Source organism: Salvelinus alpinus, chromosome 9 (assembly GCF_045679555.1).
Source record: "Salvelinus alpinus chromosome 9, SLU_Salpinus.1, whole genome shotgun sequence".
NCBI classification, from domain to species: domain Eukaryota; kingdom Metazoa; phylum Chordata; class Actinopteri; order Salmoniformes; family Salmonidae; genus Salvelinus; species Salvelinus alpinus.
Genome location: NC_092094.1, coordinates 80,185,526 through 80,242,596, shown reverse-complemented (window position 1 = coordinate 80,242,596; position 57,071 = coordinate 80,185,526). Strand labels below are relative to the sequence as shown.

The 57,071-nt window shown below is 42.2% G+C and overlaps 2 protein-coding genes across 5 annotated transcripts; both read right to left on the bottom strand.

The window, feature by feature from the left end:
• Window positions 1-4,521: 4,521 nt before the first annotated feature.
• On the bottom strand, window positions 4,522-27,709 carry LOC139530715 (serine/arginine repetitive matrix protein 1-like). 4 transcript variants are annotated; one of them, XM_071327354.1, is made up of 16 exons: window positions 27,512-27,709; window positions 25,736-25,825; window positions 25,177-25,299; window positions 21,920-22,090; window positions 16,260-16,354; window positions 15,919-16,158; window positions 15,479-15,793; window positions 15,104-15,348; window positions 8,335-8,415; window positions 8,137-8,205; window positions 7,778-7,916; window positions 7,559-7,636; window positions 6,996-7,451; window positions 6,166-6,352; window positions 5,719-5,904; window positions 4,522-5,476 (listed from the first exon to the last, which is right to left on the bottom strand). In XM_071327354.1, exons 1-16 carry the CDS (start codon window positions 27,530-27,532, stop codon window positions 5,366-5,368), a joined length of 2,607 nt encoding a protein of 868 aa, XP_071183455.1. In that variant the 5' UTR covers window positions 27,533-27,709; the 3' UTR covers window positions 4,522-5,365. The 4 variants fall into 4 exon arrangements, with proteins under 4 accessions (XP_071183455.1, XP_071183457.1, XP_071183456.1 ...); XM_071327356.1 differs by having other exon boundaries at window positions 4,522-5,469; XM_071327355.1 differs by lacking the exon at window positions 8,137-8,205.
• A 4,106-nt stretch (window positions 27,710-31,815) lies between these two features.
• On the bottom strand, window positions 31,816-36,876 carry LOC139530712 (L-threonine 3-dehydrogenase, mitochondrial-like). Its single transcript, XM_071327345.1, has 9 exons — window positions 36,739-36,876; window positions 35,253-35,460; window positions 34,686-34,728; window positions 34,420-34,490; window positions 34,104-34,253; window positions 33,813-33,985; window positions 32,849-32,939; window positions 32,480-32,749; window positions 31,816-32,094 (listed from the first exon to the last, which is right to left on the bottom strand). The coding sequence occupies exons 2-9, from the start codon at window positions 35,443-35,445 to the stop codon at window positions 31,949-31,951; spliced, it is 1,137 nt and encodes a 378-aa protein (XP_071183446.1). The 5' UTR covers window positions 35,446-35,460; window positions 36,739-36,876; the 3' UTR covers window positions 31,816-31,948.
• Between the last annotated feature and the right edge of the window lie 20,195 nt (window positions 36,877-57,071).

Here is a 57,071-nt window from a genome sequence, read left to right as displayed (position 1 = left end):
ACGTTGTTTTATTAGCCTACTATTATTATAATTCCAGTTCATCAAACACCTCCATGTCCCCACTTTTTTTTTTGCAATACAGTTGATCAACTAGAAGTTTTGCGTACTGTGTATGCATGGTCTGAGAATTGGGTGGATATATGCACAATTTCCCTTCAAACAGAACACATTACCTAATGACCTCCAGGTCTTGAGATTAGGCTCTTGAATTGAATATACATAAAATATCATTGCAATAGACATGGTGCTGTCCATTATTCCCAATATCTATATCTAAAATCAATAGTCTAACTGCAGACAATCTCTCAAGCCGATCGTCTCTCAGGCAGGCCCATCTCCAATACCAGGACCCCTCAATGATTTGACTATACTACCACCTACTGGTGGGAGGAGTTTTCAGCGTTGAATGAAAATGGCAGAATGAATGTGTAGCATAGTATTACCAAAGATTTTTTTATATCTTTTTTATCTCGTTCTATCTGTGGTATTACACTTTTTGCAGGGATCGTAGTGCTTGTGTTTAACTGACACTTTGATATTCTGGATTTCCCCTGATTGTCTATGCGATTAAAATGTGGGTCAAAAGGGAAATAAAAGTATACCTTTTTCATTTAAACTATCATTCTAGTATAATTCATGTGCAACGTTTTAGCTTGAAATGTATTTGTAATCTGTTGTGTTGGATAGCAGATGTAAAGAACTGCAGAGCTAGGGTCCTAGCTAGACACTTCCTTTGCCGTAACTTTAACAGGGCCGTGGGGAAACGGTGCTCGCCAAGCAACACTATGTACGGTTCATATCGTGAGTTGTCAGTCGTTTGGACGCTATCCTCTCTGTGGTAAACAGAAGGGGGAAAAATACTCTGCTCCTTGTGTTAGGCCCGATGCACCCTCAGCGGGGTTGAACAAACCGGTTTTCAGGGGAAGTGGGAGAGATCCTTCTGCTTTTGTACATTAACCAGGCGACAGTCGATCTTAACTCCTCCATATTTACTGGATTGGTTGAACAGTACAGAAGATAACCTCCGGCCAGCCTCTCGCCAGGACCAGAAATTAGGACACGCTGCTCAGGCGTTTTGTTTAGGCCTGGTACATTAGGTTAGCCTGGAAGTGACGGCCCTGGCATTGGAGGAGCCTGCCTGAGAGATGATGGGCCTGAGACGTCTAAACTCATCCAACCAGTAGGTGGCAGTATAGAAGGACCTGAGATATATCTCCAGTTAGAATCCTCTCAGAAATGGCCAGTGACCTGACATTTTATTGATAACCTATAAGAGACTGGGTAGCTGGCTCAACTCCCCCTGGCAGCAATGCTGGTGTAGCAGCAGCTTGCTCAATGTCCTCACACTGCCTGTGTCGGGCCGCCTCTGGAGCAGGTGTTACAACAAAAGCATTAACCATAACAGAGAAGTTGGTTTTACAGTAACTGAAACACTTACATGACTCACATCTAGTACATTATATTAACTTCAGAATAGACTTTTGTCCATTTATGGTATATTTTTTACATTTGTAATAAGGTCATATGAGTCATAGCTCTGAGAGATGAGAGAAAATGGCCCTATCAGGTAATCAGGCTCTCTACAGTGGATAGGTTTCAATCTCGAGTTGAACTAGTACAGCATGGCATTGTAAAACTGTAATAGTACTGTACCATTTATAAAAATGTATTGGACAGGACAAGCAGTTTGGCCAAGGTGCCTAATAGGTCTACTATGACATGGTGTGCCTATCCCGTTTGCCTACATATCAGTGCTGATTGTAAAACCATTCAATGTATCTGCCCCCAGCATGCTTGAAGGTGCTTTCTACCTAGGACTCGCCAAAACCCTAGAGCAGCTGCTCACAGACCCATCAAGCATCCCAACAGGACAAAAATTAAGCCAAGGGAGCAGCAGTCACTACTCTGGCGGTCTTTACTAATACACACTATGGCCTTAGTGTGGTGGATGATTATTAGCAATGCACACCACTCAGTACCCCTGCTATTATTTCATGCTGCACAATTCAAATTTACATATCATTTTATCCTCTTAATCTAAAATGTAATCCCCAAAAGTAATTATCACGAGTGTACCATAAACATTAACTAGTAATGCTGCATACTCCAAGAAAGCTTAAAATCTCACCTTTCTGGTAAAAAAAGTTATAAAATGCTGATGTTGAGTCACTTGAGGACACAAGCACACAGTACATACAGTTGAAGTCGGAAGTTTACATACACCTTAGTCAAATACATTTAGTATTCACAATTCCTGACATTTAATCCGAGTAAAAATTCCCTGTCTTGGGTCAGTTAGGATCACCACTGTATTTTAAGAATGTGAAATGTCAGAATAATAGCAGATGATTTATTTCAGCTTTTATTTCTTTCATCACATTCCCAGTGGGTCAGTTTACATATACTCAATTAGTATTTGGTAGCGTTGCCTTTAAATTGTTTAACTTGGGTCAAACGTTTTGGGTAGCCTTCCACAAGCTTCCCACAATAAGTTGGGTGAATTCTGTCCCATTCCTCCTGACAGAGTTGGTGTAACTGAGTCAGGTTTGTAGGCCTCCTTGCTCGCACACACTTTTTCAGTTCTACCCACACATGTTCTATAGGATTGAGGTCAGGGCTTTGTGATGGCCACTCCAATACCTTGACTTTGTTGTCCTTAAGCCATTTTGCCACAACATTGGAAGTATGCTTGGGGTCATTGTCCATTTGGAAGATCCATTTGCTACCAAGCTTTAACTTCCTGACTGATGTCAGGATGTTGCTTCAATATATCCACAATTTTCCTCCCTCATGATGCCATCTATTTTGTGAAGTGCACCAGTCCCTCCTGCAGCAAAGCACCCCCACAACATGATGCTGCCACCCCCGCGCTTCACGGTTGGGATGGTGTTCGTCGGCTTGCAAGCCTCTCTCTTTTCCCTCCAAACATAACGATGGTCATTATGGCCAAACAGTTCTATTTGTGTTTCATCAGATAAGAGGACATTTCTCCAAAAGGTACGATCTTTGTCCCCATGTGCAGTTGCAAACCGTAGTCTGGCTTTTTTGGAACAGTGGCTTCTTCCTTCTTCCTTGCCGAGCGGCCTTTCAGGTTATGTCGATATAGGACTCGTTTTACTGTGGATATAGATACTTTTGCACCTGTTTCCTCCAGCATCTTCACAAGGTCCTTTGCTGTTGTTGTTATTGACTTGCACCAAAGTTCATCTCTAGGAGACAGAACGCTTCTCCTTCCTGAGCGGTATGACAGCTGCCTGGTCCCATGGTGTTTTTACTTGCGTACTATTGTTTGTACAGATGAATGTGGTCCCTCCAGGCGTTTGGAAATGAATCCCAAGGATGAACCAGACTTGTGAAAGCCTACAACGTTTTTTCTGAGGTCTTGGCGGATTTCTTTTGATTTTCCCATGTCAAGCAGAGGCACTGAGTTTGAAGGTAGGCCTTGAAATACATCCACAAGCTTCATCCATCAGAAGCTTCTAAAGCCATGACATTTTCTGGAATTTTTCAAGTTGTTTAAGGGCACAGTCAACTTACTGTATGTAAACTTCTGACCCACTGGAATTGTGATAGTGAATTATAAGTGAAATAATCTGTCTGTAAACAATTGTTGGAAAAATTACTTGTCATGCACGAAGTAGATGTCCTAACCGACTTGCCGAAACTATAGTTTGTTTACATGAAATTTGTGGAGTGGTTGAAAAACAAGTTTTAATTACTCCAACGTAAGTGTACGTAGACTTCCCACTTCAACTGCATAAAAATAGACGCATTTCATATTCAACAAAACTATAAGGCTTAAAATGACATATGCTTTTTAAATAGCATAACCAAATTATAAAACCACTAACTATAAGAGTTCACGTTCCTTATAACTGTAAAATACAAATTATGTTTAGAGAAAATGTGCATATTTTCTGAAGGGCTCTTGATCAAAACATCTGCCCGCATCTGAGCTCTAGCTTGGCTTCCTGAACTCATTAGGAACTCACCTTCAACCTCATACAAATCTTGTCCATCTATGAAAGTGTTCCTGCTAAAAAAAAAAGGTTTTTTTTTTTTTTTTTTTTTGATTAATGGCTATAAATCAATCTCTGAATGTGCTATAGTGATGAAATTCGCTCCTGCTGCGCTACAATGTAAGGATTGCAGGGATGTGCTTTGTCAGTGGCTGTGACGTAGGGTTCAGCCAGGAGTTGGACAGTCGGAAGAGCGAATGAAAATGGTAGGAGGGACATTCCATCGATCTGTGGACATCCCAACTGGTTTCAGATTTCGCATCCTACGCAAAAAATAGACTAGCGTGTCAGTGGTATCCAGGGCTATCGCTCAATGCAAGCCATTTTGATCTACGGTGCCCACAGATCAATTTATAAGCGAAAATGTCAGTGGGAACTTGAACCAGACCAACGTAGGTCCTCTAAAAACAGGGGACTTTATATCTAAGAGATTTATTTTGAGTGGCCAACCCTGTTTTCTGAGACAGGCCTTAACCATGAATTTAGAATATACAACAATCACTTTAGTTTTAATATAAAAAAATCTTTTAATTCTGAAAGGATGACAAGAGCAGGAGTTTTTAAATACAAGTCAAATAGCAGTCCCACAAAAATGGATAGATCAAAGCAAAAGAGTGGACCAGTGTGAACTCAAAGTATGACTGCATATCAACCCATGTGGGAAATCAAACCCCGGCTCTCTGGTGAGGTCAGAATCCTCATGAAAAATCCAGTTCTTTTTAAACTTGTGTAGACTTTTTCAAAGCCAGAATTTTCTGGAAGGCCAAACACCTCTATTACATAACAAAAAAGGGAAAAAGACTGTTTGGATTCATTCCCCATTTTAGAGAGCAAACAGCATAGCAATACGATACAATGCCTGCTGACAAAAGGGAAAAGTGACAGCTTTGATCTGTGTATTTGCTTTTGTTTACAGTCCATTTCATGCACATCAGAGCAGAGTCACGCTAGCTGCACATGCAATCCTAAATTCCCAAAGTCAAATATTTTGCATGTCGTAGTATGAGAAACTTGTACAATGCAAGCATCATAATTAAACCGTTCCCATCCCTGATCTTATCTTGAAAATTAAGGGGTCCAACAAAGATAGTTTTACAGTTTGGATATAAGCAATAACACACAATTAGAAAATAATATTAATTGGGAGATCTCGCATGACATATCAAGCTCTTGATAAAAAATATATTTCAATAGATTACCAAACCCGTAAAAAGAAAACAAAAACTAAAGAATAAACAATTTGTACATTCTAAAGCTGAACAAGGTTAACGAAAAATTCTAAACAAAGGGAAAACCAGGAAAGGAGAAAAAGGGAGGAGAAAGAGGGAGGGGAGTGACCGGGCTTCTCAGGACAGTGGAGGGGACAGCTTTCCAGCTTTCCTCATGGAACGCAGTGCCTTCTCTCTCAGGTGCTTCTCCAGGTCGTCCAGACACTCTTCTACTTCACTGTCTGATTCCTTAAGGAAAGGTAGCATTAATTATATCATATTTCGGTTACGTTGCAAGGTAGGTGGTATGATGCTGCAGCATGCTTCATCATAGTAACAGAATAAAGGAATACAATAGCTGATGGTGCACAAGTGAACTTCTACAACCTTGTCTGACTTTGTTAATCTTGAATGAAATGCTTAGATGCAAGGCGCAGATGATATGTGAAGCATGCTAAAACCCCTCAGTAAATCAGAAGAGTAGACTTCACCTTTTTTGGGTTGGAGTCTGCATCCCCCTCCATCCCCTGGTTCTCCTGGTCATCCCCAGCAGCAACCGGCACATCACACTTCTCCTTCTTGTGTTTCTTGTGCTTCTTATGCTTCTTCTCCTTCTTGTGTTTCTTTTCCTTCTTCTTCTTCTTGTTTTTCTTTCCTCCAGGCTCGGTGTCAGAATTCTGAGATGGGGATTACAAAGCAATACCACGAGTGAGTAAGTATTTCGTTGGCATTTAGTGAGTGGGGCCAAGCAGAAGGCATGATGACCTTCATTGGTTAAACCTCTTCAGTCTTCCAACAAGTTATGGTATTGGTGCCCAGAAACACACACACCAGCTTTTACTCACAGGAGAAATCCTCTATCTAGCCACTTAGTTGAGTCAAACAAAATGTTTAATCTCACGCCATACTATTAACAGATAGCAGCTTTAAAGACTCACCTTGTTTGGAGAAGGGCTGCCAGAGCCACTGCTGGCCTTTTTAGCCGGGGGTGCAGGTGGGGATCCACTGGCTGAGTGGCCTGGAGAGGGGGAGCCTGAAGCTGGCCGCTTCAGGGCTCCTAGTTTAGGGGAACCAGACGGTGACCTTGATGACACTCTCCTCATCGGCTGGGGGCTCTGAGAGGCTCTGATAAGGAGAAACCGGAGAGAAAACGTGTGATATCTGGAACGTACACTGAATGTACAAAACATCAGGAACACCTGCTCATTCCATGACAAACTGACCAGGTGAAAGCTTTGATCCCCCCTTTTTTTTTTTTTTTTTTTACCAGTGTAGATGAAGGGGAGTAGACAAGTTAAAGCATTTTTAAGCCTCAAGACATTTGAGACATGAAGTGTGTATGTGTGCCATTCAGAGGGTAACTGGGCAAGACAAACTACTTAAGTGCCTTTGAATGGAGTATGGTGGGTGTGAGGCGCACCGGTTTGAATGTGTCAAGAACTTCAACGCTGCTGGGTTTTTCATCCTCAACAGTTTCACGTGTGTATCAAGAATGGTCCATGAACTAAAGGACATCCAGCCAACTTGACAACTATGGAAAAGCATTGGAGTCAACATGGGCCAGCATCCCTGTGGAATGCTTTCGACACCTTGTAGAGTCCATGCCCCAACGAATTGAGGCGGTTGAGGACAAAAGGGGGTGCAGCTCAATGTTAGAAAGGTGTTCCTAATGTTTTGTACACTCAGCGTACATCTAAAAATAGTGGTGGGAGTTATTGTTGTGCAGCAGAAGCTATTATGCTAATAAGACCAATTAGAGGCTGCTTACCTCTGGTTCTTGCGGGGCTCTGGTGTCCGGGACACCCTGCGGATTGCCCTGTTGCCGTGTGAGGGGGGCCTCTGGCCAGGTGGAGAGGTGTCAAAGCGCCCCTGAGGACTGGTTCGGCCACGGTTGGCAGGGGAAGGGGACAGGCGGTTACTGTGAGCAGGGGGGGGGGAGCGAGTGTCCCGGCCTGGTCGGTTGGATGGGAGCATGGGGCTTCTCTTGTGTCTGGGGGGAGAGGTGGATGAGGGAGGTGTGCGTCTCTTTTGGGGAGGGGGACTCCTGCGCTTAGGGGACCTGGAGGGACGGCGCTTGGGCACCGGGGATAGGCGTTTGGGAGAGGGAGACCCTGATAGCCTTCTTTTCTGTGGGCCCAGGGGAGTGGGGCTGTATCGCCGCTGGATGGGGGGAGAGTACCGTCTGGGGGAGGGGGAGCGTCTGCGAGGTGGTGGAGAGGGAGACCTGGGGAAACAGAGACAAGTTATTCTTTGAATCTCAGGTGTGGTGCACTGAATTCTGGAGAATTCTCAGTAATGAGGGAACCTAAAACAAGGCGTTAAGTCTTTTACCTGCGCCTAGGAGGAGAGGGAGATCTGCGACGTCTTGGGGGAGATCTGCGTCCTCCGGGGGAAGGAGAGCGTCTTTTTCTGTAGAGGGAAAACAAAGACTTACATGAGGAATGCATGTGGGACAGACAGTGTGTGTGTGTGTGTGTGTGTCTTGTTGGTGTGGGAAAAAGGTCCGAAATCTATATTCATGACTGCATGAGAGAACTGTCCGTAGCTGACCTGGGGGAGCCGTCCCGGTGTCGTCTCCTGGGGGAGGGCGAGTGACTGCGCCGCCGCCTGACATCCCCGTTCCTCGCCACTGGCCCCCCACCCGGCCTCTTGGACCCCTCACCTTCTGAGGATGATGATGATCCAGCCTCTGTTACCAATCCGAAAGAAAACAGCACACGTCATTTCCCAGCAGCAGCATGTGGATGTTTTTTTTTTTTTTTTTTTATACAAAAAAAAGCACCTAGATGGGGATTAGGGCACAGCTTCAAGACCCACAAGACGAGGGTGCAAGACGAGACGGACACAGAGTGGGTTAGGAAAAAAAAGATGGGGTGAGGTGGGGAACACAAAATTAAAACGCTTGTAACCTGAAGACGTTTCCCGATTCTGCCTGCGATACTGACGTCGCTGCTGCACAGAATCGGCTGTAGCCCCCTCTGAAACGCAAAGCAGTGAGTCTCCATTCAGAGCTATGGAAAACCGCAAAAAAAAAAAAAAAACATCCACCCACACCCACGGTGCATCACACCAGACCAAGACAGACAGGCACTAGAAGGCAAACACACCTGACTCTGATGCCTCAGACTGCCTGGGTTTCGGGACAGGAGACGGTGAATTGTTTCGCGTTCCTGGTTTCTTCTTTGAACCTGAAAATCAAAACTGTTTTAGTTGCCAGAATCTTTCCAGCAAGAACTCTACAAACGCTTGTATAACACTAGTAATAGGAGTGACGTCATGCTTGAAGAGGATGCTTGTATAACACTAGTAGTAGGAGTGACGTCATGCTTGAAGAGGATGCTTGTATAACACTAGTAGTAGGAGTGACATCATGCTTGAAGAGGATGCTTGTATAAGACTAGTAGTAGGAGTGACATCATGCTTGAAGAGGATGCTTGTATAACACTAGTAGTAGGAGTGACATCATGCTTGAAGAGGATGCTTGCTGCAGCCTGAAAATAGGTTTATGATTCAGCAGTTTCCATTAGCCAAGGCCTGCCAGTAAGGCCTCACAAAGTGTCCCACTTCTGTAACCAGGCCTGCCTAGGAATAAAGCTATCCAGGGATTTGAGATGAAGTAATGTAAACAGTTTCCAGGTCACTGACTGTATAGACATAAATCCATCCTCTAAAAGAGCATCCAGGAATGGTTGTGTATCACTTTCCCACTGACTGATCATGTGACAAGACAGTCACTATGAGGTGAGGGAATCCCATTTTTGAAAGGTGAGGAAGTTGGATAGGGCTGAGTTCATTACAGACCATTGTCGATACAGTCCCAAAATGTTTTGCATGTCTGCAGTCACGTTAAAGATATCAGACAAAAAAACAAAAAAATTAAACTGTCACTGGTCACATCATGATAATGCAAAATGCCAATATCTTGAAAACTTGACATGCACAACACCGGGACTGTATCAACAGTGGACTAATTAAAAAAAAATATATATATATAGAATATCCACCCGGAAACTGTTTAAAGCTGCACTATGCAGAAATGGCGCCGTCATTTCCTGGTTGCTAAAATTGGAATAGTTTGCCTAATTTCAGGTTGTGACAAAACAAGCACGTATAGTGTAGAGAATTATTGAACCATCTAAACTGCTGTAAAATATATTTTCCATAAACAAAACAAAAAGCATTTCCAGCTGGTGTACAAAACTGAAAGTAAAAGACTCAAACTTGACATAGAAATGGCGCACATAGAACATATATACCGCTTCTTAGACTTGCTTTCAATGAGAATGACACTGCTATAACCAGTGGAGTAAATTACTTAAGTAAAAACGCTTCAAAGTATTACGTAAGTAATTTTGGGGGGTATCGGTACTTTATTTATATTTTTCACAACTTTTACTTCACCACATTCCTAAAGAAAATAATGTACTTTTTACTACATACATTTCCCTGACACCCAAAAGTCCTCATTACATATTGAATGCTTTTAGCAAGACAGGAAAATGGTCCAATTCACACACTTATCAAGAGAACACGTGGTCATCCCTACTGCCTCTGATCTGGTGGACTCACTAAACACAAATGCATCTTCTGTAAATAATGTCTGAGTGTTGGAATGTGCCCCCTGGCAATCCGTACATTTTAAAAACAAGAAAATTAATTAATACTTTTGATACTCAAGTACATTTAAAACCAAATACTTTTAGACTTACTCAAGTAATATTTTACTGGGTGACTTCCACTTTTACTCGAGTCATTTTCTATGAAGGTATCTTTATCTTTACTCAAGTATGACAAATGGGTGCGTTGTCCCCTAACTGGCTATAACTCACATTTCTACTTGAATTTGGTCTGGTCACCGAAAAAGTTACATATTGCAGCTTTAATACACATTAGGGTAAGGATCAAAGAGAAGGGGGCATACAGTGCCTTCAGAAGCTATTCAAAAAACTTTACTTTGTCCAAATGTTGTGCTGCAGACTATTTAAAATTGATTAAAATGTAGATGTCACTGATCTATAAACAACAACCCATAATGTCAAGTATTCAATCCCTTTGTTATGGCAAGCATAACATTCATGAGTAAAAATGTGCTTAACAAATCGCATAATAAGTTACATGGACTCATTACATGTTAAATAATGGGTTAACATTATTTTTGAATGACTACCCAATCTCTGTATCCTACACATCCAATTATCTGTAAGGTCCCTCAATCAAGTAGTGAATTTCAAGCACAGATTCAAACAAAGACCAAGGAGGTGTTTCAATGCCTTGGAAAGGGCACCGAGTGGTAGGTGTAAAAAATAAAAAAGCAGAAACTGAATATCTCTATGAGCATGGTGAAGTTATTAATTAGGCTTTGGGTGGTGTAACAATACACCTAGTCATTACAAAACAATACAGGTGTCCTTCCTAACTCAGTTGCCGGAGAGGAAGGAAACTGCTCAGGGATTTCACCATGCGGCTAAGGATGATTTTAAAACGGTTACAGTTTTATGGCTGTGATCTGAGGATGGATGAACAACATTGTAGTTACTCCACAATACTAACCTAAAATGACAAAGTGAAAAGGAGAAAGCCTGTACAGAATATAAATATTCCAAAACATGCATCATGTTTGCAACAAGGCACTTAAGTAATACTGCAACAAATGTGGAAAAGAAACAAACTTTTTGTCCTTATTACAAAGCGTTATGTTTGGGGCAAATCTAACATCACTGAGTACCACTTCATATTTTCAAGCATGGTGGTGGCTGCATTGTTAGGGTATTCTTATTAATCAGCAATAACTATTTTTAAGCGTTTCAAAAACAGAATACGGCTATACGCAGAGGCAAAATCCTAGAGGAAAAACAGTTTGTCTGCTTTCCAACAGAAACTGCGAGACAAATTCACCTTTCAGCAGAACAATAACCTAAAACACATGCCCAAATAGACACGAGTAGATTATCAAGACGACATTGAATGTTCCTGAGCAGCAAAGTTACAGCTCGGACTTAAAAATCAGCTTGAAAATCTATGGCAAGACTTGAAAACGGCTGTCAGCAATGATAATCAACTTGACAGAGCTCGAAATATTTACAAAATGAATGACCAAATATTGTACAATCCAGGTGTGCAAAGTTCTGAGACTTACCCAAAAAGACTCACTGCTTTAATCGCTGCCAAAGGTGTTTATACAAAGTATAGACTCAGGGGTGTGATATCTGTATTATAATTTAATAATTTGCTAAAAACATGTTTTCACTTTGTCATTATGGGTTATTGTGTGTAGATAGATGAAAAACATTTAAATCTATTTAGAATTCAGGCTATAACAACAAAATGTGGAATAAGTCAAGGGGTATGAATACTTTCTGCAGGCACCGTAGCTTCATTTACACCGAAAACAAAAAAAAAAAACAGAACACGCAACAATTTCAAAGACTTCAAGTTAGTTCATAAGGAAATCTGTCTAAATAAACGCAGCAAAAAAAGACACTTCCCTTTTTCAGGACCCTGCCTTTCAAAGATAATTCGTAAAAAGACACGTTCACACAGATGAGCGTCCCTGCTCATCTGCGTGAACGTGCCTTAGGCATGCTGCAAGGAGGCATGAAGACTGCAGATGTGGCCAGGGCAATAAATTGCAATGTCCGTACTGTGAGACGCCTAAGACAGAGCTACAGGGAGACAGGATGGACAGCTGATCGTCCACGCAGTGGCAGACCACGTGTAACACTTGCACAGGATCGGTACATCCGAACATCACACCTGCGGTACAGGATGGCAACAACTGCCTGAGTTACACCAGGAACGCACAATCCCTCCATCAGTGCTCAGACTGTCCGCAATAGGCTGAGAGAGGCTGGACTGAGTGCTTGTAGGCCTGTTGTAAGGCAGGTCTTCACCAGACATCACCGGCAACAATGTTGCCTATGGGAACAAACCCACCGTCGCTGGACCAGACAGGACTGGCAAAAAGAGCTCTTCACTGACGAGTTGCGGTTTTGTCTCACCAGGGGTGATGGTCAGATTCGTGTTTATGGTCAAAGGAATTAGCGTTACACCGAGGCCTGTACTCTGGAGTGGGATTGATTTGCAGGTGGAGGGTCCGTCGTGGTGTGTCACAGCATCATCGGACTGAGCTTGTTGTCATTGCAGGCAATCTCAACGCTGTGCGTTACAGGGAAGACATCCTCCTCCCTCATATGGTACCCTTCCTGCAGGCTCATCCTGACATGACCCTCCAGCATGACAATGCCACCAGCCATACTGCTTGTTCTGTGTGTGATTTCCTGCAAGACAGGAATGTCAGTGGTCTGCCATGGCCAGCGAAGAGTCCGGATCTCAATCCCATTGAGCACATCTGGGACCTGTTGGATCGGAGGGTGAGGGCTAGGGCCATTCCCCCCAGAAATATCCGGGAACTTGCAGGTGCCTTGGTGGAAGAGTGGGGTAAAATCTCACAGAAAGAACTACCAAATCTGGTGCAGCCCATGAGGAGATGCACTGCAGTACTTAATGCAGCTGGTGGCCACACCAGATACTGACTGCTACTTTTGATTTTGACCCCCCCCCCCCTTTGTTCAGGGACACATTATTCCATTTCTGTTACACGGAACCCAAACCGGCTGCGCGCGAGCGCCATCGTGCATAAATTTATTTTGTCCCCCTACACCAAACGCGATCACGACACGCAGGTTAAAATATCAAAACAAACTCTGAACCAATGACATTAATTTGGGGACAAGTCGAAAAGCATTAAACATGTATGGCAATTTAGCTAGTTAGCTTGCTAGCTAATTTGTCCTATTTAGCTAGCTTGCTGTTGCTAGCTAATTTGTCCTGGGATATAAACATTGAGTTGTTATTTTACCTGAACTGCAGAAGGTCCTCTACTCTGACAAATTAATCCACACATAAAACGGCCAACTGAATCGTTTCTAGTCATCTCTCCTCCTTCCAGGCCTTTTCATCGTTGAACTTATATGGTGATCGCATCTAAACTTTCATAGTATTACCACGACTACCGTCAAAACAGTTCGTCTTTCAATCATCTCGTGGGTATAACCAATGAGGAGATGGCACGTGGGTACCTGCTTCTATAAACCAATGAGGAGATGGGAGAGGCAGGACTTGCAGCGCGATCTGCATCAGAAATAGGAACGACTTCTATTTTAGCCCTTGGTAACGGAGACGCTCGGTGGCGCGCAAGGGCAGTGTGGGTGCAATAATTGAATAACATGGATTTCTAAAATTATTTTGCGACGTGTCCGGTCTGGTCAGCATGTCATGTCTCAGTTGTTGAATCTTGTTATGGTCATACAAATATTTACACATGTTAAGTTTGCTGAAAGTAAACGCATTTGACAGTGAGAGGACGTTTCTTTTTTTGCTGAGTTTAAATTCATTAGACCCTAATCTATGGATTTCACATGACTGGGAATACAGATATGCATCGGTTGGTCACAGATACCTTAAGAAAAAGGAAGGCCTCTAGATTAGAAAAACAGTCAGTATCTGGTGTGAACACCATTTGCTTTATGCAGTGCAACATCTCCTTCGCAGAGTAGATCATGCTGTTAATTGTGTCCAGTTAAATGCTGTCCCACTGCTCTTCAATGGCTGTGCCAAGTTGCTGGATATTGGCGGGAACTGGAACATGCTGTCGTACACATTGATCCAGAGCATCCCAAACATGCTCAATGGGTGACATGTCTGGTGAGTATACAGGCCATGGAAGAACTGGGACATGAATATAATAATATATGCCATTTAGCAGATGCGTTTATCCATAACGCCTTACAGTCATGCATGCATACATTTTACGTATGGGTGGTCCCAGGAATTGTGGACAGACCCTTGCGACATGGGGCCGTGCATTATTTTGCTGAAACATGAGGTGATGGCGGCGAATGAATAGCACGACAAGGGGCCTCAGGATCTTGTCACGGTATCTCTGTGCATTCAAATTGCCATTGATAAAGAGCAATTGGGTTCTTTACCCGTAGCTTATGCCTGCCCATACCATAACTCCACCATGGGGCACTCTGTTCACAACGTTGACATCAGCAAACCACTCACATAGGCAAAGCCATACACGCTGTTTGCCATCTGTCCTTGTACAGGTGAAACCAGGATTCATCCATGAAGAGCAAACTTCTCTAGCGTGCCAGTGGCCATCGAAGGAGAGCATTTGCCCACTGAAGTCAGTTACGACGCTGAAATGCAGTCAGTTCAAGACCCTGGTGAGGACGACGATTATGCAGATGAGCTTCCGTGAGACGTTTTCTGACAGATTGTGCAGAAATTCTTTGGTTGTGCAAAGCCATAGTTCCATCAGCAGTCTGGGTGGCTGGTCTCAGACAATACCGCATGTGAAGAAACCGAATGTGGAGGTCCTGGGCTGGCGTGGTTACACGTGGTCTGCAGTTGTGAGGACGGTTGGACGTACTGCCAAATTCTCTAAAACGACATTGGAGGCGGCTTATGGTAGAGAAATTAACATTAAATTCTGTAGCAACAACTCGTGGAGATTTTGTCAGTCAGCATGCCAATTGCAGGCTCCCTCAACATGAGACATCTGTGGCATTGTGTAATGTGACAAACCTGCACATTTTAGTGGCCTTTTATTGTGTAATGACCATGCTGTATAATCATCTTCCTGATATGCCACAGCTGTCAGGTGGATGGATTATCTTGGCAAAGGAGAAATGCTCACTAACAGGGATGTAAGCTAATTTGTACGCAACATTTTAAATAAGATTTTTGTTCGTATGGAAAAATTCTGGGATCTTTTATTTCAGCCCATGAAACATGGGACCAACACTTCACATGCTGCAATTATAATTTTGTTCATTATGGAATGGAGAAAAGTAAGTAGAGCTAACATACCAGCTGATCTGGATGGGGAGGCGGAGGCCCGGCCCTTTCTGGCCCGCGGGGAGGCAGAGCGTTGTGTCTTCCCAGAGGGGCTGCCATTAGGGGCTCTTCTCCTGGAGGGGCTGAGGGAGGGGTCAGCTGCATGGCCGCGGGGCTGTTTCCTGGGTGGTGTGGTTGACGTTCTCTTCAATGCCTTCTTATGAGGTGAATGAGACGTAGAGCTGCTCCCAGAGGATGATGGGGAGCGAGAGCGCCGTCTATGGGAGACGAACAGAACAAATCAACCACAACTGCTGTTTGGTAAGGTAGCTAGTTAATTCCAAAAGGCTGTTAATGACAGCTTCAGTGACAGGCAATTCTGCTACACTTCTATGGCCCTCCACTCACCTGCGGACAGGGGAGCGACTGCGCCTGTGTCTGGGGCCTGGGGGGCCACGTCTGGGGGGGCTCCTACGACGAGGGGACAACCGTCTCCTGGGGCTCGGCCTCCGCCGGGGGGAGTAAGATCTGGAGCGTGATCTGGGTCGTCTGCGGGAGCGGGAATGGGAGCGAGATCGGTGGTGGAGCCTGTCTCTCCTGCTGTCCTTCTCCCTTTCCCTGGGCTTGGGCCTCTCCTTTTTAGGAGCCTTACCTGGGGAGGGTTCTTTGACCTCAGTCACAGAGTCAGGTACCACAACAACAGTGTCCGGCTTCACCACATCACTGGAAAATTAAAACATAATACAAATTAGATTACATTTTGATGTCAAGAATGGAATCAACAATCCGGACAAATCCCCATCCCTGCATATTTCCAGATACAGTCGGTGCCCAAACATTTCCCTTACCTGGTGGAGGAGGCCTCCTGAATGACTGGCTCAGGCATGGTGCTCTCTGAGGTGTCTGGCTCAGGCTGGGGCTCCTCAGTGCTCTGGGGCAGGGTAACACTGACAAGGGTGACAGCTGGGGCTGGTGGTGGAGGGGAGCTGCTGGGACTTGGCTTACGCCTCGGTGAGCGGGAGTGACTGCGCTTCCTCTCCCTCTTCACTGGAGATCGTCTCCGTGGAGACTGTGACCTTGACTTCCTCCTGTACCAGAAGAGAGCCATAAGAGCCAACGCCATATGAATTATCTTATACATTTTGATTGAGGTCGACTTTCAAGTGCTTTTATTTAATGCGGTTCTCACCTTCTGGGGCTCTCCCTTTCTCTGTTTTCTTTGTTTTCCTTTTCCTTCTTCTCATCATCAATCTTCTTCAGAGAGGCGAGCTTCTCTTGCTCAATCTGCAACAGACAACAGCATGCGAGGCCAAAGCAGTAAAACACTGTACAAATTAGGGCTGCACGATTAAATCGAAATCAATTCAAAATAGCAATATTGACATGTGCAACATCTATCTCGCATGAAGCTGAGATTCTTTGATACAACAAAAACGAAACTATGGTGCCTTCTCCAATGAGATGCGCTAGACTCCGTTCACGCTTTACACACAGAGGATGCTGACCAATCACAAGTGTCCCCTTAACTTCTCTAGGATAGGGTGCAGAGTTTTCACTTAGGGAAAAATAGCGTGCGCAATTTCAACTTCGTGCTACTCATCCCCAGAATATAAGATATGCATATAATTAGTAGATTTGGATAGAAAACACTCTGAAGTTTCTAAAACAGTTTGAATCATATCTGTAAGTATAACAGAACTTATATAGCAGTCAAAACCCTGAGGACTAACTTTTTTATTGTTCAGTTCCTCTATGTTCAATGGATTGTGTTGGGCAAACCAGAATTCTAATCAGTAAATGCGCAGTTTCTACTGCTTCCACTGGATGTCGCCATTGTATGGAAAATGGTTAAGGTTTTTTCATAGTGAGGTGAAAACGATATTAACCCGGAAGTGGAGTGACGTCGTTTGTTTATGTTTGAGATTTGGGCAAGAAATGAAATGTTCCGTGAGTTTGTTGATATCCTGTATTGAAAACAGATTGACCTGTCTTCAATTTGATCGATTATTAACGTTTACAAATACCTTAAGCTGTATTACAAAAGTACTTTGAAATGTTTTGGCAAAGTTTAGAGGTAATTTTTTGTTAGATATTGTGTCGTGATTTTGCTCAAATTGAACGCTGTTTTTCCTGGTACAACGGCGCCAAATAAATGGACAATTTGGATATATATGGACGGAATTAATCGAACTAAAGGACCACTTGTGATGTTTATGGGACATATTGGAGTGCCAACAAAAGAATCTCATAAAAGGTAATGCGTTTTTTATATTTTATTTCTGCGTTTTGAGTAGCGCCGGCATGGTTGAAATATGCTTCTCTCTCTGTTTACTATGGTGTATCCTCAGATAATAGCATCGTTTGCTTTCGCCGAAAAGCCTTTTTGAAATCTGACATGTTGGCTGGATTCACAACGAGTGTAGCTTTAATTTGATATCTTATATGTGTGATTTAATCAAGTTTAATTTTATATAATTTTTTTGAATTTGGCGCTCTACATTTTGACATGGCTGTTGGGACGCAAGCGTCCCATCTATCCCAGAGAGGTTAAAGCACAGTTAGATGCAGGTGAGGAGAGAAAGTGCTTCCCCTCCAAAGTGTGTTGGAAACATGAGTGCTGCTAGTGCTAACGAAAAGAAAACATCCCACCGTAGACCAGGGTTTTGCGTTAGGAAAATTTGGCGACCGGCAAGATTTTAACTTACCGGACATCCATGTGCATTGTGTGCTTAAAGCATTTGGGCATCCACCCACGGTGCTTAAAAGCATATTTAGATTATTGTAATTATCCTGTAAAGTAGTAATAAAATAAAGTAGAACGATGTTATGTCACCATAACAGGTTTTAATTGAAAAGCAAAACATAGCCTGTTGCGTCTTCATCCCTGCTATAAATCATGAGAATATAAAAAATAATTTAGCCTAGAAGAACAAGTTGCCTACACAGTAAACAAACTCAAAATATATTTATATAATTTGCGAGTGACCTGTCCTATAGACTATTTGTATGAAAATGTTAATAAATAAAACAGCTGTTTTCAAATACAATCTAGGCCTCTAATTTAATTTAGCCCAGGCATGAACATTTTAATTAGGCCTAATAAAATAACAAAAACATGGCTGTCTACGAATATCAGGGCTGGCCAGTCACGGCTAGAAGAGATCCAACTTTTGTCTAATTAACATCATTCTTGACTTTTCGTAGCAGGTTAGCTGAATGTAGCAGGTTGGGAGAATTAGGTCACGGTTAGGAAAAGGGCTAGGTTTAGCTAAAATTGAAAAAAATCCACCTTTGCCATTATTTTGACAAAAGCTGGATCTCGTCTAGCCATGACCGGGCCGGCCCGCTTCACTACCGCTGCGATTCAGCTCCACAGCAGTGGAAAAGGACACTCGAGGAAGCCACAAACTGAAGAAACTAGAAAACTGACATTGGACAATCAAATTTGATAACAAATGTTAATTTACATAAGGCTGAAAAAAGGCCCGCGCCATGCATTTATAAAAGTACTCATTTCGAAAGCTGAAATTCTCTCTTCTTAGTTCTACTGGATGACGTTAATATATGTTGTTTATTGTAATTTGAACTATCGTGGGGGTCATGGCTCGTGTGGTATGTGATAAACGTGGCTTATTGATAACTCTGTTACCGACTATAGGCAGTTGGCTGCCTAGTGATTGCAACGCCGATGTGAATAGTTGGCAACCATGTTTCGTTTCCAGGTGCAACTGAATAAGCTCAACTGAAATGCACACATTACTCTGTCAATCCATTCCAAATCTTCATACTATACACGACAAAGGCAGCATGTGTTGATTTTGCCTAGGGCACCAGCAGAACTTCTCGGACCAGGCCTGACAAACACTTCTTGAGGACGCCTGTACTCCGTTTTGGATAAAGAATCCCCTCTCGGGGGGGTACACCGGAAACAGGGATAATCAACTCAATCTTTGCCAATTTTTCAGGGTAGACTTAGCTGAAGTCCCTCATGAAGACCGTGCGTCGTTTGCGTGAGTAATAATAGAAACACACAAATTTCCAAACAGCTTGAGGATTTATTAGCCTCAAGTATATCTGCCTTTGAAGTTGGAGCACATCGACTGGCATGTCCATCAATAAAAAGCCTTATTTTGCAACGGATTTTTACATTCTCCCTTGCAATTTGGCCAGAAACAATTATTTATTGGCTTTTTTATTTATTTAACATTTTTAATAGGCCAAAGGCCGAACATAACCGGTTAACGGACACCATGCGGCAGCCACATTTGTGATAGAAATCACTGAGGTTCTCATAGACAAAGACATGATTCCGATTTACACAGTCAGCAAAGACTGCTTCAAGAAGACGACTAACAAGCTAGACAGGAGATACAAGATTCCATCTCGCACATATTTCTCCCAAGTCTCCATCCCAACACTGTATAACAAAATGAAGAAGTTGAAACAGAGCGCACACATGATTATTACACGACTACAGCAGACCTTTGGTAGTAGAACAACCGACCCCCTAGATTCGTTTGACAGTACACTTTATTGAAGAGGAGTTTCAACTTAAAAGGTCTTTGCTTGTAAACATCATAGGCTACATCCCATAGATCACACAGGACAAAACATCGCTCTGGTGTTGCGAGAAGCTTTAGCCGCCTGAATGAGGAGCAGCAAGTGTGCACAACGATAATGGCACACACATTGTCATGGCCATCGTATTGAATGACAACCAGACACCAATGTTTTGGACACAGCCAATTGCAATTGGTAGGCTATATGTTAAGGCACTTGGACTTAGAATTTCAATTAAAATAATGATTAATCCTACTTATACATAATTACACAATCATAAGCTTCCTTCCAATTCAATATGCAGCCTATGGCTGCCTGTATAAATAATTAACTTAAATAACCTTAAGTTCATTATTTAATGGTAAAATAGGAACTCATATTAATTCATAAGTGTTGCGCTTATAGCACACTATTTTGAGGCTCATGTTAAATGTATGTTAATATGTACACTACAGTTCAAAAGTTTGGGGTCACTTAGAAAATCTTGTTTTTGAAAGAAAAGCACATTTTTTGTCCAGTAAAATATCAAACTGATCAGAAATACCGTGTAGACATTGTTAATGTTCTAAAAGACTATTTTAGCTGGAAACGGCTGACTTTTAATGGAATATCTACATAGGCGTACAGAGGCCCATTATCAGCAACCGTCACTCCTGTGAAATAGTACCCGCAAAACACCAGTCTCCAGGATGCTGGCCTGCCCGGTGTCTGTTCTTTTTCCCACCTTAATATTCTATTTTTATTGGCCTGTCTGAGATATGGCTTAGTCTTGGCAACTCTGCCTAGAAGGTCAGAATCCCGGAGTCGCCTCTTCACCGTTGACGTTGAGACGGGTGTTCTGCGGGTACTATTTAATGAAGCTGCCAGTTGAGGAGTTAATCGCCTGTTTCTCAAACTAGACACAAATGTACTTGTCCTCTTGCTCAGTTGTGCACCAGGGCCTCCCAATCTTTCTATTCTGGTTAGAGCCAGTTTGCGGTGTTCTGTGAAGGGAGTAGTACACAGGGTTGTACGAGATCTTCAGTTTCTTGGCAATTTCTCGCATTGAATAGCCTTCCTTTCTCAAAACAAGACTAGGCTGACAAGTTTCAGAGGAAAGCTCTGTTTCTGGCCATTTTGAGCCTGTAATCAAACCCACAAATGCTGAAGCTCCAGATACTCAACTAGTCTAAAGAAGGCCAGTTTTGTTGCTTCTTTAAATCAGCACAACAGTTTTCAGCTGTGCTAACATACCTGCAAAATAGTTTTCTAATGATCAATTAGCCTTTTAAAATTATGAACTTGGATTAGCTAGCACAGCGTGCCATTGGAACACAGGAGTGATGTTGCTGATAATGGGCCTCTGTACGCCTATGTAGATATTCCATTCAAAATCAGCCGCTTCCAGCTAAAATAGTCATTTACAACATTAACAATGTCTACACTATTTCTGATCAATTTTATGTTATTTTAAATGGACCAAAAATGTGCTCTCTTTCAAAAACAAGGACATTTCTAAGTGACCCCAAACTTTTGAATGGTAGTGTAGGTGTAATGATCCTCTATCTATCCATCTATTATCATAAGTACAACAATGTTGGAAAATATTTCTCATTTAGTTTTGTGTTTATTTAGCACAGTATGTATTCATTCATATGATCTCATTTTTATTTTTTTTATCCCACTTTCTCCACAATTTTCGTGGTATCCAATCGCTAGTAATTACTATCTTGTCTCATCGCTACAACTCCCGTACGGGCTCGGGAAAGACGAAGGTCGAAAGCCATGCGTCCTCCGAAGCACAACCCAACCAAGCCGCACTGCTTCTTAACACAGCGCGCCTCCAACCCCGGAAGCCAGCCGCACCAATGTGCCGGAGGAAACACCGTGCACCTGGCCCCCTTGGTTAGCGCGTACTGCGCCCGGCCCGCCACAGGAATCGCTGGAGCGCGATGAGACAAGGATATCCCTACCGGCCAAACCCTCCCTAACCCGGACGACGCTAGGCCAATTGTGTGTCGCCCCACGGACCTCCCGGTCACGGCCGGCTGCGAACCCAGAGACTCTGGTGGCGCAGCTAGCACTGCGATGCAGTGCCCTAGACCACTGCGCCACCTGGGAGGCCCATATGATCTCATTTTAGAAGTGATGTTCTCTACCCCGACACTTGTTTTAACCATGAATTAAGTATAACCAGTGTTAGAAAATGTCAATATCTTGCAAAAAATTATCACGTGTCTAAATCGTTCAGCCCAGTAGAAATACACGTGCCTGACAAGGTTGTGATTGAGATTGTGTCTGGTTGCTTACCTGTCTCTGTTTGATCTCCTCTTTCTTCTGCTCTAGGAAGGCGGAGGGGATACCGGCGATGTTGTCCTGAGCGCTGAGCAGCAGAGGCCACAGGTCCCTCATGAACTCTCTGGCATTCTTCCCATTCAGGAAGCCCGTCAGGTTGATCTGCATCATCTTACTGTCCGGGTGCTGCAACACACACACCAAGGGAGAGAGAAAGACAACACACCAATTTAACACGGAGGGAGAACTCACAAGAGTAAAAGGAGGGGGAGGGGGGTCTCGCTCAGGCGACTGCCCCCCCTTGTTTCCTTACTAAGCTACACCTGCCTGCTAAATAATAGCAGCCATCTTCATAACAAAACAATAGCTACAGTATGACCCTTGTGCCCCAACACAGACTGCTTCATGGAAACAAACTTTGTTCTGTTGACTTGAGGCTGTGATAAAATTGTGCAATTCAAAATCTTTATCGCCACCCCATTAGTTAGGTAATTGAAACCTGAAACTGAGAATAGCTGAGGGGAGACAAAACTAGAACATCATCCATGTATAAGCACCCCCACTGCATGCATTAAGGCAGTTTCCCTTAAAATAAACCCCCCAGCCATCACTAACATTTTCATCAATTATGATAGAAAATAACTGACCAGATATCTTTCCTTGCCAGTCTTCCCACTAGTTTCCCTGCCCTATTGTTCTCGGTCTCCCCAGTCTACTCTTTGAGAGATGAACAGATATCCACAAAACAGAGTGCATCAAAACCCAACACTGCGAGTACAGTCCCGGTGTCCTCAGCGTGTCCCGCAGGATCAGTGGGTATGGAGCGCCCGAGTCTCCTGCAGAAAGAGACGCTCCCTTGGCTTGCTTCCGACTCCCTAGTGCTTGAGACTCAACCACCTTGAGTTTATTGTTATATCATTTATCTAAATTGCAAGAGACGAACAAGCAATAATGAGTGCACAAGACATTTGAAAGGGGTTTTATTTCAACATGTAGGTCAAGAATTAAAGTTAGATACCCCTTTAGCTCACTAACAATGACGATTAAGGACTTTTCTTATCATTACTGTGCATTTAACCTCTCTAGGCTAGGGGGCGGTATTTTCACATCCGGATGAAAAGCGTGCCCAAAGTAAACTGCCTGCTACTCAGGCCCAGGAGCTAGGATATGCATATTATTAGTAGATTTGGATAGAAAACACTGACGTTTCTAAAACTGTTTGAATGATGTCTGAGTAAAACAGAACTTATTTGGCAGGCGAAACCCCGAGGACAAACCATCCAGATTTTTTTGGGGGGGAAGTCACTCTATTCTATGGGTTTTCTATGTGGATCTAGATTTCTAAAAGGCACTTGCTTGCCGTTTCTATCGCTTCCACTGGATATCAACAGTCTTTAGAAATTGGTTGATGTTTTTCCTTTGAGAAATTAAGTAGGGCTGTTCAGAACGAGGGTCGGGTCTATTGTACTGTTGTGGTTGGGGCGCGCCACCTGAAAGTTCGCCCCACTTTGTTTTCGTCCGGTATTGAACACAGTTTATCCCGTCTTAAATTTGATCAATTATTTACGTTAAAAAATATCTAAAGTTCTATTAGGAAAGTTATTTGAAATGTTTGGATAAAGATTACAGGTAACTTATTAGATATTTTGTAGTCATGTTGCGCGAGTTGGAACCAGTGATTTTCTGGATCAAACGCGCCAAATATATTGACATTTTGGAGCTATAACGACGGAATTAATCGAACAAAAGGACCATTTGTGATGTCTATGGGACATATTGGAGTGCCAACAGAAGGTAAGGCATGAATTATATCGTTATCTCTGAGTTTTGTATCGCGCCTGGCGGGATGAAATATGATTGTCTGTGTTTGTTTGATGGGGTGCTGTCCACCGATATAGAATGGTTTGCTTTCACCGTAAAGCCTTTTTGAAATCTGACACCGTGGCTAGATTAACAAGAAGTTAAGCTTTATTTTGACATATTGCATGTGTATTTAAGAATGTAAATATTTACAATTCTGTAGATTGAATTTGGAGCCCTGCACATTCACTGGATGTTGGTCAGGTGGGACGGTAGCGTCCCATCTAGCCTAGAGAGGTTAAAGCATTTAGCTTAAAAAACCCACCCCAAAAAAATAACAGCACAGAAACTAAATAAAATCGTTAAGAGGTAGCTGAATGTATTTTCCCTCCCAGTATTAGGCTAGGTTCACTAAAACAAATAGTAAGAGAACTTACAGGATTCCAGCAACACCTTTGTATGAACATAAAGCATCCTAGGGTTGTTGGGAGTCATATGTTCATTAAAAAACAGTTGTGGAATAACTAGAAGGCTATCAATACCCTTCAACATTTCCTATGTCTGGGGTTTCATCCAGTTAATTATATGTAATTTCCCCTTGAAGTAATGTTTTATATGCCAAATGCTAGTTAAGCTGGGGGGGGGGGGCAATGTGGTAGAATGCACGAGTATAATTTTAACCATGAGATTAGATTTCCCAACTTGAGGACAATTTCAAGGAGGGGCAATGAAATGTAACAAACTAAGGAAAACTTGGACATCTAGTGCACTGATTTATTTATGCAGAACAGGGTCCATGTGCAATGTAGTATTCAAAAATCACGTAGTGGGCTAGGTAATAATGTTTAAAGCACCGTTTTGCCACAGCCCAGATTGAAGATACTACGGATGTAATTTTAATATGAACTAATTAAATGACGATCAATAGTCTAACAGTTCAACTCTATTCTCAGTCAATTTTTTTCACCATCCAAAGACAGGCTAGAGGAGATAAAGAAAAACTAGCGGTGCGATTCAAAAGTATATGGAGAAAATGGCATGGCATTGTCCAAGTGTTTCTATCACTAGCATGTTGATCCCTGAACATAACTCACCTCAAACCACACACTGCATCAGGGAGAGTTGGGCTCAGTGACACTTTGGGCTCAGCAGAGAGCTAATAAGGTGTTGGTGCTATACTTCTGATGCAAGGTATAACATCCATAATGGTTCAGGCCTTTTGAATCATAAATCACATCATCATTAGAAAACTGTGGCACAAAGGCACTTTGTCAAATATCACAGCAAAAACTTTGGGTCATTCAAATTATGTATATTGTACACCGGTGGTCGCTCTTTCCCCATCTGCATTTATATTGTGTCTTATCAATACACTTTATTAAATCAACCTCTCTTTGCCTTGTATTAAGTTAATATAAATAACATCTGATGTACATACAAGAACAGGGAGGAATTGGAGTCAATAGTATTACCTTTTCTTCCAGCTGGTTAAATATAAATTCTATGACGACGTCATCCTCGAACCCCAGGATCTCCGTCACTCGCTGAGTGATCCAAGGTTTGACGACCTCCAGGTTCACCTTGGTCATATCCACCTAGGGGAGGAAGAATCAGGAAGTAGTTCAAACACATGCCTAACTTCAACCCATTGCACACTTAAAGGGATATGTAGAGATTTTGGCAATGAGTCAGATGAACTTGTGGATTCCATTTTTATGTCTCAGAGTCTAGTATGAAGTAAGTTTGAGGTAGTTTCTATGCTAACTAGCAATAGTGCAATGACTGGAAGTCTATGGGTATCTGTTAGCATGGATACCCATAGAAAACCAGTCATTGCGCCAGCGCTATTTAGCAACTTCCTTTAAACTGCATGCAGATTTAAAAATGGCATCCACCAGTTCATCTGACTCTGGGGAAGTAGGTAAAGGGCATCCCTTTAAACAAAATTAGGCAATATAGAAATTACCATATTTACTTGTGGGGGCATTTCAATTCAATTAAAAGATGTGCTTTGATGAGTGTTGTTTATACCTTCTTTTCCAGACATTCTGCAAATTTCAGTTGCTTTAGAAGTTTCTTCTGCTTGTTGCTGAAGCGATTGTCCTGTTCTGCACTTGTGCCCTGTAAGAAACAAGAACAAAACATCTGTATCAACTATTACAATACATGTTTGTTCTTGTCCTTGCCTCAGACACTTAGCTGAGGAACGCTAAACTCCGTTTTCTTATATCGATGCAGCGTAGAGTATTGATAACTGGCCGCGCGATTTGCTAGCAACAACATTGTCCTACATGTACACGCACAGGAATAATTCTATATCCAACTGATTATGGCAGTAGGCAGATTATGCAAGTCATATAAACATACTTTGCTCATCTTAAATTGGCGTACGATCAAAATCGAAGTAAGCATACACCAATTTAAACAACTGGTTTTCTAAGCAATCTCAGATTATTAGGACATGTAAACACCTTAAAATCAGCGCTCCAGCAGTGTATTTGATCTGCCCATGTGCCCAGCACAGTTGTGCAAGCCTGCCTCTTTAGCACACGTTTAGGGAGTTCGGAACAATGGATGACTCTTATTAAGTTTGTATGTGGAGACTATTTCTATGTCCAAACTCAATCATATATACTCCCCAAAAATAACCTGGTCACTGGGGTATAACGTTAATTTTGAGTGGCAATTTTCTGCATTTAACAGTGTGCCACCAGGTAGCTTGATTTCAGAAGTGTCCATGTAAAGAGGATTGTTAGGGAATCCGTTCTTCTTGCAAAGTAAGGTATCGTTTAAAAAGATATATATTAATCTGACTATCCACAATAATCGCATTATTGTGGGCATGTAACGTTAACCGTACTCATTGAGTCACCATCGGTCAATAGGCTTTCCTGTACAACTGCGGTCCATAAACGGGGTGCTGAAATTCCTACTTTTAATATAAACTTTCATTTAATACAACGGACTTTTTCCTAATTTGTGTTAAAATTAGGGAAAAGGCGGTAATTGTATTTTAGAAATGTTTTATTTAAAAGTATGAATTTCACCATCGCGCGGAAGGACAGCAGTTGTACTGGACAAACATTTACAGGTAAACGTTTTCAGAATTGACATTCTTACAATTATCTATTGATGGTGACTCGATGTTTTTTGCAGTAACGTTAAATCGCGCCACCAGCAACACTCAATTCCGCCTCGATGTAAGATAACGTCAGCTAATGTTAGCTACGTCACAACAGTTAAACATAACGTTAGCCGACTTTAGAAACATATGACACATATACAAGTAAATTATGTAGAAATTAAGTCCATAATATGATCACTTATTATGCAGAATAAACGTCAGTTTATGTTGCTAGCTAACCTTAGTGTTAATCGCGATGTGCGATAAGGCCCGAGTACGAGCACTGTAACATGCACAGCCCGACTAACGTTACAGTAGTATGGCTAGAATTATACAAAGCCATTTTGCAACCAAGTCTTATAATAGGTAACACATGATTGTAGTTATCACCCTTAACTACATCAGTAATGACAATCATTTGAAAATGGGAACACACAACATTCGCACAATTTATCGGCTAGCTTCAATCCAACGTATATATTGCTAAGCTAGTTAGCTAGCTAACAGTTAGCTGGATAACTTGCTAGCTAACGCAGCCGCCATCTTTACATTAGCTCCTCATTGCAGCGGAATGGCGCACGAGCTCGTCCGTCTACAATGGCACATACTTACAATTACAAACGAATATATTATACATTTGGAACACCATTTAACGAGTAATAGTACAACTTTAAATATCTTACGCGGAAGAACCCCGCGTCCATGTTATAAGTTGAGAAAGATGTAAAAGTGGGTGTTTGGTGGAGTCTGGAAAAAGACGTGCTCACAGCGCTGTCCAGGACCTGCTAACAAAACCCCAAGATACAGCGCGCGACAGGGCTCCTCCTTCTTAGCAGAACGGAAGCAGCGATGACGAGAACAACAGGTTCTTCTACACTTTTTCTGAAAGACGCTAGTCAGATTCCCATAACGATTAATGTGATAGAATCCTTTCCCAATGCATCTGGTCTGCATCACAGTGCTAGAGGCGTCACTACAGACCCGGGTTCGATCCCCGGCTATATCACAACCGGCCGTGATCGGGAGTCCCATAGGACGGCGCACAATTTGCCCAACGTCGTCCGGGTTAGGGGAGGGTTTGGCCGAGATAGGCCGTCATTGTAAATAAGAACTTGCCTTGTGAAATAAATAAATATTATGGTATTCCAGTGAAAGAAGAACTTACATATTTAGGCATAACTATTACTAAGGACTAGAAGTCTAGAGGCTTACAAAATGTTAACCCTCTTATTAAAAAAAACCCAGAAGAAGCTTAATCAATGGCTACAGAGGGACTTATTTTTTAAAGGAAGAGTCCTAATAACCAAGGCTGAGGGTAACTGTAGGCTAGCATATGCCGCTCTATCTTTATATCTTGACGGTAAAGAGATAGACCAGATGCTTTTCAACTTTCTGTGGAGAAACCTTACCCATTACATTAGGAAAACTGTTGTAATGAATACTTATGAGTATGGTAGGGTGAATTTTCTGGACTTTACTACCTTATATAATACCTTTAAGATCAATTGGATAAAACAAGTCCTAAGAAGACACAAGTCTATGTGGAACTTTATTCTTCATGTCTTCTCTACTTTTGGTGGCCTTTACTTCATGTTGGTTTGCAGTTATAATATTGACAAAGTTCCAGTGAAACTGTTTTTCATCGGCAGGTTTTCTTGTCATGGTCCTTAATTTCTAACCATAATTTTTCTCCACACAGATATTATATATAGAATAATCAGGATATATTGTATAAAAATACTTCTTTGTTTTTAGAATATTGGTTCTGAAATAATATCCTATTGGTGAGCCAACTTGTAAATGCAGAGGGTCTTTTACTGAATTATAAGAAATTATTTTCACTTTACAAGATCCCTGTAACACCTAAAGATTTTGCAATTGTTTTAGATGCCATTCCCTCAGGTGTTGCTTTATTTTTCAGGACCGTGTCAAGACCTGACCCTCAGGACCTGCCTACGATTAACCCTGTTGACTCATCATTATGAAAGTTTTTTTGTTGTTGGTCTATTCAACAACAATAGAGCTATATGAGTCTTGTTTCAACAGGATGTTGTATCTATACCGTATGTCATGCCTTATTGGAATGGTTTTATTGACAATATCTTTTGGAAAAAAGTTTGGATGTTGCCACACACATACCTACTTAATAACAAAATTAAGGACATTTATTTTAAAAGTATTCATAAATATTATCCTGTCAACCACTATATGAAGAAGTTTAAGAAAAACATCAATTCAAACTGTACCTTTTGTAATGACCACCCAGAAACAGTGTTGCATATTTTTTGGCATTGTATTCATGTAAGGAAACTGTAGCAAGACATCAGTAGATTTATAATTGAACACGTTTATGAAGATTTTACACTATTGTGGAGAGATGCACTGTTTGGATTATTTTCCTACAATAGAAATAAGTTGAAACAATTTTATGTAATTCATTTCATTATTCTTTTGGCCAAATTTCATATTCACAAATGTAAATTTACTAACAAAACACCACGATTTATTACCTTACAAAAAAAAATGTAACTATATTTTAAGACAATTAAATACTCTACCAACAAAAAAGCTGTTAGAATAAGTGTATGTATGTTCCTTAAGGTCCTTGTGTAATGTGATACTGTACCCCCTAGCCCAATTGTCCTTTGTATATTCTTTACATATACTTGTGTTCCATGTACTTTGTGTATTGATTAGTTGTTAATTAAAATAATAATAATAATAAAAACAGGTTCTTCTTCTTTGATGAGGTTTAACGGCTGTTGACATCCAATAAATGTTGCATTACCGCCACCTACTAGACTGGAGTATAACTCCCTTATATGTTGCTTGAAAAATAAATAAATACCCTACCATCTAACTACACTCACAAATAAATATATACTAATAATAAAATACAAAAATAAACACCACCCTACTCCACTATTTTAATCTATTTAGTCCTACTTCAGGCCTACAGCCTGAAAGGATGGAACACCACCACTTAACACACCCTGTAACTCTTCTGACGCAAAATCTCGCACACCCAAATACCTCTCTGCAGCTGCCACCACAACCTCAATTTTCTGTGACTTACGTTCCATCCTTGCAGTACAGTTGATAACCATTGCTATAAATGCAAAAAATCTCATCTTAACTGAAACATATATCACTTGCTGGTTAATCCTCTGTACTGGTACATTTCTACTACTCACACCACTCCTCTCAGGATCCCTCCCCCTTGACCCATTTTCCTCTACTTTCTTCACTGCCTCAGCATATGACAACTTCTGCACTACTCTTACCCTGGAAACATCAAACTGCCTCTCTTGCGCAGGACATTTCTGATCCCCAGCCCCATGGGCACCCCTACAATTAACACATACCAATACCTTCCCCAATGCTGGTTGAAAGAATGCCAAGAGTGTGCAAAGCTGTCATCAAGGCAAAGGGTGGCTACTTTGAAGAATCTCAAATTTAAAATATATTTTGATTTGTTTAGCACTTTTTTGGTTACTACATAATTCCATATGTGTTATTTCATAGTTTTGATGTCTTCACTATTATTCTACAATGTAGAAAATAGTAAAAATAAATAAAAAAACCTTGAATGAATAGGTGTTTCCACACTTTTGACTGGTACTGTATGTGTTGTCGGTAGGCTGATACTGTAAGCAACATTCTATCTCAATGTTACATTCTAACAATCAACTGTATGTTATGTATCAATCAAACCTAATGAAATGTAATATATTTTTCACCACCGTTCTCTTTGGATTGTAGCTCAAAATATTGCTGGAGTTATGAAACCCTATGATGAAATTCAAAATGATTGAATGATCAAATCAAATGTTATTGGTCACATACACATATTCAGCAGATGTTATTGCAGATGTAGCAAAATGCTTGTAGGCCAAGGTCTGTTCATCAACACACAGTAGGCCTACCGCTTAGTAGCCTAGAATACTGCCATAATAAATCAGTCCCCCAACAGCAAATAACAAAACAGAATGAGCAAATTAAGAGATTTATTCCATTTCTGATCAAAAGTACACTGCAATTTTGTTCATTACCCACAAATATATTTCTAATAAGTCTTTCATTAAAAATAAGGCTTCAATTCTGAATATATTTGGTACCCATTTGTACCCAAAATAACACTGTGCCTGTAAAGAAATATGAAGATATTTGAACATTTTCTTAAGTTGTGTTGTAAAGGCAGGCCTTTTTATAAACATTGTGGATTTTCTGTTTCTTCTGCATCCATTATGCCTGATAGGTTTCCCTATATCTCTCACTGCTGCTGTGTCATTTCACTGTGCCCTCTATACTACCCTAATGCAGCAGGCCAAGAGGGAAATGAAAGCCAACCCCTTGAGATACTGTAAACTGATGGTAGGGGTACTCTACCTACATGTACATATTACCTCAATTACCTTGACTAACTGGTGCCCCCACACATTGACTCTGTACCGGTACCCCCTGTATATAGGCTCGCTATTGTTATTTTACTGCTGCTGTTTAATTATTTATTTATTTTATTTTACTTTTGTTTACTTTTTTTTTTTTTACTTAACTTATTTTTCTTAACTGCATTGTTGGTTAAGGGCTTGTAAGTAAGCATTTCACTGTAAGGTTGTTGTATTCGGCGCATGTGACAAATATAATTTGATTTGATTTGACTTAACTATATGTAAAATTATTTGCCTGAAGCCTATTTCCCCCAGAGGTTTGAGGCTTATGTTAAACCTGCTATGGTACTTAAATGATCTCTATCACAATTAAAACAACATAAACTGAAGAAAGTCACAACAGAAGAGAATGATTGACAGTATGATTCCCTGAAATGAGTAAGGCTGCTATTATGAGAGCGTGTGCTTGTTGCCTACCGTGTGTGTGTGTGTGTGTGTGTGTGTGTGTGTGTGTGTGTGGTTTCAGTGTCCACTGTCGTGGCAAGTTGAGTGGTTCTGGCTGAAGACTCCTGGTTTGAAAATAGTCCCTGGTTTATTTGTAGAATATTCCTGACATACAAAAGGTTTGGAAATGATGGTTAAAGAGGGTCTGTTGTGATAGGCAGACCCAGAATGAAGTGGATTTAAGGGAATAGTGATTGGCAGGTCAGTGTCTGTGAGTGGGGCCCGCTAGCTGACTGGCAGTCCGGCGTTGGTCTTCTTGTCACGGATGGAGCTTAGCATGTCTGAGACGAGCTCCTCAAGCCCATAGGTCGACTTCCAGCCCCAGTCTCTCTGTGCATTGGAGTCATCAAACCTCACTGGCCAGCTGTCCGCTACACACCAGGGAACAATCATGGTCAAGAGTTATTTTACACATCACAACTTTCATAAGACCCAATAATGACATGATTCATGACTGGGGACCGTGTGAAGCAAACCCAGAGCAAATAAAATAACATTTGATTTGATTCGATTTGAAATAGCAATGCTGTAGGAGGTCAAGGATGAGAGAAAGGCTGACATGTAAGGCGTACAATTTTTAATACTACTACAAAAATACAATGTATATCTACTCTAGCCTATACACCATGAAGGAGAAAACGTTCCATATACTTCTGTTATGGCTTAATTCAAATCACACATCTTGAGGTTCAATAACAATTAAAAACACTCCACAGACAGTCAGACACACACCAATAAGGTGAACAATGAACATACCAATGGTCTGGCGGACAGAGTCAGGGTTATAGGTGACCTTGAGGTGGGGCAGGTGCTTGCGGATTTCCGTGGCAACTTCCTCAGGGGTGAAGCTCATGGCAGCGATGTTGTACGTGCGCAGTGACAGTTGGAATTCCGGGGCCTGCATGAACTCCACAGTCGCACGGTGGCAGTCACCAATGTGCATCATGGGCAGACGTGTGTCAGCGCGTAAATAGCACTCGTGGTGACCTGTGCTGAGTGCATCGTGAAAAATCTGGACAGCATAGTCTATGGGAAAGGAGAGCAAAAAAGTACACAGAATGTATTGGAATATATCCCTATGGCATTAATACTTTCATAAATGATTATATGATAAATATGGGTTACCTGTTGTTCCTCCCCCAGGCTGTGTGTTAGCTGAAATGATGCCAGGATAGCGTAGGCAGCGGAAGTCCAGTCCATACTTGTGATGAAGATACTAACAGAGAGAGATTTAACACAATCAAAGCAAATAACCAGCAAAAGCATATTTCACTTAATCTGCACTATGTTAATTAATTGACTTACTTTCTCTGAAAAATATACATGTGAAAACTCTCTTGCTTTAAGAGAGGACCGGCAGGTTGTGTGCTCTTGCTTTAAGAGAGGACCGGCAGGTTGTGTACTCTTGCTTTAAGAGAGGACCGGCAGGTTGTGTGCTCTTGCTTTAAGAGAGGACCGGCAGGTTGTGTGCTCTTGCTTTAAGAGAGGACCGGCAGGTTGTGTGCTCTTGCTTTAAGAGAGGACCGGCAGGTTGTGTACTCTTGCTTTAAGAGAGGACCGGCAGGTTGTGTGCTCTTGCTTTAAGAGAGGACCGGCAGGTTGTGTGCTCTTGCTTTAAGAGAGGACCGGCAGGTTGTGTGCTCTTGCTTTAAGAGAGGACCGGCAGGTTGTGTGCTCTTGCTTTAAGAGAGGACCGGCAGGTTGTGTACTCTTGCTTTAAGAGAGGACCGGCAGGTTGTGTACTCTTGCTTTAAGAGAGGACCGGCAGGTTGTGTACTCTTGCTTTAAGAGAGGACCGGCAGGTTGTGTACTCTTGCTTTAAGAGAGGACCGGCAGGTTGTGTACTCTTGCTTTAAGAGAGGACCGGCAGGTTGTGTACTCTTGCTTTAAGAGAGGACCGGCAGGTTGTGTACTCTTGCTTTAAGAGAGGACCGGCAGGTTGTGTGCTCTTGCTTTAAGAGAGGACCGGCAGGTTGTGTGTGTGCAAGAGTGTGCATTTGACAGCAATGTGGTCGCATTATGACTGCATCTATGACTGTTTGTGTGTTGATGTGTGTATATTTGTGTGTGTGAACATAACAGGTCACACCTCCCCCATCAGTTCGCCGTGCACTTTGGAAACCCCATAAATGGTGTGAGGCCTCTGGACACACAGGTCAGGTGCGGGGTCACGGGGAGAAGAAGGGCCAAAAGCTCCGATGGTGCTAGGGACAAAGAGACGTAAGCAGCTCTCCAGAGCCAGGTCCAGCACATTATGAAGGCCTAGAAAGAACAGCAAGGAGTGAAGCTTTAGACAAAAACATACAAACCTTGCAAAAACGGATACTGTGATACTGCCCTGGATACTGCGGTAGCGTGTGTGTGTGAATTTGGAGCTGACCTGTGATATTAATCTTGCGTGCCAGGGCCACATTGGCCTCTCCCACAGCACTGAGTAGAGCGCTGTAATGCACCAGCCAGGTGATGCGGTTATTCACCACCAACTCTCTGAGGTTCTTATAGTCCAACACGTCAGCATACACAAATGGGCCTGAGGGAGAGGAGAAGAGATTGACAAACTACGGATTTCCCCTTCAAGGCAGGGGACATGTTATTTTCTCCAGAAAAGAAGAGGATTTGAGAAGCGCAGTATGGAGATGTGCATGGACATTGAGATCAATAGAGAATTGTTGATCGGTCCAACTAAGAAAACTTACCACTTCTGTACACTTCTGGTGGAGCCTTTTTAATATCCGATAGGATAACGTTTTCTGTTCCGTACTGTTTCCTACACATTGATATTCAAATAAAATATGACATTTCAGTTAATTCCTGGAATTTACAGAATTTAATTGGATAGGAGCCCAACCCCAGAAGGTAAACTAGATGTTAAGTGAGAATTCTACAATCTGTGGAATATTCAGGCTATCAACATCGAAGAAATCAGCATTGAAGAAAAGATTGCTCTTTAGTTTTTTCTTACCTCAGGATTTCTGCAAGCCCCACACCTAACTGGCCAAGGCCGCCTTAACCATGAAGAGAAAAATAATGGATAATACAATGCAGAATTCATAAGCATTCATGAAACAACACCATCTCAATTGTCCATTTGTATTTGCTAAAAGGTCTCAGAGAATATATGGTGAAAATGTGTTTCTTATGTACAATTTCAGAAAAAAGTAGGGCTGGATGTTTTGTCATATTCCGCTTCAACCAGGCTGCAACCTTTTTTGTTTTCACCAAAGCTTTATGTACAGACAAAAACTGGCCTCAGTCTATTATTCTGCCCGTGGTCACTTGCTGGGTCCTTTTTGTCCCCAGTCTACTCACAGCCTATTGTACTAAGGAAAAGAGGATTGCCACTTACTGAACAGTGAAAACAACTCGAAATGACAAAAACTAGAATGACAGCATGCCTATGCTTGTATAATTAAAAAAAAAAGAAGATTTTACACAATTTCATAAACACATATACATCCTATATGGCCTATCTATAGACTATGGGCCATAAAGTGTTATTTGCTACTTGAGATAATAAAACATAGTTAACCTGTGATGAGAATTCGTGGGTTCTCCGCAGTAGGTAGGTCAATTGAATCCTGACTGTTCCACCGGCTGTTCTGTCGGGGCGACCCACTAAAGCCGCGGAATGACAAACTACGCGCCCGGCTGCGACAGCCATGGCACAACGATCCGAATAGAGCTGCCGCGGAGGGCATACAGAACCGCATACCCGGTAGCATGTGGAGCTGTTGCCCCTGTGGAAAAAGTTGGATCAAAGACAATAGGCTATGTTATCTATTTCATCCGGCAAATCAATCTCACTTAGTAGGAATGACACCATTTAGGCCATAGCCACGGTTCATTCTATGGATTAATTCAAAAATTACAATTTGAACAGTGCAATGGAAAAATCAAATCAAATTCTATTGGTCGAATACACATATGTAACGTTAGCAGATGTTATTGCGGTTGTAGCAAAATGCTTGTGTTCCTTGCTCCAACAGTGCAGTAATATCTAACAATACACAACAATACACACGAATCTAAAAGTAAAATAATGGAATTAAGAAATATAGAAATATTAGGACGAGCAATGCAGGAGTCCAGAGTGTATATATGTGTATATATATATATATATATATATAGATATATATATAGATATATATATATATATCAGATCAACCTGTATTTGTCACATGCGCCAAATACAACAAGTGTAGACTTTACCGTGAATTGCTTACTTACAAGCCCTTAACCCAACAGCGCAGTTTAAGAAGAGTTAAGAAAATATTTACCAAGTAGACAAATAAAAAGTAATAATAAAAAGCAACACAATAAGAATAACAATAACGAGGCTATATACATGGGGAACCGGTACCGAGTCAGTGTGCAGGGGTACATATTAGTTGAGGTAATTTGTACATGTAGGTGGGGGTGAACTGACTAAGCAGATATAATATACAGCGAGTAGCATATATGTATATATATATATATGTATATATGTGTGTGTGTCTGTGTGTGATGGGCTGTATAGACATTATGGACCGTGTGTGGATAGAATATGTAGTATATCTGAAGAATACGTGGATAGAATAGTAAATGTACAGCAATAGTTGAATAGGATGGCCTTGACTAGAATACAGTATATACATTTGAAATGGGTTAAACAGTATGTAAACATTATTAAAGTGACGAGTTTTCTATGTCTATGTACATATGGTAGCAGCCTCGAAGGTGCAGGGGTGAGTAACCGGGTGGTACCCTGCTTGTAACAGCGACTAAGTTCAGGGCAGGGTACTGGATGGAGGCCAGCTAGTGATGTCTATTTAACAGTCGGCCTTGAGATAGAAGCTGTTTTTCAGTTACACATCCGTACAACAATGAAGAGGTTAGTTGACCGTGATAGGCTATAGGTTAGTTATGTAACATTGTTGTTTAGCCCATTTTAAAACATAAACTTTATACAATTCATATTGACTGAAACAACACGCGTTATCTTTCAGAAGTAGAATGGATACAAAACAACATGTTACCTGTGTGCTGACAAAAACCTGCAATAAGTCTCTGTTCGTGCCAACCACCTGTTGCCCAAACTGAAGACTTTACAGATCGCACAATCGCATTTCACGCTATGTTACAAAACGAATTTATGAAAATTGCGCTGGTAAAACGGTTTTCATGGTAGTTAACTCTTAGAATTAAAAGATTACCCTCCGATTGGTCACGGATTAAGCGCACCAAGCATCCATTGGGTAAAGCTAGATAAACGGCTGATGAAAGTCATGCTGGGATATGTGGTTTTCCTTGTTGTGATGTAAGAGCGCAAGAGGGCGTGACTCAATTGTAAAGGACTACAATATCCAGCCTGCAAGGCAATACATGTGGGCAAATATGCTGACTAGCTGCTCACAGTGGATTTGGATTGTGTAGAAATGTTTAGCTGAGTTTGGCTTGAGCAGGACTGGAGCGTAGAGGCTTACTTCAGAGTCAGAGAAGGGATCAAAATATATTTGACAAGTGACAACAAGCATTATGCTACTTACTACAGTTTGGTGTAATATATGTCACCTCAGGTGTAGCGTGTGGTGTATAAGTCAAATGCTGGGAAGAGGACTTCTGATTCCTGTCTTTAAAACTCAACAGAAACACACATCAACCAAATCAGAATAAAGAAAAATGTATTAACAAAAACAATAAGATACACGACCGGTCAAAAGTTTTAGAAAACCTACTCATTATTTTTACTATTTTCTACATTGTAGAATAATAGTGAAGACATCAACACTATGAAATAACACATATGGAATCATGTAGTAACCAAAAAAGTGTTAAACAAATCAAAATATATTTTATATTTGAGATTCTTCAAATAGCCATCCTTTGCCTTGATGACAGCTTTGCACACTCTTGGCATTCTCTCAACCAGCTTCATGAGGTAGTCGCCTGGAATGCATTTCAATTAACAGGTGTGCCTTCTTAAAAGTTAATTTGTGGAATTTCTTTCCTTCTTAATGCGTTTGAGCCAATCAGTTGTGTTGTGACAAGGTAGGGGGGTTGTGCAGAAGATAGCCCTATTTGGTAAAAGTCCATATTATGGCAAGAACAGCTCAAATAAGCAAAGAGAAATGACAGTCCATCATTACTTTAAGACATGAAGGTCAGTCTATACAGAACATTTCAAGAACTTTGATAGTTTCTTCAAGTGCAGTCGCAAAAACCATCAAGCGCAATGATGAAACTGGCTCTCATGAGGACCGCCACAGGAATGGCAGACCCAGAGTTACCTCTGCTGCAGAGGATAAGTTCATTACAGTTACCAGCCTCAGAATTTGCAGCCCAAATAAATGCTTCACAGAGTTCAAGTAACAGACACATCTCAACATCAACTGTTCAGAGGAGACTGTGTGAATCAGGCTTTCATGGTCAAATTTGTCACGCCCTGGCTATAGAGAGGCTTTTTATTCTCTATTTTGTTTAGGCCAGGTGTGACTAGGGTGGGCAGTCTATGTTCTTTTTTCTATGTTGTTGTGTTTCTATGTGTTTGGCCTGATGTGGTTCCCAATCAGAGGCAGCTGTCTATCGTTGTCTCTGATTGGAGCTATACTTAGGTAGCCTGTTCCAACCAGTGTTTGTGGGTAGTTGTTTTTTGTTTCGTATCTGTACCAAACAGAACTGTTTCGGTTATTCTTTTGTCATTTTCGTGTTTAGTGTTCGGTTGTTATTTAATTAAATATGAACACGCAACACGCTGCACCTTGGTCCTCATCTTCTTCTCTTGAATGCCGTGACAGAATTGCTGCAAAGAAACCATTGCGATAACAACACCCACCCGTAGCACGCGCTCCAGCAGGTATATCTCACTGGTCATCCCCAAAGCCAACACCTCTTTGGCTGCCTTTCCTTCCAGTTCTCTGCTGCCAATGACTGGAAAGAATTGCAAAAATCGCTGAAGCTGGAGACTTATATTTCCTTAAATAACTTTAAACATCAGCTAACCGATCGCTGCAGCTTTACATAGCCCATCTGTAAATAGCCCACCCAATATACCTACCTCATCCCCATATTGTTTTTATTAAATTTTCTGCTCTTTTGCACACCAGTATTTCTACTTGCACATCACCATCTGCTGATCTATCACTCCAGTGTTAATTTTCTAAATTGTAATAACTTCGCTACTATGGCCTATTTATTGCCTTACCTCCTCACGCCATTTGCACATACTGTATATAGACTTTCTTTTTTTCCTAATGTGTTATTGACTGTACGCTTGTGTAACTCTGTGTTGTTGTTTGTGTCGCACTACTTTGCTTTATCTTGGCCAGGTTGCAGTTGTAAATGAGAACTTGTTCTCAACTGGCCTACCTGGTTAAATAAAGGTGAAATAAAATACTAAAGGACATCATAAGAGGAAGAGACTTGCTTGGGCCAAGAAATACGAGCAATGGACATTAGACCGGTGGAAATTTGTAATTTGGTCTGGAGTCCAAATTGCAGATGTTTGGTTCCAACCGCCGTGTCTTTGTGAGACGCAGTGTGGGTGAACCGATGATCTCCGCATGTGTATTTCCCACCAAAAAGCATGGAGGAGGTGTTATGTTGTGGGGGTGCTTTGCTGGTGACATTGTCTGATTTATTTATGATTCAAGGCACACTTAACCAGCATGGCTACCACAGCATTCTGCAGCGATACGCCATCCCATCTGGTTTGGGCTAAGTGGGACTATCATTTGTTTTTCAACAGGGCAAATGACCCAACACACCTCCAGGCTGTGTAAGGGATATTTTACCAAGAAGGAGAGTGATGGAGTCCTGCATCAGATGACCTGGCCTCCACAATCCCCCCACCTCAACCAAATTGAGATGGTTTGGGATGAGTTGTACAGAGTGAAGGAAAAGCAGCCAGCAAGTGCTCGGCATATGTGGGAACTCCTTCAAGACTGTTGGAAAAGCATTCCAGGTGAAGCTGGTTGAGAGAATGCCAAGAGTGTGCAAGCTGTCATCAAGGCAAAGAGTGGCTATTTGAAGAATCTCAAATATATTTTGATTTGTTTAGAACTTTTTTGGTTACTACATAATTCCATATGTGTTATTTCATAGTTTGATGTCTTCACTATTATTCTACAATGTAGAAAATAGTAAAAATAAATAAAAAACCCTTGAATGAGTAGGTGTGTCCACACATTTGACTGGTACTGTATGTGTTGTAGGTAGCCTGATACTGTAAGCAACATGAGTAGGTGTTCTAAAACTTTTGAACGGTAGTGTATATGTGTTTTGTACTGGAATGCATCATAGTACTAGGCTAAGGTTAAAAGGACATCACATTAGTCCTGCAAGAAATAAGCTATGAAATCGTTTGAATTCATCTTGTGAAATGTGTGATAGTGAACAATAATACACATTACATTTTCCCTGATCTCTTAATTCTAGAAAACAAAATCTGGACTTGCAGTGAAAACAGTATAAAAAAGGTAGTTAGAGTAGATATGTGTCATCATGAGAGAAACATTTTTAACAATGAGGAACTTTCACAGTATGCGATGCAATTTGATGTCCATAGGAGCAGAAATCTCTTGCAATAAAAGTAGATTTGTTCTCTCCCTCAACAGTCAATCAACCAGGATGAGCCTCCAGTGTCTCTGTGTGTCACTGTATTGTTGTCCTCTCTTCATCAATGTTTTCAACTTTCCTCACGGCACTCAATGACAAGGTTTCGTATCTCCCCCGATGTTCCCTCAGGTGAAGAGCATGTTGGGTCCACCTCAGGAGCAGACCTTAGACACATCCAGAAAGAGACATGTTCTTCGGGAATAACAAAATATTTTTTGGTGCGTATTACTCATCGATTAACTGTTTTAGTAAATACTCTTCATGTAATAGCTATTTCGATTCACCCATCCAACATTCAGCGTATGTCAGAGGGCTGCTGAAGGGGAGAGCAGCCCCAGATCTGCCTGTATTACTGTAACTCACCTCTCCAGAGCTGCAGGGACTGTGGCTGGACGGAGGGCCAGATGACCAGCTCAGTGGGCTCATACTGGGGGTTAGAGTAACGCTCCCTCTCACAGGGCCTCAGGAGGGACTGGAACAGACAGTGGGTTCTCACCTTCGCCCCTGCAGCACACCTAACAATAGAGATGAAGAGCAAGTGGGAAGGTACAGACAGATGCGGATTTAGTGTGGATACACTATATGCTTGGACAAGAACTGTGGATATAAGGAGTCTGGACAACGGATGGATCCAGGTGTCACACGTCTCAACTCTCCTGGTCGCTGTTGCAGAGGAAGGTGCCATAGTCTGAAGCGTAGACCTCATTGGCCAGCCGCAGCAGCAGAGGCTCAGAGAAGCCCGCGGCCAGGGGGAACTGCCGGGCCAGCTGCCACACACAGTCCAGCAGCATCATCAACACTGGATGCTGCTGATCGTCCCATGTGCTCCATCACTTGATCTAAAGAAATTATGAATTACCAGACACTGACGATGATTTACGGATGATGAGAAGCACATTTCTTTATTGATAATAATGTGGGGTAGAGATGTCCTCTTGATTGTTGCTGATCACCTGCAAACGAGAGCAGACATGAGAGTTTATGGTCGAACGCTGTCAATAGGTTTGTGCGCTCAAAACCCATTGTTGTGCGTTGCCCAGTATGTAACTCTATGTTCATGTATTTATGATCAGGAAGTACAACTGATGTATTCATGTTTGACTATTAAATCATGAGGGTTAAGCTTAAGAAATGTAGCTGCTTACCTTGTTTTCCTCATTAATTGAAGAGGGTTATCTGTTAATTTCCTGGTCTGAGAATTGACGGGCAAATGGGGCGTGTTTGAGCGCATAGTTTCTTACTAGTATTGCCGTAGTAGCTTATCCCATGGGGACGTACAGTACATGTTTATATCCCTGGTTCTATTTATGCTTAAAGCATTGTGTAGAATCTTTATTGAAGTGTGTGCACTATGGAAATACATTTATGTTTATAATATGAACAGGTGTATATTGTAATGGTTGCCCTTGATTCTGAGTATGCATCCTGGTTTTCTGTCTGGACCTGCGGCCTTGCGAATGTTAACCTGTTTAAAGGTCTTACTCACATCGGCTATAGAGAGCGTGATCACAAAGTCGTTCGTAACAGCTGGTGCTCTCATGCATGGTTCAGTGTTGTTTGCCTCGAAGTGAGCATATTTGGTATTTAGCTCGTCTGGTAGGCTCGCGTCACTGGGCAGCTCGCGACTTCCATTTGTAATCTGTGATATACTGAACAAAAATCTAAACGCAACATGCAACAATTTCAAAGAGTAAATTGAAATAAATTCATTAGGGCCTAATCTATGGATTTCACATTGCTGGGCAAGGGCGCAGCCATGGGTGGGCCTGGGAGGGCATAGGCCTACCCACTTGGGATCCATGCCCACCCACTGGGGAGCCAGGCTCAGCCAATCAGAATGAGTTTTCCCCCACAAAAGGGCTTTATTACAGACATAAATACTCCTCAGTTTCATCAGCTGTCCGGGTGGCTGGTCTCAGATGATCCCACAGGTGAAGAAGCTGGATGTGGAGGTCCTGGGCTTGCGTGGTTACACATGGTCTGTGGTTTTTAGGCCAGTTGGACCTACTGCCAAATTCTAAAACGAAGTTGGAGGAGGCTTATGGTAGATAAATTAACATTAAATTCTCTGGCAACAGTTCTGGTGGACATTCCTGCTGTCAGCATACCAATTGCACGCTCCCTCAAAACTTGAGACATCTGTGGCATTGTGTTGTGACAAAACTGCACATTTTAGTGGCCTTTTGTCTCCAGCACAAGGTGCACCTGTGTAATGACCATGCTGTTTAATCACCTTCTTGATGTGCCACACCTGTCAGGTGGATGGATTATCTTGGCAAAAGAGAAATGCTCACTAACAGGAATGTAAACAAATTGTGCCATTTTTTTTGTTGAGAAATAAGCTTTTTGTGCATAGGGAACATTTATGGGATCTTTAATTTCAGCTCATGAAATATGGCTCATGAAACACTTTCTAATTTTGTTCAGTATAGTTTTCAAGCCCTGCCACGTCTGATGAGTGTCAGAGCCGGTGTAGTAGGATTCGATCTTAGTTGTGTATTGACGCTCTGCCTGTTTGATCGCTGGGGCTGAGCTCCCTGCCATACATGACCTCTATAACAGGCGGTGTCAGAGGAAGGCCCGAAAAATTGTCAAAGACTCCAGCCACCAAGTCATAGACTGTTCTCTCTGCTACCACACGGAAAGCGGTACCAATGCATCAAGTCTGCCCCCAATCCATAAGACTGCTAAATAGTTTGGTTGAATAGTTAACCAAACAGCATTAACCATATTTGCAGTAACTTGGACTCATCACTTACGCTGCTGTTACTGTTAACTATCTGTCACTTTACCCCTACCTATATGTACATATCTAGCGTAATTACCTCGTAGCCCTGCACATATACTCGGTACTGGTACCCCTTGGGTTTGTGTATTTACAGTATTATTGCTTTTATTTTTCTGTTATTTCTGCATTGTTGGGAAGGGCCCGTAAGAAAGCATTTCACTGTTAACCAACACCTGTTGTTCACAAAGCATGTAACGAATACAATTTGATTTGATTGTTAATTAATCATTGTGTGAAACGTATTCCCATTGGCGGATGCATTGTGGGTATCCTTATAAGAACCCTGCTATTTCATTGTTTGAGAGAGGCAGGGAACAGGTCAGCATGCTGCCAGTTTTAAAGCTATACTTGAGACACCTGGGTTTTTCTTTGATAGAGTTCCACATATTTTGGTTCAGATTGTCTTTGATCATCAACCACTGTTATTTTCTTTTGTAAATACAGTTTTCGCCAGTCTATTTTCTCCATCTACAAATAAAAATGTTCACTCTGGGAAAGAGAAGTCAATATCTGCTGTTGCCTCCTCACTGTTATAATCCAACCGCATGGCCAACCTTACACACACACACACACACACACAGGAAGCCGGCCAGTGTGCGTGTATTTGGGTCCAGGATGAGTTGGGCCAAAGAGCTCACCAGAAGGGTGGTGTCTGTACCCTCTGAACCATGGACTAGAACATTGTGGCCATCCCTGGACACACACAGAGCACCATAGAGGGTTACATAACATACACTGAACAAAAATATAAACGCAACAATTTCAAATATTTTACTGAGTAGACAGTTCATATAAGGAAATCAGTCAATTGAAATAAATTAATCAGGCCCTAATCTATGGATTTCACATGACTGGGGATACAGAAAACCAGTCAGTATGTGGTGTGACCACCATTTGCTTAATGCAGTGTGACACATCTCCTTCTCATAGAGTTGATCAGGCTGTTGATTGTAGCCTGTGGAATGTTGTCCCACTCCTCTTCAATGGCTGTGGGAAGTTGCTGGATATTGGCGGGAACTGGAACGGGCTTTTCGTACACGTCGTTTTCAGAGGATCCCAAACATGCTCAATGGGTGATTATGCAGGCCATGGAAGAACTGGGAGTTCTCCAGCTTGCTCAGTAAGCAGTCCACACTGTGGGAGGGATTCTCCACAGGCCTCCACCAGCTTTATCAGACTCTCCCGGAGCACCTTTCTCCTGGGGATACACACATACAACTATTCAGTCAATAGGCATAGAGCTATTCAGCCAAACAAATGTGGCATTGTTTGGCATGACAAAAAAAGGGGTTGGCTGAAGCAGAAACAGCCTGGCAACTACGTTAGACATACGTAGCCACAAACACATGAAAGAACTCACACACAACAGGCAAACACACAGACACCTTTCCAGTTGGCAGTGCAGTCTCTTCCAACAGCTGTAGCTAGATCTGGACTCGAACCTGCACTCTGTCATCCTGGTCTGCTGAGCATATTGCTTGGAACGGGTGTCAACGATGTAACCCAGCCCAGAAATGTCAAGTACCGTCCTGGAGGAGGAGCGCATCCTCCCTACAGCGCTTCCTATTGGCTCCCGTCAGGGTCCGGCTGCAGCACATGATGACCTGAGAAACACAATTTTGCTATTTGATACTGTAGATGCCATCTAAAGACAAAAGTGCATCATGACAACATTAATGGCATTGTAGTGACATGAACGTATCTGTGTGACTGCAACTCCATTTATGTGCGTGTGTGGGCTCCCGAGTGGCGCAGCGGTCTAAGGCACTACATCTCAGTGCTAGAGATGTCACTACAGACCCTGGTTCGATCCCGGGCTGTATCACAACCGGCCGTGATCGGGAGTTCCATGGAGCGGCGCACAATTGGCCCAGCGTCGTCTGGGTTAGGGGAGGGTTTGGCTGGCGTAGGCCGTCATTGTAAAGAAGAAGTTGTTCTTAACTGGCTTGCGTAGTTAAATAAAGGTTAAGACACACAGAGTAGTCTCTGTTCACATGACTCAGTCTCTACCTGTCCTGCTGCAGGGGGAGATGAGAGTCGGAAGACACAACAACACAGATACATATTGTTCACTGTTAAACAATGAGGGTGATTTGTGGTTCTATATATACAACCTTTTGAGGGCCATATATGAAGCGAGCCATTGAACCCTTTTTGGTTTGAAATAATATGATTTCTTCTAACAGTGCCATTAGGTTGTCTTGACATAGCGATCCCCAGGTTATCATATGTTTTAGAACTACAGTAGCCTAAATGTACCATGTCAAGGGTTTCACAGGAAGCTGACTATATAGCTTAGCAGGGATTCATGTTGTTTCCCACATGTACTGTATACACTACACAGTCATAATGTAGTAAGTGAAACCACATGTACTAGGCTGCAGGGCTGGTATTGTGGTCTCAGCAGGATGAATTGATCTGAATCTTGACCCTGCCATTGTGTCTGCCCAGTGACCCATAGGCATGTTGCTCCGTTCCCAACCCCCTCTGTGGACTTCCTGATCCCAGCGCTCTGTTTTCCTGTCACATGTGAAGACCTGGATTATAGTCTGTGATGATTGTCTCTGATTTTAGATTTAATGCAACAACGACAGGATATCTGTGTGTGTGTGTGTGTTTGTGTGTGTGTGTGTGGCACTTACTAGCTCCTCCATTTGAGCGTAGTTGTGTGCAGGCGATGAGAGACCCCACTGGTCCTGCAGACTGAGTTTAAGCGGTCTGTAGAAAAATTGATACATTTCGGACACACTTACCAGAGAAGAGAGAGACCACAGACAGCGAGAGCAAGAGAGAGAGGGGGGGAGCGAGCGAGAGCAGAGGGGGATATGTATGAATGACAAAAAGTCACTAACTAGCCAATATAAAATGCTGGGTGTGTATGTAGAGCCTACATACAGTATTGTGTATTCTACCACCCTGCTACTGTGCCTCAATGTCCAGCTAGAGAACACACAGTACCTTACACTTGAGGGTGATTGTTCCAGAGGACCCGGATGGCGTTGATATGAAACACACACACCATTATAAGGGCCTGTCTCACCCTACACATTACACTCAACACTACCCCTCAGGGTTCTATGATCTGGGCGGAAAAAGAAAGTCTTGCCTCCCCCCAAAGAACTGCATGAAAAAGCAAAGCAGCTGGTGGGAGTGGAATTTGACAGTATGTGAGGCCCACATGTCCCCTCCATTACAACTCTGTCTGCAGTACACCTCCAAATGTACTGTCTGAACCAGATTCATCACTGCTGCAAATGAATGCTGAAAGTCCTCAATTCTTTGCAGTTCAAGACAAAAAGCATGTGGAGGAAAACAATAAGAATCCTCTGTTCCTTTCGCACAGTGCTGCGGACATGGATAGCAGCATACTGCGAAACACAAAAAAACACATACAGACTCACACACAAGGTATCTCACAATTATGTCAATCCTTTGTCTCTGGCCTGTACTAGAGAAGAGGCTGGAATAGCCCAATAGGTTTTCCATAATGGGCAGGGAGGGAGAGAGAGTTAGGAGGGGGCTTTGGTTAGTGAGACATCCTTATCAACAGCAAACTTAATAATAATAAAAATAATAATAACAACAGTAATAATAATAATAATATATTCCGTTTAGCAGACGCTTTTATCCAAAGCGACTTACAGCCATGCATGCATACACAGAAACCCTGACCCAACATTCACTGAGTGATTGTAGGCAGGGCCAGATTACAGAACAGACAGGCAGGGCACGTGCCCTGGAGCCCCCAACCTCCAGGGGGCCGCCAACCCCCCCAATTTATTTATTTTTGATAAATGTGAAGAATTGCGGGAAATTAGATTGGAAACCGCAAAATGTTCTCTCAGCCTCATGGCAAAATGTGTAGAATTGCAGAAAATTTGCTTTAAAACTGCAAAATTTTCTCTAAGCCTCATGAAAGAATGTGTAGAAATAGCATTATATAACTGCATATATTTCTCTCTGCACCATGGCAAAAACTGTTTTACAAAAAAAAAAAAAAAGATAATATTGTTTTCTTCTATTATTTGACTAGAATGGCCCCGGAGTCAGTGCCCCAGGGCCCCAAATGTGGTAATCCGGCCCTGTGTATAGGATGGGAAAATGTTAACATGTTAAACTTTATTAGTAACTATTAGTAGACCTATGCCCAATATGACAACTGGCTGTCAACACGTTGAAATATGGGGTTTAAGCAATATGGCAGCATTTCTGTATTCTAGGCTATATGGTCCATCAATCCACCTTTGAATATTGGTAGGCTATACTCAGTGGTGTAAAGTACTTAAGTAAAAAGTACTACTTAAGTAGTTTTTTGGGGTATCTGTACTTTACTATTCATATTTTTGACAACTTTTACTGCGCTACATTCCAAAAGAAAACAAGGTACTTTTTACTCCATACATTTTCCCTGGAGACCCAGAACTACTCGTTGCATTTTGACAGGAAAATGGTCCAATTCAAGAGAACATTTATTTATTTTTCCTTTATTTAACTAGGCAAGTCAGTTAAGAACAAATTCTTATTTTCAATGACGGCCTAGGAACAGTGGGTTAACTGCCTTGTTCAGGGGCAGAACGATTTGTACCTTGTCAGCTCTGGGATTTGATCTTGCAACCTTTCGGTTACTAGTCCAACCATTAGGCTACGCTGCCGCCCCATCCCTGGTCATCCCTACTGCCTCTGATCTGGCAGACTCACTCAACACAAATGCTTTGTTTGTAAATTATGTCTGAGTATTGGAGTGTGCCCCTGCCTATACGTCAATAAAAAATAAAACAAATAAAAAATGTTGCCATCTGGTTTGCTTAATGTAAGGAATTTGAAATGGTTTATACTTTTACTTTTGATAATTATGTACATTTTAGCAATTCCATTTACTTTTGATACTTAAGTATATTTAAAACCAAATACTTTTAGACTTTTACTCAAGTAGTATTTTACTGGGTGACTTTCACTTTTACTTGAGTCATTTTCTATTAAGGTATCTTTACTTTTACTCAAGTATGACAAATGAGTACTTTTTCCACCACTGGCTATACTTTCATGAACAAGCAGGCACCTATTGGCCCCACCCCACTTACGCATAGCCATGGGAAGTAGGGGTTCGGAGGGTGCTGCAGCACCACCAGAAAATTCCAAATTAAAAACGAATTTTAATTTGTAAAAGTGCACTTGGCCTGATCTGATCTGTCATTTCTGCACCACAGCAACTGATCTGTCATTTCTGCACCACAGTAGCTGATCTGTCATTTCTGCACCACAGCAGCTGATCTGTCATTTCTGCACCACAGCAGCTGATCTGTCATTTCTGCACCACAGTAGCTGATCTGTCATTTCTGCACCACAGCAGCTGATCTGTCATTTCTGCACCACAGCAGCTGATCTGTCATTTCTGCACCACAGCAGCTGATCTGTCATTTCTGCACCACAGCAGCTGATCTGTCATTTCTGCACCACAGCAGCTGATCTGTCATTTCTGCACCACAGCAGCTGATCTGTCATTTCTGCACCACAGTAGCTGATCTGTCATTTCTGCACCACAGTAGCTGATCTGTCATTTCTGCACCACAGTAGCTGATCTGTCATTTCAGCACCACAGTAGCTGATCTGTCATTTCTGCACCACAGTAGCTGATCTGTCATTTCTGCACCACAGCAGCTGATCTGTCAGTTCTGCACCACAGCAGCTGATCTGTCATTTCTGCACCACAGTAGCTGATCTGTCATTTCTGCACCACAGTAGCTGATCTGTCATTTCTCACAGACACAGCACTAGGACCTGCTGAACCAGAACTTTTAGCAAGTAAGTCGGTTCATTTCACAAATTTAGCAGCTTCGGCCTCAAAAGCCCTTTTTTTAGTCTCTAACTTTTTCGCTACTATACCTTTCTGTTTTTCTGTTCTGACTTAGTGACTGACAGAGAGTCAGAGCGGGTCTCACTCTCTTTGATTATGTGTGCTTTACTTTGAATGTTAATTCGCGCCACCTCAGCTCAGCCAATCAGAAAACCGGGCCGACCCATCTTCGTAGGGGCCCAGCCTTTGCCCACTGGTCAGCCAAATGCTTAATATAGATTATTATGGAAATCTGAAGACACAACAACTAGGATAAGTTTCTAATATGACTAGGATTATGCCTTCTGGACAAAGAAAGAAAGTTGATATGAAACCAATAGAACAGGAGAGAAATTACATGAGGAAGTCTTTAGGCCTATAAAGTAATTCCCTAAATGTTTTTAATAATGGATTTAATGGTGCTCTGTGGGATGTTTAAAGTTTCTGCTATTTTTTTATAACCCAACCATGATCTGTACTTCTCCACCTGTTTGGATAGCTCCTTGGTCTTCATGGTGCCGCTTGCTTGGTGGTGCCCCTTGCTTAGTGGTGTTGCAGACTCTGGGGCCTTTCAGAACAAGTGTATATACAGTTGAAGTCGGAAGTTTACATACACTTAGGTTGGAGTCATTAAATCTTGTTTTTCAACCACTCCACACATTTCTTGTTAACAAACTATAGTTTTGGCAAGTCGGTTAGGACATCTACTTCTACTGTATCACCCAGGCATATTACATAATTTATGCAGCAGCATACAAGACATTTTTGTACTCACCTTGGTGTGCTCACTTGAATAGGAAGGTGGCGCAGCAGTCGTTCGTGGGCCAATTTTGTCATCAAAGTCAGGCATTATCTGGATTTATGGTGCTTTCAAGACAACTGCGAACTCTGAAAAAAACAAGGTTGAATCAAAGACGTCAGTGATCTTCAAGTTGTTGCTCTAGAAAGAGGCCAGAGTTCCCGACTTGCAATTCCCGAGTTGGATGACCGTTCAAAAAGTATTTTCCCAGTCTAAGCTCGTTTTTTTTCTCAGAATTCCCAGTTGTCTTGAACACACTTGAAGTCAGATTTCCCAGTTCTGAGTTTCCAGTTGTTTTGAAAGCGGCAGAAGTCATGCTGGATTGACAGCATGACCAATGTTGAATGTTTATCCTTTTAAGCTTGGAAAAGCTTAAACCCAGACTTGGGACCACACACCCACTCCACTGAATAGCAGGCTAGTGATTGCTTTGCAATGCTTGCAGTTAGCCACTGACTCCTTCCAAACCACTCATTGTTGAATTTGCGATTTCCAACTTGTTGTGTATGTAACGGATGTGAAATGGCTAGCTATTTAGCGGTGGAGCGCGCTAATAGCCTTTCAATCGGTGACGTCACTTGCTCTGAGACCTTGAAATAGTGGTTCCCCTTGCTTTGCAAGGGCCGCGGCTTTTGTGGAGCGATGGGTAACGATGCTTCGTGGGTGACTGTTGTGGATGTGTGCAGAGGGTCCCTGGTTCGCGCCCGGGTATGGGCGAGGGGACGGACTAAAGTTCAACTGTTACATGTAATGTTTGTTTATGTCCAATGGCCGATGAGCAGCGATACATTTTATCTATAATTTCTCTTCATATGACAAGGAATGAAAAGGATTTGCCAGTAGATTGTTGACTTGATTCAAGATGATGACTGCTAGTTTGCTAGCTAAGATTTTGAAAGTATGATGTTGACATGATCAGTCCAATCAAAGCTACGGTAGATAAAATGTGATTTGACGTCATTTTATCTGTGGCCAATGACCTTGAGCCTTCTTGGATGGGCACTTCTTATGTAACTCTACGGCAGCACCCAAGGGTTTGAATTTTCAAGCTCTACTCTTACGCTTCAAACACACCGACAGCGTCATTGCATTTTGGTACACCCAGAATAACATTCATTTCCAATAAAACCCTGAGTTTGCCTTGCAGCATTGCGTTGCAGAGACAGTTGCAGTGCGTTCGGTGTGGTGCATAAATTGGATTTATCAAGCATATGCACTGTATATGTAGACGGCTTGACAGAAATGGTAGCAGAAGGTGAATGTTGAACTTTTGTTGCATACATATCCAGATGATGCTGCATACTATTTTGCGCAAGGACACTGTCAGCGTGTTCGAAGCGTTAGAGTTTGCGGTGACGTAGTGTTCCCATGAGTGACAGAACACTGAGCCAATCACAGCGCAACTAGAGAACATTACCAACCCCTATGCTACGTATTTTATGCTGGCTGTCCCACCACCACAGAAAACACTGAGCTAGACTGAAACACCAACTGACCACAACCACACAGCATTTGACCACAACCACACAACTGCTGACCACATCTAGTGACCTCAACCACAAAACTACTGACCACAACATCTGACCACACATCTAAATCACCATAACTACTGACCACCACAAATACTGACCACAACCACCTGGCCAGAACTACTGACCACAACCTCACAACTATTGACCACACAACTACTGACCACAACCACACAACTGCTGACCACATTTAGTTACCATGACTACACAACGACTGACCACAACCACACGACTTCTGACCACAACCACAAACTATCGACTGCAACCACACAACTTTTGACCACAACCACACAACTGCTGAACATATTTGGGGACCACAACTACTGACCACAACCACACAACTGCTGACCACATTTAGTTACCATGACTACACAACTACTGACCACAACCACACAACTTCTGACCACAACCACAAACTACCGACTACAACCATACAACTTTTGACCACAACCACCCAACTGCTGAACACATTTGGGGACCACAACTACTGACCACAACCACACAGCTCTGGTCTGCACTAAAAATTATAACTACTTAAATGTGCAAAAATGTGCATATAATTACTACCAATAATAATTTAAACTCTTGAACCGTTCTAGCTAGATACACCAACCCAACTTTTACATGTTCAGGCTATCCTAACTCGGCTGCATGACGAGTACATACAAACGCAAAGTAGACATGTTTCTTTGATATCAGTATGGGTGTTCAAATTGTGTGATATTTCCCTCCAGCTGTTGACTTTTGCTTGCTTGTCCCTATACAACCGCATCGAAGAGTTGTAAAGGTTCTCGTATTGTCTCACCAGCTCACACAGACGCTCCTTCAAACTGGACATAGACATAATTGTGCTTAGCAAATCTCGAAATAAAAAGCACAAAAAAGGAAGCACAACATGGCAGTCAACAGCAAGGCAGGTCTCTGTATGATCCTGCTTACTCTGGACTCCAGAGAAGTGACAATGTAAGACATGATATCCCTAGTTGATATTGACTGTTAACATGAATGACTTTCAGCTCAAAATGCAGATGTAAAACGTAGTTCATTTCTGTATCTTGCGTTTTGAAAAGGCATCACTGTTTATGGCTGTAATGACAGGCTACATTTGCACAGCGATTGTGTTTGCCCTGTGCGTACGCGGGGTTCGCAAGCTTTGAACCGCTCCTTTTTGGGGATCAGGGGTCAAAAAGTTTGAAAACCACTGAGCTAGCAAACAGATTGCTGATTTGTTGTACAGCTATATCGGGTGCAGCGCAAACATCAAATTGTAGGGAGAGATAATTGCCATAAATGGATATGAAGCTCCCAAAAAGTTTGGATGCAATGGGGCATCAAGCAACAATTACTAGCTTAGGCCTACTGGTCTTTTGGTATGTCAAAATAGCTTGAAATTGATCATTTACTTATGAAGCTTGCGTTTGGCATTTGTTGTTCAAATTAATTATTACATAATCAATATGTGTTGTAGACAAAATAATGAAAAGGGCTGTCTGGTATCCTCAATAAATAGACCAAGATTTGTAGTTAAACAAGTCATTACCTGTATACGCGACTTGGCTTGGCTTGCTCTTAGAATGCACGACTTGGACTTGACTCGACGTGAAACTTGCTTGTGACTTGGTCCCACCTCTGAAATTCACTGATAACGAAGAGGAAGAGCGAGGCCCAACTCAGCGGAAAATGTGTCTCCCTCCAGCAGGTGATGTTTTTTTGGTGTTTCGCCCACCAAGCAAGGAGTTTTTGTGTGGAGGTTAATGAGATAGTGTCGAATTTGGTCAACAACAAAAAATGTATGGCTTATTTGCTATGTGAGATTTATTTGATCGAATAGAGGTTTCGGAATGGTTAAGTTGTTATGAGTGTACTGATATAAGTAGGACACGTGACATTGTGAAACTTTGAGAAAAAAAACACTTTATATCGGAGTTGTCTCGAGATGGCTATGCATGTTCATGGTATGAGGCTAGTAGCATAGCATCTCTCTCCATTGAATACAGGCAGTTGACGTCACCCACCCTTATTGAATATTTTAAAAAGGATAACACTAATGAGATGTATCCACCTGTCACGACTCCGACCGAGGCAGGCTCTCTTTCCCGTTCGGGTGGCGCTCGGCGGTCGTCGTCACCGGCCTATTAGCTGCCACTGATTATTTTCTCCCCCTCCTTATGTGTTTATTGGTTACACCTGTTTTGTGTCTGTTCTATTAGTTGGGCTTTATTAGTCAGCCGGCCCGCCCGTTTCTTTGTGCGGGATTGTTTATTGTAAGCTTGGTGTTTGTGTATGTTCGAGTAATATACTGGACTGTTTTCGTTCCCCGTGTCTGGGGCAGTTTATTTTGAGCACCCAGTGTCGAGTGGGGTGGCCGAGGTTCTCCGTGTTGCATTAAATGAACATTATATTGAATCCTCTGTTTTCCTGCGCCTGACTTCGCACTCCGACACCCAGTACCTTACACCACCAATCCAAAGAAAGGATAGGCGGGCGCTAGACAGCCCGCCATGCCGCATTGTGGACAACGACTCCCATTGTTAGGGCGGAGCTATGTATTCTGTCAGCATATCCAAAATCTTTGCTTTCAGATAGCTAATGAAACACTAGCTTCCTGAGCAGGCACATTGACATGTACAGTATTAGCTGGCTAGGCTAGTCAACTGTAACATTGGCTAGCTTTCAATAAATTGGCTAAATGGTCAACAGAGTTACTTCTTCATATGATCAAGACCATTCATATTGCATGCTGGATATTTGAAGTGTACTCTAACAGATATTTATCTTATTTCAGTTTTTGGGAGCTAATGTTATACTGACAGCAGATTACAATTTAATGTCAGGCTGTGTTTACATCGTAGATAGAAGCAGGCCATTGCCTCCCTTTATCACTAGGGGTATGTACGGAAGTTCTGATTGGTTCACAAAAAAAAATTGTGTTGAAATATACTTTTTCAGAGAAAATGTGCACAAATTGAAGGTGCTAACAAATTTGACAGTAATCATAAGAATATGTAATTGTCATAAATAAAAAAAATCAGCTCCTCCTTCAACGTAGATCGATCAGCTTCACTGTTTTCGCCGTCGCCCACCACCTAAACTCAGCAAAAAAAGAAACTTCCCTTTTTCAGGACCCTGTCTTTCAAAGATAATTCGTAAAAATCCAAATAACTTCACAGATCTTCATTGTAAAGGGTTTAAACACTGTTTCCCATGGTTGTTCAATGAACCATAAACAATTAATGAACATGCACCTGTGGAACGGTCGTTAAGACACTAACAGCTTACAGACGGTAGGCAATTAAGGTCACAGTTATGAAAACTTAGGACACTAAAGAGGCCTTTCTACCGACTCTGAAAAACACCAAAAGAAAGATGCCCAGGGTCCCTGCTCATCTGCGTGAATGTGCCTTAGGCATGCTGCAAGGAGGCATGAGGACTGCAGATGTGGCCTGGGCAATAAATTGCAATGTCCGTATTGTGAGACGCCTAAGGCAGTGCTACAGGGAGACAGGACGGACAGCTGATCGTCCTCGCAGTGGCAGACCACGTGTAACAACACCTGCAGAGGATCGGTACAGCCGAACATCACACCTGCGGGACAGGTACAGGATGGCAACAACAACTGCCCGAGTTACACCAGGAACGCACAATCCCTCCATCAGTGCTCAGACTGTCCGCAATAGGCTGAGAGAGGCTGGACTGAGGGCTCGTAGGCCTGTTGTAAGGCAGGTCCTCACCCGACATCACCGGCAACAACGACGCCTATGGGCACAAACCCACCGTCGTTGGACCAGACAGGACTGGCAAAAAGTGCTCTTCACTGACAAGTCGCGGTTTTGTCTCACCAGGGGTGATGGTCGGATTCGTGTTTATCGTCGAAGGAATGAGCGTTACACTGAGGCCTGTACTCTGTAGCGCGATTGATTTGGAGGTGGAGGGTCCGTCATGGTCTGGGGCGGTGTGTCACAGCATCATCAGACTGAGATTGTTGTCATTGCAGGCAATCTCAACGCTGTGCGTTACAGGGAAGACATCCTCCTCCCTCATGTGGTACCCTTCCTGCAGGCTCATCCTGACATGACCCTCCAGCATGACAATGCCAACAGCCATACTGCTCGTTCTGTGCGTGATTTCCTGCAAGACATGAATGTCAGTGTTCTGCCATGTCCAGCGAAGAGCCCAGATCTCAATCCCATTGAGCACATCTGGGACCTGTTGGATCGGAGGGTGAGGGCTAGGGCCATTCCCCCCAGAAATGTCCGGGAACTTGCAGGTGTCTTGGTGGAAGAGTGGGGTAACATCTCACAGCAAGAACTAGCAAATCTGGTGCAGTCCATGAGGAGGAGATGCACTGCAGTACTTAATGCAGCTGGTGGCCACACCAGATACTGACTGTTACTTTTTATTTTGACCCCCCCTTTGTTCAGGGACACATTATTCCATTTCTGTTAGTCACATGTCTGTGGAACTTGTTCAGTTTATGTCTCAGTTGTTGAATCTTGTTATGGTCATACAAATATTTACACATGTTAAGTTTGCTGAAAATAAACGCAGTTGACAGTGGGAGGACGTTTCTTTTTTTGCTGAGTTTATATCTTTAGTGTACAACATGAAGTTTCCCCCTGCATCTCAATGGGTCATGGCTAGATAGGGTCCAGCCATGTCAATGATGGGCAGAGGAGCAGTAGCTACATAAACAAAAATCCTGCACATGCGCAGAAATCTCCGTAACAATAGCCACGGCAAGTCAGGTTCCAGAACATCCGGAACCGCAGCCATTCTGTTCTAAAGATAGATATGGTTTTAAAAAGTTAATGGTAATAATTCATTCAGTACAGAAATGTGTAGGTGGCTTAACTTACCCTATCCCGCCGCTCAACTTATCCCATACCCGGGGTAAGTTGTGCCGAGACCACTTTTTTGGGACGAGCTATGTTTTCAAAACTACGTTTACACGAAATTCTGATAATTTCCAGGGATACAGGAAATCCTGAAATATATGTAGATAACTTTGCTTGAAAAAATACTATATTTCCTTTGACGGAGTGAAGCTCAACTTACAACACTGTCACCTACAGGATACATATGGTATACACCATCCAACGAAATGCTTACTGGCAGGTTCCTTCTCGACAATGCAACAACAATAAGAGAAAATAAAAGATAAGAATAGGAACATAAAGTAAATAGCACAATAGAATAAACAAATTAATTTATAGTCCAATATTAACACATGTTTTAGGGGGCAAGTGTTTATATAGTGCAGCATTTAGCAATCATAATAAGAGTGTATATCAGTATGCGTGAGTGTATATCAGTATGCGTGAGTGCATGTCAGTATGCGTGAGTGCATGTCAGTATGCGTGAGTGTATATCAGTATGCGTGAGTGTATATCAGTATGCGTGAGTGCATGTGTGCTGAGGTGCAGAGAGTCAGTGCAGGTGGTCAGTCCAGTTCAAGTGTTCAGCAGTCTGATGGCTTGTAGATAGAAACTGTCACTGAGCCTATTGGCATCAGACCTCATACTCCCATACAGTGTGCCCGACGGTACAGGAGTGAACGGCTCGTTTTACACTGTGCCTAAGAACAGCTCTTAGCCCTGGTATATTGGCCATGTACCACACCCCCTCGGGCCTTATTGCTTAATTCGACCATTGGAGTTGAGTATGTATAAAAATCATACTAGATTTTATGAGTGAAATCAGCTGTCTCTTTCAAGCTGTTGTTGAACCATCTCAGACTAGTTAGTTTACATTACTCATCTAGTAACGTCAGGTCACCAACCTAAAGCAAGCCACTGTATTGGTCAACA

Coding starts and splice junctions, on each gene's coding strand:
- LOC139530715 (XM_071327354.1), bottom strand. CDS start 27,532: ATGGACGCGGGGTTCTTCCGC. Junction 25,300..25,735: donor CAGAATGTCTGGAAAAGAAG/GTATAAACAACA, acceptor TTCCTCCCCTAG/GTGGATATGACCAAGGTGAA. Junction 5,905..6,165: donor GCAGCCCTTCTCCAAACAAG/GTGAGTCTTTAA, acceptor TCCCCATCTCAG/AATTCTGACACCGAGCCTGG.
- LOC139530712 (XM_071327345.1), bottom strand. CDS start 35,445: ATGCTACCGGGTATGCGGTTCTGTATGCCCTCCGCGGCAGCTCTATTC. Junction 33,986..34,103: donor ACGCAAGATTAATATCACAG/GTCAGCTCCAAA, acceptor TGTTCTTTCTAG/GCCTTCATAATGTGCTGGAC. Junction 32,750..32,848: donor GCCTGGGGGAGGAACAACAG/GTAACCCATATT, acceptor CCTTTCCCATAG/ACTATGCTGTCCAGATTTTT.